The 71,387-nt window shown below is 37.2% G+C and overlaps 2 protein-coding genes across 2 annotated transcripts; one reads left to right on the plus strand and one right to left on the minus strand.

Moving 5' to 3' along the window:
• Positions 1-7,946: 7,946 nt before the first annotated feature.
• On the plus strand, positions 7,947-46,746 carry LOC145780185 (protocadherin Fat 4-like). Its single transcript, XM_082591892.1, has 59 exons — positions 7,947-8,004; positions 8,523-8,643; positions 9,238-9,484; positions 9,673-9,843; positions 10,250-10,447; positions 10,530-10,768; positions 11,910-12,108; positions 12,354-12,610; positions 12,928-16,412; positions 17,760-17,920; positions 18,294-18,494; positions 22,168-22,435; positions 22,867-23,085; positions 23,529-23,660; positions 23,778-23,930; positions 25,285-25,534; positions 25,737-25,972; positions 26,185-26,427; positions 26,769-26,980; positions 27,317-27,536; positions 27,913-28,093; positions 28,418-28,548; positions 28,686-28,796; positions 29,032-29,195; positions 29,386-29,596; positions 29,852-30,012; positions 30,256-30,373; positions 30,721-30,847; positions 30,921-31,086; positions 31,243-31,388; positions 31,603-31,695; positions 31,809-31,914; positions 32,376-32,475; positions 32,736-32,929; positions 33,123-33,373; positions 33,613-33,727; positions 33,977-34,103; positions 34,220-34,367; positions 34,808-34,964; positions 35,257-35,395; positions 37,185-37,301; positions 37,418-37,633; positions 37,958-38,149; positions 38,349-38,498; positions 38,646-38,763; positions 39,191-39,440; positions 39,585-39,848; positions 39,968-40,112; positions 40,279-40,370; positions 41,538-41,762; positions 42,092-42,345; positions 42,769-42,941; positions 43,334-43,609; positions 43,716-43,927; positions 44,262-44,779; positions 44,937-45,081; positions 45,318-45,765; positions 46,072-46,207; positions 46,385-46,746. The coding sequence occupies exons 1-59, from the start codon at positions 7,947-7,949 to the stop codon at positions 46,596-46,598; spliced, it is 14,361 nt and encodes a 4,786-aa protein (XP_082448018.1). The 3' UTR covers positions 46,599-46,746.
• LOC145779643 (periodic tryptophan protein 2 homolog) lies at positions 46,218-57,488 on the minus strand. Its single transcript, XM_082591280.1, has 21 exons — positions 57,406-57,488; positions 56,732-56,844; positions 56,428-56,522; positions 56,094-56,175; positions 55,821-55,982; positions 55,523-55,629; positions 55,327-55,441; positions 54,830-54,958; positions 54,063-54,206; positions 53,498-53,705; positions 52,646-52,794; positions 52,079-52,236; positions 51,807-51,947; positions 51,244-51,358; positions 50,706-50,821; positions 49,831-49,928; positions 48,996-49,170; positions 48,537-48,661; positions 48,209-48,302; positions 47,616-47,841; positions 46,218-46,928 (listed from the first exon to the last, which is right to left on the minus strand). The coding sequence occupies exons 1-21, from the start codon at positions 57,421-57,423 to the stop codon at positions 46,790-46,792; spliced, it is 2,709 nt and encodes a 902-aa protein (XP_082447406.1). The 5' UTR covers positions 57,424-57,488; the 3' UTR covers positions 46,218-46,789.
• Positions 57,489-71,387: the final 13,899 nt, after the last annotated feature.

Below are 71,387 nucleotides of genomic sequence, written 5' to 3' on the forward strand. Positions count from 1 at the left end.
CACGTTTGAATGACATCCTTTGGTTTAGAAATTGTACGTGTTTAGACATCTGTTTTTTAGATGAAAGGTATTTGATAAAATATTTTTCTCGATATCGTTTTTTTATCTGACAATATTGTTTTATCATCAAATAGTTTTTTTTTTATCTCAATAAAACTGAATAACATTGTTTATCCCGAATTTTGTCTGAAAATCACATCGAACTGTTGATGCCTTGGTAAACTAATTGAGTAGGAGGCCGCTGTTGTCTTCAAGTTTCTCACAGAAGGCAATGACCGTAACTTTACAAATCGATAAATTGCATCATGAGAAACTCTTTTGTATTCTTCATGTGAACATAAAATGTTTTTGTGTTGTGGGATTACCTAAATTACAGTGGAGTGAAGCACAGCGTTTGTTTTTGTCGTGCTAGTTTTTTCATGAAAAGCAAAACTCTTGGCTAGACAGTTTCGTAATAAAACTGACAGAAAATAAAAAGTATAGACAGAAAATAAAAATACAGCCTTGTTCACGAAATTATTGAGTCAAAAGTTAGAAAGAAGACAGGTTGGGGAGCAGTTAATACATAGCTGCTACCAGGAAGAAAGAACAAGCCTATCAATATGTTTGTTTGGGTATTTTACAATATTATGATGAGCAAAAGAGTAAAGTTTTGACATTTTTGTTGTTTTCAATATGAATTCGATAATTTGTAGCAATTAATTTTGTAGAAAGAGAAATTTGAGCAAAACTTCTTGTAAATAGCAATAAAGCTAGTACAAATGTCTAAATACAAATGCACAGATCATTTGCTGATACATTTTTCTTAAACTCCGCTTCAAGCCTTCGCATAAGTTTGTACAACTTCGGTGTAATATTAGGTAAAACAACCGATCAGCTGGAAAAAAATATTCAGAAACTAAACTTATGGCGCAACGAGCATGTTCGTCAACCAATACATTTAGCTTCAATATTTCGAGTTTTGTTTTTTGTTTGATTTAGTTCTGTTATTCAATACAGAGGTCGGAAAACCACAGTATGTCACCCACATACAGTAGCGTCAAATTAAAAAGTATTTAGCGAACAGTCATAAGCTTTATATAAGTTTTACAATCAATTTATATCAGTTGTTTAAATTAATTTAATTTATTTATTTAAATTAATTTAATTATTTAACATAAGTTTCACTATAGCATAATTCATTTTAGTGGCTAAACCTGTTGAGACGCTGCATGTGTCTTTGTTCAATTTTGCATGACATTTACAATGCGACTGCAGTATCAGTGGTTGAATGTCTGCTTAATGATGACAATATCATAAAAATGGCATCGCATATTTGTCATCACTTGCGACTTTACTTTCAATTTATAACATATTTACGATGTAAACGTATTGTTGCTGGGCTTATTCTCAGTATCTTACAAAATAACACAATCGATATCATTTTTATTAAAGTCTGTGGTATGACCCAACCCGGAATCGACTCCTGAAAAAGCGATAACCACTCGCCCACTGAACTGGCCTTGAAGGTTCGTTATACATAAAGATTTATTTACAGCGTTTATTCTTGTCGCGCTATAGTTTCTTCATCATAACCAGAACTATAGACAGTTTTGTGATGAAACTGTTTTTTAGGCAGAAGGTAGAAACAGTCTATCAAAACGTTTTTAGAGGTGTTTTACTATAAAACGGTATGTAGAGTAAATAATATGACGTTTTTATCGCTTTCAGTGTGAATTCGACATCTTACAGCAATTAAATTTATAAAAAGAGAAAATTGAATGATTACAATAAAGCTAGTAGGCTGATGCAATGTATGAGTTGCCTACAAATGTCTGAATACAAATGTACAAATCATTAACGGATACATTTTTTCTAAAACTCCGTATCATGCCTTCCCATAAGTTTGCACAATTCTGGAATAATATTGGGTAAAACACCTGATCACGCTGATAAAAAAAAATTCAGAAACTAAACTTATGGCGCAGCAAACATGCTCGTCAACCAATACATTTAGCTTCTACATTTCTAGTTTTGTTTTTTGTCCAATTTAGTTGTATTATTTAATACAGCGGTCAGAAAACCACAGTATGTCACCCACATAGCGTCAAATTAAAAAGTATTTAGCAAACAGTCATAAGCTTTATTTAAGTTTTATAACTAATTCATATGAGTTGTTTGAAACAAATTTTCGAAAATGTTTTTGGTTGCAAAATTTGATTGACTTTATTTCGCTTTCAATATTTTTCCTGTGAAGATTTTTGTGTCATTTCAAGCCATTAGCCACAGTGTGTAGAGTGAAGTTAGAATTCGTTTCACTTCGCTAAAAAGTGTTTCAGACAACTTTACTGTTGTCAATTGAAATGGAGTCATACATTTTAAATTGGTTTCAAATATTTGCTTTTTCTTTACACATTCTTTTGCTATTTAAGTTTTCCGGTAAATGTAAACGAAGGTAGCAGGATTTATTTAGTTTATTTTTTTTTCACAAAATTGGTTACGGTACTGTGCGGGTTGTTAACGATATTTAGAAGTATCTTAGTCGCACACCTTCCCTGAGAGCAAAGACGTTAAATCAATGTAAAAGTGACGGCTTTTGCTACCAGGGTTGTCACTGCTGAGTCTAAAGAAAGCATACGAGGTGACGAAAACTTTTTCTGTAATTGTAAAAGTCTTTCTTCGGTAAAGTTCGATGTAAAGCTCGTTCACTGATTGGCATTAAACTTTCCCAAACAGAGCCAAAATATATTTTGAGCTTTGCCTGCTTCCATTAGACAGGATTAGGATTCAGCGAAATTACTTTCTTAACAAAAGGTGTTGTTTTAGACAAATCAATACAAGGGCACCGGACTTGTACAGTAGATAATGAAATGATAAGATTTCTCGACAGGCGAATAAAAAGGAACATATGTCTAGAGAATATTTGACATTTGGTTTGTTTAGTGTGATTCGAGTCGTAATTGACGTAAAATAGGTGCAAATTTTCAATTTTTCATTTACTCTGCTTAGATTGAAGAGTTTCGTCGCACGATCATGACAAACGGCTTTGATCACCGGACTTCAACAAAATTAAAGAACTCTTTTGTTGGCGTATGAAAACGCTATGTAGCCTATGAAACGCGTAACGCTAAACGCGAAACGCTAAACGCGTATGAAAACCCTCGACTTAAAATCCGAACTTTGGACAAGATTTTAAAAAGTGTGAATTCAACTCAAGCAGAATAATCGCTAAAAGGGTCTTCCATTTACTATCGATGATTTGTCGCTTTAAAGGAGCAAATCAATTAAAATGGTTGCTTATTTTTAATGTGATCTTTTTAAAAACCGAAATCCTGTTCTTGACAAACGCATTAAACGAAAAACATCAAAAAGACTAATTTCATTATACAATGAAGAAGCTTTTTTTTAATGATGTTGTCACATTGCACTTCAATGTAAGTCCACAAGCCCAGAAGCTTTGAATGTGCAATTGTGTACTGGAGTTACTTATGATGCAATCATCCAACAAAATACCCCGACAAACAAATTAAATAGGGTAGTTATCAGTGAATAACACACTCCTACGGTGTGCCCAAGCGCAATTTTGCGTGAAACTGTGGAAGGCTGTAACCTAGAAATGTTTTGGGCAAGTTAAAGTGTGAACGTCAGGAGCAGAAGACGTCTTAACAACATTTGGTTTCAGATGTTCAGATATCAAAACTGGTCTTTTGCATTCGCCCAACTTCAAATCAACTTGAAAAATACCAATTTTTGTTAGCTGGATTAACGTAATTAAAACTAAATCTCTTTGAATTGAACCATGATTACATTTGGGACAGAATGCAAGAAACAAAAAACATTATCTGTACGTTTGGTAACGTATGCCCATCTTTGATTTGTTATGCTTTGAAATTGTTCTAAATTAAATAAAAAGCTCTTTGAAATTAACTTTCCACCTTTTTAAAATCTGCACAAAAACTATTTTCTAAAATAACAAAAATATCTTATTTGTGATTGTTTCTATTGTTCTTTCAAAGAGCTTTTTCAAAGATTGTTCAAGACTTGGCCCCGTAGCTACACGGTAGCTTATGCTTGGGTCGTAAATGAAAGCCGTATTTGTGGGTAAGCCCAACAATTGTTTTAGTAGTTTCCGCCTTTGCTTTGTTCTAAAACTTGCTGCTTGTTTTGTTTGAGAGGCCATGTATTGTTGTCACAAATAACCAGCTAACAAACGTTGTGCTCTCAGTCTCAATACATTGCTTCAACATCGTCAGACGTTGAAGCAATGTATAAAGCAATCTTTTTGCTGCCTTGACGGATGTGCCACTTAAAACTATTTTGATGATACAATGCTGGTACAACGTTCTTAAACGTTTAGAAAACTTGACAATAAAAGGACTTTCTAGCACCACTACAATCACACAGACAAGGAATACACAACAACGCTAAAAATCGATAAATCTAGTGTGACCGTATGACGTATCACACTTGCATAGATCGATTGAAGATAATAATGAAAGCATTACGAAACTTCATCTCATCGCAAATGTCTTTCAAAAGCATTAACTCGATTTTTAAGGGACAAAAATAAACCTTAAATGTGTATAATGACGTTTAAACTTCACTGAAAATACTTTCTAATATCGGTGCGTCTACAAGTAATGGTGAGCAGAGGGATATAACCATTAACCTTTTTATCGATTTTTAAAGTTTAAAATTTTTCAGAATTGACCATTTCAAGTTTTACAAATTGTAGGGCAGCTTTTTTGGAAGATAAATCGTTGATTCATTGGTCAGGAATCTCGTGCTTTAACAGCTTTAGTGACACCAAACTTTTTCTTCGTCAAAAACTCTGTATTAAAACTGAAAAATGAGTGAATTATTTTTAAACGTTAAAATAAACTCATAACATGCCATGAAATCATGGGCACAGTTTTCGTTACAAATCAAATCGGGATGTTAAGTGTTCATTGCAATTTGATGATTTTTTTCGGAGGTCAATTTCGAAAGCGCGACTGATTGAACAATTGCCTAGTTAAGCCTGTATCGGTTGTCCAACTGTGTATAGCGAGGTTTTACAAACATTATTTTGTTTGAATGTTTGTACTGGAATCAAAACATTTATTTCCACACAGACAGCATTTGAAAGAAAAACCTTTTAATGGATGATCAAATCGGTTTACCTTTCGCGTTATAATGATCGATGCTGGAGCACACGTTTCTTTTGTTCATTGCGGTTAAGCGCCAAACAAGAATTTGTGATTAAATAAACAAGAGAAGTTACTTTAAATCTGTAGTTTTTACCTATTTCATTCTATTACAAAACTTCACTTTTAATAGTTTTACGTAAAGGTTTAAGTTATATGACAATGCAGGGCTGAGTAGTGTGAACGAAGAAAATTCTGGTTGAATTGAAATGGCTGCTAGATTTGAACCCAATAGAGAACCATCTGATTTTAACATGGGGCGTGAAAACATTCCATAACTTGTGAGTGTAATGCAGTATTTGAAAATCTAAGTTGAGTGTCGAACTATCTAACTGCAGCCTACGTTACGTATACTGGGGCGATTTATTCATTTCATGAGAATTGTTAGAATTCTATTTATGTTACGCACCGAACATTTTCGTCATGAGAAGTAGGCATATAGTTTTCTGAAGTTGCTTGAACCGTACTGTTAACGTTTTGAAATCTGGGATTTTAGTTCTCGAAATTTCGACAAACAAGCTTTGTTTTGAAGACATGTCATGTTATTTTAATGCTCAGCTGTCAGCAGATGCTTTGAATTTTTTTCTGTTGGTTACAATTCACCTTAAAAAAAACCTTTAACTTTTCCATAAAACTTTCACTTTTGCCATTGTCTGGAAGAGTACATCAAAGCAACGACAACTTGTAACCTAATAGAAAATCAGGAACTCTAGCAATTTCGTCAATAATTCAATACACTATAATTTTTTTATCATGTTTTTTAATTGAAATTTTAAGCTTGCCTGTACATTAGTGTACAATGTGTTGACTCTTTATAGGAATTTATATTACAATAACGTAAATAATAAAGATTTTTTACCTAGGTGACTTGCGATGAATCACTTCGAAAGCGCAAATCAATGCCTCTCAAACAAGTTTGTTGGGCTTGTAGCTGTGCTTTCACACCAAAACTGAATCTGTTTCACACTTAAGAATGAAACACAACACTTGATGTTTCAGTAATTTAGTTTGAATGGAATCACATTTTAAACGAGCGTCTTCTCATTGTTCGCTTCCATGTTTTGTTCTGATTTGTAAATACGTTGGTGGAAGACTACTAGGCCTACTGCTAACATTGTGGCAACTTCTTTATCTCGGCAAGTCAACGTTTGAGATAACGCAAATCACGATACAGTTTTACGCAAAAAAGACTTCAAAAGTAGACTTTCTATGATTTGAAAAGTTCAGATAAAATCTTCAAAGTGCATAGATTGGCAGTCATGATGCTTTGTTTGAAAACATCGTGATATTATTATTATTATGTTACGTTTATTTAACGTAGCCTACACTATATTCCAATGCTTACTGAATTATCAGACGCATGCATTTTCACTTGCTTTCATCAAGTTACGCTTGTAGTTTAACGTTGCTGTGTTATTGAGGATGATATAATAAGTACTAGAACTTTAAATTTATACAGAACGATCCTTTAATTCATGCAGTCGTTTGTCACACATTGGTTCACAAAATTAAATGATGAATCTCGCTTTTTATTAGTCTATGACAAAGTGCAACGTAACTGCGTTCGATACTTGTCAGGTGGAAATTAGTTTTGAATTTCGTCCACCTACGCAACAGAAATGCTTTTTGCACTGCAGCTAGTATCATTTTTGGCAAAAAAGGCTTCAAAACAGATTCAAATGGCAATTCTGGATGAAATGCAACGGTTCAATTGCTGGTTTGCGATTTGATTAACTGCGCCAACAGCACAGCAGGATTTGCTGTTTCCTCAGGGCGGGTAAAGGGTGTCATTGTTATTATAAACATAAAGATGGAATATGTAGTTATGTATAACAGCAAATATAGCTTTCGCTTCAAAGGAACTTTTTCTCATTGCAGAGAGATTTAGATTTTAGAAGACCTGCAGTACCACGGGTGGTAAGCTACTAAGAACAGACTTTGTATTTGCATAAAATCGTCTAAAATTGAGTAAGAGAGCAAAGATTTTCAACAAATTTTAAATGCATTTTAGTATCACCTGTAGCCTACAATCAGCTGTGCTTTTCAGAACAGGTTTAACTCTTATTGACAATATATGTAAAAAGGAATACGAAGCCGAGCAACGTGATCAAGTTTAACATATTCAAGTTTATTACATTTACAGAAACACAAAACTACGCAACAAATTAAATATCGAACGTTTTCGACATCACAAGATGTCCTCTTCAGGAATACTGCATAGTACTGTGCAGTTTTTGTTTTTTCCTGTTTATAGATTTAGTTAACCATTGTATTTTATTCAGATGTAATAAATTGTAAGGGGTTAAAAAATATTCATATATGGTTAGTCTACCTCATATGCAGTTAAAGGTCAAGCTCATGCAAAATATTATTTCCCTATTTCTTAGCAACAAAATTGAATTCAATGCTTTAAAAATAGATAATTTCCTCTTTTTCAATAGCAAAATATTTTCTTTAAATTAAACGCCTGCAGCTGCAGGTGCACACAATACAGGTTGTCTACGTCAATTTATCGTCGAAATATGTTTAAGAAATACACCTAATTAGCCCAAAGCCGTTAATGAATTATATGTGGATTTTCAAAAAACAAACCTAATTGTTTATTATATGATATGTACACTGAACCGAGCCTTTACTGATGCACGAAGTAAGCAAATTTCTGTCATCATCTCATGCTGCCAAGGCGGTGTAACTGAGTGTACAGTATCATTCCTCTATTCATTATCTCGGGTAGCGGCAGCATTTAATTAGTGTTTCGGCTAATCTGGTGTTCCTATAATTATGGCGTGGAGTTTAATTAAAGACACAGTGAAGGTCTCTAGCCAGCACAAAGTGCGCGGTAAGAAACTACACGACAATAGATTAGACACCGTGGTGTTGCACTTGTTTGACAGAATGTTAACTAGTTTTTGGTAAACAGTTTAGAAATGAAAAGAGTGTCAGTTGTAATTGGACTGCGGACCATTTTCTTGAAACTTTAAAGAGATTTTTTCAGCATGTCAGGATTTAGTCCACGCTAAGTGTATATCGATATTTAATTATTGCTTCTTTTGAATCAATATCAAAACAAAGTTTATTATGAAGTGGTACATACATGCAGAGGGAGGAATAATCTCATTTTATGCTTCAGATGATGGATTATAGTGCAAGTGCTATGCAGTGTTGTACTTATTTGCACAACTGGTTTTAGGCCACAATATAAATGTCTTTGAAACAGTCCTATCAGTCATGATCTTCTGCCTTTGGGCTTTAAAATTGTTTCTTCGAGTTGCATTTTCCCGTGTTGTCTGTAAAGTCAAGTGATGAAGTTTTGGCGAATTGCGACCATCGCAAACGATTTGGTTTTTACTATTGGAGTTTTGCTTGCTTTGATATGCTATGGCCAAGCGCAAGTACACTCCAAGCGCTTCACGATTGTTGAGGAATCAGATAGTCATGTTATAGGAACACTAAACATCTCTGATGGAAATATTTACAGGTAAATGTTTTTTTTTTTAGTATTGATCCAGTAACGCTTCTCGAAAAAAAAAATTATGGAGGTGCCAGAGTCATCCCATAATCATGCTCATATCAAATATGATCAAAATCTTGAGAAAACTTTCAGCAGTTTATCGAATAACATAGTTTTCAAGTTCAACCCTGTTGCAGTTGTTTGTTGTTGTTATTATCATTGCTTTGATCGTATTGCACATCTTATAGTATGCCACAGATCGTATTACATATGTATATCCAGAGATACAAAGACTGCGGCCTAATCCAGGCTAAGTGCTGAAGTATACACAATACAGTAGAGTACTTACAACTTGCCAATGCAGTTCAATCAACCCATAGGCTACATTGACATATGTTGACTATGAGCCTTCAGCGTGAGTTTAAAGTTTTATTTTAAGACTGAGTTTTTTGCTTTGGATCTGATCTATAATCTTGATCTTGATCTGATCTGGTATCACTCTACTTGCCCCCAGCTTACACGACATTGCAGCCTATCGTGTTCGATACCGTCTGTTCTGTTACTGCGTTTGTTAAACTTACTTGATTTTATTAGCAGTGCATTCTGCTTTTATAAATGCAGATTGTCTCCTCCGAACGAGATGTTTGAACTAAGTGGTTCAAATGGTGAACTACGCAATACTGTTCCCATTGACAGAGATGAGCTTGACAGTTCAACAATAAATCTTCTTGCTGTTGCAACCACTGGGCCTGTGGCTCCTGTGGAAATCTTAATTGACATTCTTGACATCAATGACAATGAACCAACTTTTTCTTCAACCGAGAGGCTTGACTTGACTATACCCGAAAATGCCAAAATTGGGTCACGGGTTTGTTTTGTTATTTTTGTATATTTCATCGTATGTCAGGGTAATCTAAGTTAAAAAACAAAAAAACTATCGCGATCTAAGATAAAAGTTAAACAGCTTAAAGTTCAATTAATTTTTATTCAATCTGATTCTATTGCAATAGCCGATTATCATAGAATAATTTTTAAATTTGTAACGAATGCTTGCAGTATCTTTTGCCCACCGCAACAGATCAAGATGAGGCAGCAAACGGAGTATCGAATAAATATAAAATCGAGGAAGGTGATTTGAACAAGTTCAGCTTGTATGTTGATTCTTCTCCGAATCAGCAAACCTTATTCTACCTCCAGACCGAAGAGCGATTTAATAGAGAAACAGTGGTAAGATACTGTGATGTAGGCTCTCGTAATTTTGTTCAATATGCATTAAAACGTCATGAAATTGCATTTGGACCAAAAAAATGGTACCTTTGCATCATCACATATGTATTATTTAGATAACATCTAATTGCATATTTCTGATAAGTAGCCGGTATGGATTTCTTAATATCGCGCAAGCAATGACCAAAATGACTCAGCTGATAGTGTCTTGGACTTTTTAACACATTTGGACTTACCAAAAGTTTTCCAAAATTAGCTAGAGGTTTAAAAAATTCACAGTATTTTCGAACATTTGTCCTCTTGCAGTTAACGTTTATTTCGCAGCAGTGGATGTTAGTGGCGGCAGTGATAATGGTAACAATAGTCCTACTATTTTCATTATATTGTTCACCATTTCTTTTTTCAGGCTTCATATAAACTTAATATTTCGGCGACTGATGACGGACTTCCTCCTCTGAAAGGATATTTGTCGGTGACTGTGGAAATTTTGGATAACAATGACAACGCTCCCTTGTTTGACTTTAGCGAATACAGTATCAATGTTAATGAGAGTACTGAAATCGGAACAGAAATTTTGACAGTTCAAGCAACCGATAAAGATGAAGTAAGAGCAAGAGTGTTTTATTATGTGTTTTTTTCTTTTTCTTTTTTTTATGATATGTAAATGCATTTTTGTGTTTATTTAGGGCGACAACGGTCTTGTGCACTATAGACTGGGAGCCCAATCAGAAGGAAAAGATTATTTTGCAATCGGAATTAGCAGTGGGATTTTAACTTTGAACCAAAGCTTAGATTACGAAACAAGTGTTTCTCATCGTCTAACCTTAGAAGCATATGACTCAGGCGACCCGGTATTATTTGGCCGAGCTTTTGTTACAGTGTCTGTCAGCAACGTTAACGACAATGATCCGGTCATTAACTTCAGGTGGGTTTTAAACGATTATTATCAATTCGTACTGACTAGTACAACTTAAAAAATAACAAGTTAAATTTATTTTTCTATGTGCTAATTTAATTTACTATTTGATGACAAATATACAGAATAAGGCGCTATCTAGGTCAGACAAAAGTTTTATTGTCTCTTGTGCAAAACAGTTGGCTATGCTATTTTCCCTGCGACCCGTTTTGACGAGCAGCTTGCAGTGTAGACTACTCACTGTAAGACTACTTTTAATTTGTTTTGAGACCTTGAAGCTACGATTTAAGACCCCGTTTGGGGTCGCGACGTAGTTTAAGAAGCCTTAACTTAGAAAATAACGTCTTGCAGCATGCTACTCCTTTATTTACTTGAACCTTAAATTACAACATTTTAATCTGGTAGGCTACCTATACTGTATAAATATATGTGTTCTTATGAGCTAAAGGCAATAATCATAATCAGATTTTTAACATAGTTTGGTGCTTAGGGTGTTAAATCTGACAAACTTAACTATGATAAACGCTGCATTTGCGCAGTTGTGTATCTCGATGAATAAAAGTGGCAGACGCTGGACATCTTCAGTAAAGGTTTTCGTTGAGTCATTGTCGAGTCTTACACACCGCATGTTACAAGCCAGAGGCGCTTGAAAAATATTTAAACTTAACTACTTTGTCTTTGTTCTTTTGTCAAGTGATTATAATTTGTAAGGACCCGTGAGGATATGTTAATGAATATTTTAAACATTCATTAACATATGCAAATTTTTAAATTGATAGTGTGTCATGTATCAATCACAGTAAGAACTGACAAGTGCCAGGGAACGTAAAAGATATACAAATGTTTCTTTTGTTTAAGGGAGACCCTGTACATTTTACCAAGCTTGGTCACTTGCGTAATGTAAACGTAATGGACGCAGTGCTTTTATCCATGTGCAGAAAGCACGTCGTATGCACTTTTTCAAAGTAGAATCATTACGTCCTTCTAACATTTTGAGCTACCCAATGACATAGCGTTGCTTTTCTCTCCAGACAGTGTAGGACTTTTATTTTTGCATATAAGCAATGATATTTACGGCATTTGTAATTGAAATGTTCTAATTGAATTAGTTTTTCTCGACGCAATAATGAAAAAACTACATCAAAAATAGGTTTGTACCGACCTCCGCCACAATTGCCTCTGTTGAAGATAATGCTCTTCAAGGAACTTTGGTTGCTTTGATCACAGCCAACGATGCAGATGCTGCTAGAGGAGTACGAGAAAGTCTTTCTCTCAGCTTAATCAGTGGAAACGAATTGGGACATTTTAAATTGATAGAAATTCCTAATTTGAACTTGTGGCGTTTGCAGGTGAGACCTACTCCATAATATGAAAGTAAATCATCCATAGGCTTGTGGTTTGCAATCCCACAAATTATGTTTTGCTTTGCTTTTCGAACATAAAGTAAATGGAATTGTTTTTTTCCTTTTAAAACAATACACAATAATGTATCGAGAACATTGAAGGCATGTTTGTTGTTTAGTTCTTGTAAGACAGGGAGCTGTTACAGCTTGTTGATTTGATAGCAAATTTGTAACTTTCCTGTTAAAACCAGGTACTTGGACCAATCGATCGATTAGTCATTTCAGACTACAACTTCACATTTCTCATTCAAGACGGCGCTACTGCCACGTCACGTTCCTCTTACAAAACCTTGATAGTTGTTGTAAACTCTCCAAATAAGCACGCTCCAGCATTTTCTCAGCCCACATATTCTTCTCTTTTGTCTGAAATCGTCCCCGTTGGTTCCTACGTTGCAAATGTTTTGGCAACTGATCGAGACGTTGGTATTACTGGCAGATTACGATACAAGTAAGTAAAGCTTCATATTCATTTTTTGTTGATCACAAGACTTTCTTTTGCATATTTTTCACATAGCATGAAGATGTTCAAAAGGTGATTGATGGTTTCACAAAAAGTTGTCGAAAATCAAAGTGACATGAGCTTCTATGCAATTGCGAAACTTTTTTTTAGTTTTCGCTTAGTTAAAAAAAAATGTGTCTATGCCTTTAATTTCAGAAATACCTAAAAGCATTTGCAAAGACAAATTTAGTTTTATTTTCACATCTCGTCACGAAGTAAGTTTATATCTGAAAATTATTCTGTCTTTGAAATACCGTATTTTGCAGAATTAAGCACGGAAACGATTTAGATTGGTTTTCTATAGAAGAAAGTACCGGATTAATCATCACGAATAGAAGACTTCGACATGAGCTCTTGAGTGGAGATACCATAACCTTGATTGTTGATGCACAAGATGAATCCGCTAATCCACGACACTCAAACACTTCGGTGCAAGTAACAATTATCGATGAGAACGATAACGCTCCCATGTTTGAGAACAATCTATATGAAGTCAGTGTTTCTAGTGGTGTTTTTCCACTGGATATAATCACCTTAACAGCTACAGACGCTGATGAAAATGAAAGAGGAAAAGTCGAATATTCCATAAGCGAAATTAAACCTTCAAAGATTCTACCCACGTCATCTACGTTACCGATTTTTAGTATTGGTCTACAGTCAGGTACACTACGTTTGGAATCTTCTTTCACAAGTGATGAAGTGCAATCGTATGATGTCATCATCACAGCAACAGACAACGGTATTCCTTCCTTAACATCAACCGCAAGGGTTCGTGTTGTTGTTTCATCTTTGGACATCACTCCTATATTTTATCCACAACGATACTATGCTTCCGTATCGCCGGGGGTTCACACCAACACCGTGATAACTCAAGTAAAGGCAACTGCACATAATGTGGATACTGAAGCGATAAGCTACAAAAAAGCATCTGGAGACAGCAGTTTTGAAGTAGATCCATCATCAGGAGTTTTGTCCTTCAACGGAAACTTTCAAATTTTAAATACATTTGTTATTCAAATCAATGCCGCTGTAAATAACACACTTGCGTCTCCAGCAGCTACTGTTTATGTGGTGGTGGAAGAGAACGTGCCAACCTCCTTCGCCTTTGTTGAACCGGTTTATAAATTTGCAATTTTGGAAAACAGCACACCGTGGCTTGAACTAGGCGAACTGAAGGCAAGATCAAAAGACTTTCCAGATGCAGAAATTGCATATGAAATTGTTGATGGAGACTTGAAGGGAGACTTCTTCATCAATCGCTCTTCTGGAGTTATCTCCACAAGTTCTGGTCCAGACATAGATTACGAAACACAGCGCTTGTACAACTTAAGTGTAGTTGCGACGTTGTTTAAAAAAGATGGATCATTTTCTTCATTCACAACTTGTACTTGCACAGTGCATGTGAAAGACGTAAATGACAACTTTCCGAGGTTCATAGGTGCACAAGCATCTTTGCATACGTCTCTTGTGACTACATACGAAGATACTGTGACATTGTCACCAAATGAAGATCAACTGCCATTTGGAAAGAAAGTATACAATGCTTCCGCTGGAGATGATGATTCTGGATTAAATGGAAATGTAATATTCAGTATCGAAGACGCTTTGGATATATTTGATATAAATGCAGAAGGCATCATCACTCTTAAAAAGCCATTTACTCCATTTAGCAACAAATATGTTAATGAAATTGTGTGCATTGCATGTGATCAGGGTTCCCCGCGTAAATGCTCCAGACTTCGTTTGGCTGTTATCATTTGCCGTTGGATTGGCAAAGAACTATCTATTGCACAATTAACAAACAACATACACATTCGCATTTCTGAAAAAATGCCACCCAACACAATAATGGCTCAATTGTCGAACTTCCTACCGTCTAAGTATTTCTTTCCCACCGTGGTTGATGCCGCAGGAAAAGTTGTAACTGTAGTTAAATATGAAATTATTGGTGGTGATCTTGAATCATTGTTTGGAATATTTCCTGATGGAAAATTATATTTAAAACATTCCAGGTTAGATCGTGAAACTACGGAGCAATACATTATTTCTGTTCAGATCAAAGTTTTTGATCAAGATCAGTTTTTCGTTGTGGACGTCTCTGTGGTTGTGCGCGTACTTGACGAAAATGACAACAAGCCAGTTTTTCAAGAAGCACAATTCAACTTTAGAGCTTCTACAAATGCACAAGTTGACAGCACAATAGGTTATATTACAGCAGAAGATAAAGACAATGGCATTCATGCTAGTTTAGTTTACACAGGAAGCACTGGATTCAACCCAACTGATGCAATCAAACCTTTGCCTTTTTCAATTGAGAGATATACAGGAGCAGTAGCAACAACCTGTGGTATAAATCGTCAAACGCTTAAACAGATTTGGAATGATTCCTTCACAAAAAAGAATACTTTTGTTTTTGACGTGAAAGTTAGCGACAACAGTGGAGCAAACTTAACTTCTTCATTCGCTTCTCAAGGGATTGCTAATGTAGAAATAGTCAACGCAAATAATTTTTCTCCACAATTTACAAACCAGTTGTACTTTACTTCTATTCGAGAAGACGCCAAATCAGGTGCTGAGGTGATTCAGCTGTATGCTTCAGACAACGATGGGGAATCTAATTTCACGTTTAGTGTAGGGTTGACTGAATCGGATTTTCCATTTTCTATCAATTCTGCAACAGGTCTAATAACCGTGTCACGTGACAACGCCCTTGACCGAGAACAGCAAGATCTTTATACAATTTCTGTAGTTGTCTCGAATGCTGGTATTACCCATTCATCTCCAGCCATTGTTCAAGTAAAAGTGCTCGATGACAATGACAATAAACCCGAGTTTAACGAATCCACTCTACACTGGGTGGTTAAAGAAGACTTTGATGTCTACAAGGAAATCGGACGCCTTGAAGCTACAGATCCTGATGAATATGGTCCCGGAAGCATTGTACAATATAGCTTGTCTCCAGAAAATACTGTTGCTGATCGCCAAACGTTTCATATTGACAAGTCATCTGGAAGTATCACCTTGATAGGCTCGCTGAACAGAGAGGCTTTGGATCATTTTGATTTGATTGTAACAGCCGTTGATTCCGGTATTCCTGCAAGTGGGGTAACAACTGCTATAGTAAAAGTCACTGTATTAGATGTCAATGACAATTTTCCACTGATGGAGAAACCTACAGGACTTCGAATAACTGAGGGAACATACAGACAAGCAATTAAGCTCGGTGTTATATCAGCCGATGATGCTGACAAAGACGAGAACGGGCAAATAACTTTTCAGGTTGTACGGAAAGAACCGTATTCATCTGATGTCAATGTAACCACAAATACAAACACTGGAGAAATATTTGTAGCCGGTGTTGTCGATCGCGAAAAGTATTCTCCAGACGGAATCATTCGCGTCACTGTCAAAGCATCAGACAATCCGATTAGAAGCGAAGATCGCAAATCGTCGTGGATGACCTTTGACATTGAGGTCGAAGACCTCAACGACAACATTCCAACGTTTGTAACACCGGATTCGATTTTTATTCCCGCGAGGTCGGCAGGTGTGATTGGATTCGAAATTGCAGCTGTGGAAGCGCTTGACCCTGATAACGGACTAAATGGAAGTGTCAGTTATTCACTGTATCCATTCGAAATGGAAACTCTGTTTTCAATTGCGCCTGACACCGGTAACGTACAACTGAGTGATGTCATTCCTGACGACGAGACAATTGTTTTTCCAATGACTGTCGTGGCCCGTGATGGAGGTACGTTCACACTGCGACACAAAAAAAGTTTAAAACTTTCAAACACTGAAGTAGTAATTTATTAAAATCGTGTAGTACTTCTTGTTTGATCACGATCTATTTGGCATTGAACGTTCGACAAGGGCAGAAAAAATGCTTTTTGTTTCCCACCCTCTCTATAGCTGGACCTCCACTTGTGCATTTGAAATCAATTTAGACTTACAACAAAAAATATCGATTTTTATGAATGCGTTGAAGCTGAATTGGTTTCCGCTTTTGCATGTGTGACCTTTTAGTAAAACCATTTATTAATCTCAAATTATTTCCCTGACCGAAGAACAAAATCAGTGAAGAAAAATCAAAGTCATAAAATTTTCCGTAGCGCTCATAAATTATTCACAGTCAATATTGAAACTTTACGTTATGGTGGAAAAATTTCCATTTGCAAAACTTGTTACAGAAACTTTTTGTAAGTAGCGTTAGAAGTTCATAACAAGCGGCTCTTACGATAAAAATACAGTTCACTTTGACAGTTGTGTCGAGTTGCAACTTTCAATTATTTCATAGAAGGTGGTGCCTTGATCAACCAGCATTTCGAACGCTTTTTGAATGACATTTAAAATCTGCTTTGTTCTCGTGTAAAACGTCGTGGTAACTTTCTAAGTGAATGGACCCGTCTGTGCGCATTTGGAAGAAGATCGAAAGTTTTTACTAATTCATTGACCATAAAAGCATCACGGGATTCTTTGCTTGGAATGGGAGAGATAAAAGTTGTCGTAATGCTGGGGAAAACCAATAATTAGATTCTATTGAGCTGTTGATACTTTTTTGACAAAGTATTTCGATCTTTTTCCTAGCATTAGTGTGACAAGTTTACACCCGGATAACCTGACATTTCTGCAGTTGAGGTAAAGAAAAAGGCCCAAGTGTTTATTTTATGTGCTAATTGACTGAGTTTTGAGTTGATTTAACTGAGATAAAATATTATTTAAATCTGAAGACACTTCAAATTTTGAAACTCATTTATTGTAATTAGAACTAAAAGCATTGTTGAATCTTTCACGTTTAATTTTGCAAATTTTATTGGTAAAATTAGAAGTTATGTTTTATTCACAAAGAAAGGGTGTTGACACACCGTTTCTCATCTGTCACTTCATTGTAACAACAAATGACTTTTTTCAATTTACCTAATTACAAAATAATTATATTAGGCGTCAACCTCGCGCGTGTATCAATTTCAATATTTAAAATAAGTAAACCTCTCTCATACCTCTATATCATCATCCAAAAAACTGCCGGATTTCATTAAACAAAACCCAGATTTTCCACGTGGAATAATAATTTAAGTTAAAACCTCTTTTCCTCAAGGAGTTCCAGAGCAATACTCGATGCTGGAGATGAACGTGATAGTCGGTGAGCCTTCATTGCAAAATGGCCCAGTCTTTGTCAGCTCTTCATACACCGGCAATATTATGGAAAACGAAGCACCTGGGACAAATGTTGTCACTATTATGGCAACGGGTAACAGAGTAAGCATCATTTGAAGCGTTACTTAGATTCATTAGACATTTAAATTAAGGGTAGGTGTCTGTGTTTAATATTTTACCGAAATCATTTAGATCATCTCTAGAGTTATTAACAAGTAATTATAGAAATAAATGTAAACATTTTTATACTGAAACGTTTTTAACTTACACTTTTTCTTCTGCTGGTAGATAGAAACTTGTCTGTAATGGTTTATCATGCTGTTTTTGTGCAGCGGTTTTTAAAGTACTGTTTAGACACCTTCGAGTTAACGTCTTCTGGCAGAGAAAATTATGTACGTTGCCTTTTTTAAAATACTGCGTTTGTTTATAAATGAAACAAAAAGTCCTTATTTATAGATATATTTGTTTTTTACAGGTGAATTATTTCATAAGCAGCGTTTCAAGAACAGACGCAAGCAATCCACTAAAAGCAAGATCCTTTGCTATAAGCTCTTCCACAGGCTTGATAACCAGTCTTCTACAAATGGACAGAGAAGATGTTTCTTCGTACACTCTTACTGTCGTTGCTGTGGATATGACGTCATCAAAAACCAACCCACGCATGACGTCGACTCAGGTTGGCTAAAGTTAAAAAGTTTTAAGTTTTTCATTAAAAAAAAGGGACCAATTTACTGCATTTAGCAACAATGTTGCAAAAGTGGTTGAATGTTAGCCATATAAAAATTAACTTTTCAAACAAGATAATTTAAGAGAAAGTTTTGCATCTAATGCTTTTTACACAGTGCGGCTTTGTTTGATGGGAACTCCATGTAATTGTGCATATGAGATCCTCGTTATTTAAGAATGTAACTTTCCGCCTTATCTGCGACATCACATTACCTTTAAATAGTCAATAGGGATGTTCAGCGGTTAGTTTGTATCAACAAGCTATTAGGTTGGTCTTTTTTCTGCCTGAGACTTAAGCTTCTTTGTGAAAAAGTCACCGCCTTTCTTTTGATGTAACAAAGCAATCACTCTCCAATTGTATGCTTAATTGGACAATCAAGGTATAAGCTCAGATTTACTAGTATTATTCTTTTACCTCTTGGCATATCTTTGGTTAAATGAACAAAACGACAAAATTAGTTTATTAAAATGTAAAATAGGTTCATCCAGTTTATAAAACTTGATCATTTAGTGATATTAGACGTTATCGATGTACTTTTTGCGTTTACAAATTTGATTGAGCTATAAACAAAACACTGATAAGTAAAAGTTGCCGCAACATAGATACATGTCACAAAAACACCTAGACTAACCTACTCTACCAACAAAAGTTAACAATTCGGTAAAGTGTAGTCCATGAATATTTGCGTATGATAGTTTTAAAATGGAATTTGTAAGCAATAACTTATTGCTAGTATGTAAAGATGCGTATGAGCCCTTGTCGTATAATGCAAAATCGCCTTAGATTGAATCCATGAACGCAAACAGCCAAGGACTCAATCTAAGAACAATCAAAATAATTTGATTCCAAGCAAAGCAGTATTTTTTTTTCATACCGTACTCGCAGTTTTTAAAAGCTTGAAAGTTTACATGCAATAAGTTACCAATCGTAACATTAGCTTTGCATGCAAATCTCTTCCTGGTGTAGCCTATGCTTATTGCGTCAATATTAGGAATCAATCGGTTTATATACAAGTAAAAAGAAATAAATCTGATAAATAGACTAGTCTAACATGTATGTGAATGGTCCAGGTAGGCGAATAATCTATAGGCAATTTAAACCAAAACATTCCATTTATTTGTGTCCAATGATGTGGCTATGTGTTTAGTTTTGGCAGCAAAATTTCAGGACGTTGTCGTTGTCTTGATGTCTGGTTTTGATGCCACGGCTTCTGAATTTAAACATTGCATGTATTTAACGATTAAAGTAGTTTTTTAGCTGATAGAAAACTAGATGATTGCGTGACTGTTGCAGGGTACAAAAAAACAAAACAAATAAACAGCAATAATTTGAAACGCTTAATGTGATTTGCATTTTGTTCAATTTTCTATTTTGATTATAATTCTCATTTTTAGTGTTTATCTTTTTAATTGGGTAAACAGGAAACTTTGCGAAAGCGTTCTAATTGAAAGCGTAAAAGTTCTTGTGAATGCAGAAATGTGGGAGATTCAAAGCGATTGTTTGAAAATATATGTATGCTAACCTAGAGAAGAGGCTATCAAAAGCCCGAGTCCAGGTTTTTGATTTGGAACCCAGGTCTGGGTTAGGCTCACCGCTTCGTTTGTAAAAGGATAGTCTATTGCAGATGTGTTTGAAAAAATAGGGGAAAGCCTATCGCTCGCCAAAAGTAAAAACGTCATAAATCATTCATTGTTCTGCATTGAAATTGAAGCATTTTAATCGAATTTGGGTTTTTACGGTTGCGGCACGTAAATTTTGTAAAATCTCATTTTGTGTCCTGTCGTCTTTCCGTGGTGATCGTGATTTAAATTAACTTTGACGTTTTTGGTTGTTTGTATTTTAAGAACTTATTTGATGTTTGGAAAAGCTGATACACTTTGCATTCAATTTCAGATGTTCATACGAAACTACACTTTTCATAGAATAGGCTGCAAAGTTATTATTTTGATAGCTAATTATGTTAAATTTTTTCAAGAGGGTGGTTGTTAAACAACAGACTAAAATACCTTTGATTTAAAAAAATCACAAAAAGTAAAAAACCTCTTTAGCCTGTAGTAGTTCAACGCCGTTGTGATCCATGATTTCGTAATCACTACTCTTTGAACGTAGATCTTATGTATAACTATAAAAGTATTCAGAATGAGCTGTTTCAACCGTATACAAAAGATGTGGTTTATTTTTGGCCGAAGTTTTCATATGTCGATTTACGTTGATGGTAATAATTGAAAACGAATGGACGGAAAACAAGACCGAGTGACTTGCAAATTTAAGTGCAGACTTCATTGTGGTAACACTGCTTCTCTCGGTACAGGCACAGTAGAAATGTTTTGTAAACTCTGCGTTAATGACTTGCGTTCTACTCGTTTTATCGCTAATATTAGGGTTAGTTTCTTTATGGATCAATTCGAAGTAACTACGATTACTTTCTCCTTTGCTCACCGAGGCAAAGCTGAGCTTACGTTGATAGCAAATCCTGTTGAGAAGTAATATAATTAGCTGAACCAAAGTCAATGAATCTCGTTTACTTTATGCAAATTGAATGGAATATTGGAGAAACAACTCCATCAGGTTATAGTCGATGTACAATTGTACATGTCAGTCATAACTGCTTTCAAAATTAGATAAATTTTACCGTTTTTAAAGCGTTTTTTTGTTTGTCGAATGAAATTGTATGGTAATAACCCAGACAGCAAAATCCGTCATTTTTGCATTGATTCAACATTGATTATAGTGTACTGATCTGAGTTTGTATAGTGTTGTATCTGAGTTTGCTGAATATGTGTATTTATGCTCGCGACAAAATAAATGTCAATCAATCAATCAATCAATATCTTTGCTGTACATCGGTCACTTAAATGGAGAAAAAACGAGTAAACAAAAATCATTTAGAAACAATGGCAGTAGAATTTTGTAAAAGTAATTTTTTTTACTTTTTTTCGGTTTTATTTAATGGATTAGATGAGCTTACTCTCCTATTCTTTTTTGATATAGGCTGGTTATACTTTTAAAAAGAAGACAACCGAAATTCAAAGTTTCAAAATTTTATTCGCTAACAAAATCATATATAATGGTATTATACAAGATAATCTGTTAGCTGTAGAGACTGTAACAAAAAGTTCAATAATTGCAAGGAGAAAGGAGCAATACTTGTTAGAGGTCCCAAAACATAACGTCTGACTTGTCGTTTGAGCTCGTTTTAAACCGCATACATGGTGTGGTGATATCGCTTCTTGGAGAAAAGATTACATAAGGAGTCTATGGCTTGCGTTTTCTTATAAATCATACGTCGTGCTTTGTGGCCCTTTGACGGTTTAATTTCCTCGTGACTTGTTTTCAAGGCCATGTGAAGTGACTGAAGTGTGCCTATCATTGTTACATTTCTTTGTTAGCGAATAGTTATAGAGACGTTGTGCCATGCTTGGTATGCTGGCCCCTACGTAAGAACTTTTCTTCATAGTAGGCTAATGCAAAAAGTGTGACACTGCAAGGCAAGCATTGTATACACTTCCTTAGATATTCGAGAAAATGATAATTTAGATTAAGACTACTGTACAGTAGTTTCTATTTGTTTTATTTGATAAAACCATCTTTCTGCACACCTTGACGATTCAATCTTTTTCAGGTTGTAGTTTCTGTTCTTGATGCAAACGACAACCCCCCGTTGTACCCTCAGCCTACGACTTCAGAGTTGTTTGTATCGGAATCGACACGTCCGGGATTCATAATCTCCTATCCTCGAGCAATTGATGCTGATTCTTCTTCCACAATTGAGTATTCCTTTCAATCCGGCACTGGATCTTCCGATTTCAACATCGATTCCGCAAATGGAAAATTGACTGTTGGAGCCGCTGGTCTTGATCACGAACGCATTCAACAATATAATTTAATTGGTAAATCAAACTTTAAAGTTTTCTGTCGACAAGTAGAGACGGGCAAGATCACCAGTTTTCATGATCTTGAAGATCAAGATCACTAAAAATACGTGGTCTTAAAGATTAAGATCAAGATCACGTCCATCTCCGTCGACAAGTAGGTCCTCAGACCTCGTATAAGTTGGAAAAATGTATGTACAATGCTCTTCAACTTTAACCCAAATAGCTTCCTTGCTTTTGCTTCAGCGATGATGTTATTTGATTCGGTGGCATGGGATTCAAATTGTGATTTAACAAAATTATGCCTTCAACAGAGTAACCTTACTGCTTTTTTGCATTCATTGTTTATTGAAAGGTAAAAGTATGCAGCATGTGATACATCTTGCGAGTTTAAGGGAAGTATAAAATAACAATCTTTCGTGATTTGACACACTTGGATTGGTTTTCAGTGGTTGCCAGCGATGGTCTTCATCAAACCAGCACAGAAATTCGTATTCGAGTTATAGACGCGAATGACCATGCGCCTTCCTTCCCAAGCCCTTACTTTGTGTTTTTCATCAAAGAAGGCTTCAGCACGCCACCTAGCAGTGGAAGATATGTTGGTTCCGTTCGAGCAAGTGACGAAGACTCGGGCTTAAATTCGATGATAACTTATTCCTTTGTAAACGGTCAGAATCAATTTTCTTGAGCTTTAAATTTCTTTAGAGTTAAATTCAATCGATCAATTTTAATATGGCTTTATGGTTTGTTTGCTGAGAATTGCTTTGATAATGTTTACATTTTAAACTTTTCTATTTTGTCTGATCCAGTGTATGCATTACTTTGGTTTATTCTTATTACTTTTTCTGAGTACTACAATATATAAACCAAACTATTAAAATATATCGGTGGCTGAAGAAATGGAATAATGATGAAAAATTTCAACTTGGTTTTTAACTTTGAAAAAGATTCCGAACATATCACACGCTATCAAAAGCCGAGTTCGATTTTTATCTAACTATCACTGCATGGTTTGTAGGGTTTGCTTACATGTTACAGGTTCAACAAAGCAAACTCTCTACCAAAGCTTTAGTTATAACTGCAGGCTACTAAGTTGATGCACTTTCTGCAGAAAGCAACCGTGGTCGATTTTTCCTCAAACCAAAAACCGGTTCTATCCATTTGAATGCCTCATATCCTCACGAATTCGATCGAGAGACTCAAGACTTGTACGTTTTCCGTGTGCGAGCCACTGATGGCGGAGGTGAGCTCCGAACCCAGATAGTGCGTCTTCATTTGAAATTGAATTTTGTAAAGTATAAAAATTGACTTGTATTTCAACAAATTCATTTTTAACGTATTCTCTTTATTTTTGCTGAAGGTCTTTACGTAGACACCGATGTGTATGTGAATGTTGATGACGCCAATGATAACTCTCCCATCTTCCATCAACACAACGGATATGCGGAGATACCAGAGGATGCAGATGTGAACTCCCACGTGGCAGAAGTAAAAGCAGAAGATGCAGATATAGGTAAATAAACTGGTGCGATAACTGGCTTCACACAAACAGAAATTGTTGTTGTAATACAAAAACTTTCTCAACCAGAAAGTATTAACTTGTTGTTCTGTATCTGTAAGTACGTCAATAAACTCTCATTTACAAATGTCTTTGCGCAAGTCCTTGTCAACATTGGGACCTTTATTTTTCTTGCAATGGCTGCAGCGTGCTTATGATAAAATATGTTGTAAAAGCAAAAACGAATGAAATGTCTTGAGGTTTCTCTGCTGTTTCGCTCACCTTTAAAATGAGCATCTCCAAAATTAATAACGTACATTTTAATATAGTATTACCTACAGTATTAGTGCAAATGATGGCAAAGGAAAGAGTGGTAAGATTTATATTATTTACTATTGCACTTGTTCAACGTACATTGAGAACTTTGATTGCGCAAGAGTTGAAAAAATTGGAATGACACAGCAAAACTGTTTCAATTATTACGCAATGCCGTTTGTGTCGGTCGACAGTTTTAACTGTACGTTGTCTCCATCACACGGGCTGCAAAGTATACTCGTCTTTTATGTAATTTTATTCGCTCTGAATATACGCATTGCCAAGGTGCAAAAAAGGTCTGTTAAGCATGAAGACGATTTATGCTTTTATTTTTTAATGTATTGAGCAATCACTCCAGCCACTGCTACAGCAGCAAATGAACGACCGTAAAAGTTCAAAGTCTTCATCGTTTGTCAACTAATCACTACGTACAAAACGTTTTTCATCATTGAAATAGCGTTAAACATTTGTTTTTAATACACTGCATAATGTGCGTTTACGTATACGTTTGCGTTTACGTACTGTACGTACTTACACATACTGCACAATATAAAATATTAACAGTTATTAATATTTTTTGAATTAACAGCTTTTGTATGGACGACAATTTGTCATTAGTTTAATCAGCGAGTTATTAAGAAAGGTTTCAAGTGAGAAAATCGATTTTAGATTTACGTTTTGAGCTTAAAATTTGACATAAAATCGACAGTCATGCAATACAGTATATTACTTCCGTCAATGTACTTTCTGGTGTGATTACATGGACTCGTCAGTACGTTATTTATAAATGAGTATAAAACAAAACAATGCATTCAATTGCTGAAGAAGGTTTCGTTTAAAGCCACAGTCTTGTTTTATGAACTGACTGCTGTATACCCCTAAGACAGTGCTCATCTTCATGGTGTTAAAAAGAGCAGTTATCTATCAACCACGAAGCCTAGATAAAATGCGATTAGCCTATGCCTTGAAGTCAAATGAGGCCAGCACGCCCAAGTGATAAAACTCTTTTGATCGACCCATGTACGATCTTTCAACCAAACTGTTTTTTTTTCAGGGTTAAATGGTGTTGTGGAATACAAGCTTATTGGTGGCAACGCTCAAAGTCATTTCAGGATTGATGCAACCACCGGTGTCATAACAACCCACAAGATGCTAGATCGTGAAACACAAGCCGTTTATCACCTGGTTGTTATGGCAATGGACTTGGCACCTCCTGCCACTCGACGGTTTACACTCACAAATGTAACCATCAACTTGCTGAACGTCAATGATAACGCGCCAGAGTTCATAATGCCGGGTGTTTGGTAAGTACTCTTCATGCATTACCATTTATGTTCGTTTTTGAGCGATATTTGTTTAATTCTAATGTTGGCACAGGAACAATATTCACCCAAACATGACCTTAATCAAATTATTTAGGACTTTTCTTTGATCTGTCATCATTTAATAGTAGCCTCTTGAGTTTATAAACATAAAACAAACATTATGAAAAACTTATGTTCGAAGGTATGTTCCTGAGGACGTGGAGCCTTTCACCGACGTAATGCGGATAGGAGCTTACGACATGGATGACGTCATTTCTAACGTCACTTCAAACTTCAGATTTACGTTGTCAGCACAAAATCCAAATGAAGGAGTGTTTGAAATAAATGCTCAAACCGCATTGCTTCGTACGAGTGGAAAACAATTAAATAGGGAAAGTATAGAAAAGTACACATTAACAATTTCCGTTGATGATCAAGGTAATTGATTGCTTGTTTACATTAAATTTTGACTTTTGGCTCCGAATATTGGCAAGTTACTGTAGGTTGATATGACGTATGCTTTTTTGTATTAGTTTTTTTTGGGAAAGGTAAAAAGTGTCAACTTGAGGCTATGTTTGAAACACGTTAAGAAGACCTCGTTTAAACTTTTTCTCACAAAATGGTTTAAAAGCAAATAATTACATTGTCAGGCACTCCACTTCTGGCCTCGTCTCGGGACATAACAATAACCGTAACTGACGTTAACGACAATTCTCCAATTTTTGACTTCAACTCCATTGATTTGAGTGTTCGAGTTTCTGAAGATTTAGCTGTGGGGAGTGAAATAGCTCAACTACGAGCTACGGATATCGACAAAGGCTTCAACGGCATGGTGCATTATCGCTTGAAGCATCAATCGAATTCTCAAAGCTTTGCGTTAGATGAAAAAACAGGTAGGCCTAGGTAGTTTTGTAAACTAAACTCTTCAAACGCATTACTGGACTTTGTAAAGTATTGCTGGAAAAATTTAAAATAAAGTTTCAACTTCTCCAGTTAACTTACAATCTCAGAAACTGAAAATTGATTGATTGGCTTGTATATATTGCATTTTTTTTAAACATATTTAAGCGTGTCAAGAATTTTTCATTTTACACTCCAAGCACTTTTAACATAAGGCAAACACTTCTTATTCCTAATCAGTCACCATCTAAAACGTACAAGTTTGAAACATATGTGATGCCATTGGAAGTGAGAGATGTAAATTTTGAGTTAAAGTATTTTTTCTGGAATCAAGGTTTGATCTATCTGTCGGGTTCACTCGATTATGAAATAGCAGCGAGCCACGTGTTGGTAGTTGAAGGTTTTGACTTGGGAGAACCAAGTTTATCAATCACGACCAATGTGACAGTCGAAGTGACAGACGTGAACGATTGCTCACCGGTTGTGTCACCGGCATCTGGCGTTGTAAATGTTGACGAAAATGTAAATGCTATGGAAGTTATGCAGGTATGACAAAGTTGTAGTATAAACCAAGTACTTCAAAAATAACGTCGTTTAAGGAACAGTTGGATCTTTATAGCATACCAAAGATGTTATTTGAGATGAGCTTTCACAGATATGCCTGAACTGAACTGACTTAACACGAGTCTATATCAATTAATTCTCAAAGATAACTTCATTATTGTTGTTTATTACTTGATGCCAATATTTTATAATGTGTAATTCTTAGAAACAAAAAGAACATCCAGTTATATACATGAAGATATAACGTGAAATAAAGTTATAGAGATTGTTTTTGTTCTTTGCTCGTCATATTTTTCAATTCTATGCATCACCCTTCAGTTTCATTTGTCGGATTGTGACACTGGAAATGGGGGTAGAGCGGACTTTCGGGGTGCCATGGTAACAAAAGCAACAAAAGATGGCGTCGATGTTTCTGGAGACCTCGACAATCTTGGGACTCTCTTCACATTATCAGGAAGTGGGCAACTGATGCTCGCGGGATCTGTAGATAAAGAGAGTGTCGATAGTTATGCAGTACTTGTGACAGCTGTCGACAGAGGTGTGATATGATGTTTCAGTTGTATATCATACATATTTTGTAGCTAATCATGGATTTGTAATAGTTTTGAAGTTAATGAACCTGGTGATGAATATTATTTAAAACTGGTACCGAAATGTTCATAACGAAAAAATAACATAAATTTTCATAACGAAATTTTCATAGAACAAAATGGAAGAAATTCATAAGTGAGGTCACAGCTGATCAAACATGATCAATCTGTTATAGAAGAAAATAGCATTTGAAGATTGTAAAATGGTCCTGTAGCCCAGTCGTAAAGTAGATCTAGTCCTTTCAGAATGACGCAAACAGATATAGCATAAGTTTGTTATAAAGTTTTGATTTAATGTTTGGTGCTTACACATTACTATTTCAGGTTTTCCTTATTTGACTGGCACAGCATCTGTTCTTGTCGTGGTGAATGACGTCAATGAATTTGATCCAGTGTTTCAACCCGATAAATTTGAAACCTCCGTCACTGAAAATTCTAGCATTGGAACGAAAGTGTTGACGGTTGAAGCGCTAGACCGTGATGCTGGTCACTTTGGGGTGGTCAGGTACAGTTTGCCTCGACGCTAGGTCATTGAGTTAACTCTTTAAAGAAATGTAAAAATTTAGTTTCAAGATTTTGACTAAACAAAATACTTGCATAGGTTATATTTAGCTCCGTTATCTTATTTGAATATAAAAAAAATCGCCATGGTCAATGTCGAAATGCGTCTTAAGTTCTTATCGATAGAATCTGTAGTTGCAAAATCCTGTGTTCAACACTTCAACCAATAGTGAATAAAATGATAAATCTGCTCAAGAAAAGCTGGAGTAACGTCGATTCGGCGTACTGTACAGTGTGATTAAAATTGACAAAATTGCATCCAATTCAGGTACAGGCTTCTGACTGCTGATGTTCCGTTTATTGTGGATCCCACCACCGGAGATCTCATTATATCAGCCGCACTAGATCGAGAAATTGAGGATACATATGAACTCACCGTTTCTGCTTCCGATGATGAAGGTTGGTTTTATATATTTTTAGTGTTTTGCTCAAATTCATAAAATTTATAATACATTGAAAAAGTTTTTTTTATAATTTTTGTGCAGGCAGTTTGTGTCCCTACATGTTACCGTAATTAAATTGCTTGGATCTTGCAGGATCTTCTACGAGGTCTTCCTCAGCATCAATCACTATCAAATTACAAGATGAAAACGACAATGAACCTAAGTTCAGCCTTTCATCCTACAATATTCATGTGGCGCCGGAAAGTGAGTATCAAAGCATTGTGAGTTGAAAAAGGGATCATTAAGTCTATGTGCACAAGCATTTGAATGAACTGAATTATTATCTCCAGTCAATACTTTAAGTTTTTCGAGCTTGCGAGAATTTTCTATCTTACAGTGCAATATATGTAGTGATATTTAAAACATAAAATTAAAGGCGTCAAGACTTCATATCTTCTGTGTTTTATCCTAGCTTATTAACTGCTGGTTACTGTTGCAGAAAATAAAGTATGCGGAGTTGTTTCCGCCAACGACGCTGATCAAGACGAAAACGGAGAAGTTGAATATTCACTAACTTCTGGACTTCTGCCTTTTCAAATCGATTTAAATTTAGGTCTTATTTCGACCACATCGTCTCTAACAGACTTATCATACGCATTCCAGGTATTTATACAATGTACAATAATTAAAAGAAAATTCTCTTTACTTGTCAAGTTATCTCCACAAAAGTTGGTTTAAAGCACTCTTCCGCAAAAGATTAAACGATAGATAAGTCTGCTGGGGCAAACAAACAATTACTGGTAAATACGTAGGTTTGTTGTTTGTTTACATAATATGATATTGCTCATTGCAGGTCAGAGCAAGTGACAAGGGCAGTCCATCGAACAGTGCACTTGCCAACGTCACAGTGACCGTTCATTTCGGACCATATCCAACTTTCTCATCGAAACCAAGCTCATCAGTTGAGATCCTTGAAAATACGCCACCGACTAATGAAGTTGTGCATCATTTTCAAGCAACTTCTGAAAGGGAGAATTCTTCACCAATTCGATTTTACCTTGCTGGTATCGCCTATATTATACTACAACATATATATACCATTACGGTTTTACGATTACACACATATTTTGATTACAATTGATTTAAAGGCTCATTGATATTTTCATAACATTAGTAGGCTTTCCTATAATTCGTAATTTATCATGCAGTTCTTAAGACTACAGTAGTTAGTCTACATTGACCCATGATTGTGTAATAGCAGGGCTGTTTTTTTTTTTATCATGGAACATAATTTAAAACAATGGATATAAAATTTTCAGGTGGAAATAAAAAGAACAGTTTCGTTATCGATCATGAAAGTGGAGACGTGGAACGATTGAAGAGCCTTGACCGGGAGTCGACACCGACATTTCACTTACTGGTGGAAGCAAGAGACTCAGGATCTCCTAGTTTGTCGATCTTTTCCTCATTAACGATTAACGTGAGTGAAATCTTGTATTAAAGAAGTGATTGTGAATGTTGTGGACAAATTTAAAATTGCTAGAAACACTTTCTTTAGATTTCAAGCTGTTAATGTAGCCTACTCAAAATTAGACATGGTTTTGTGAACAGATTAAATTTATTTTCACAATGCAATTTTATTCAGTCATTTTATTTAGCTGCAAATAAATCACATGTCTTTTATGTGATCTTTGCAAAAATATTAAATAAAATAATCTTTAAGGTCCTTGATTCGAATGATAATCCACCAATGTTCACAAAGAGCTTGTATTTTGGGACCGTGAAAGAAGATGAAATCAAGAGCAATATAGCAACTGTGCTTGCTCAAGACCCTGATGAAGGTGATATTCAAAACCAATAACTTCATTGTTTTCTTTATGCAATATTTGAATATTTTTTCACAGGTTTGTGGGATTAGTGTGCATAAATGTTACTCTATATTAAACGTTTTTAAGCCAAAAGAAGCAATTACATAAGTGACAGAAAGAATCGTTGTTGACATAAAGTAGAACTAATAAGTAAGTTCTTTAAATTACAATTTGTATTGCAAATACGTTTCCATTTAAAGATTACTTATTGAGCCTTTCAAACTGCATTGGCCTCTTTGAAAATACGTCCCAATTACGATGACATAACTTTCATAAATATGTAAGAACTTGCTGCGATAATTATGTTCGGTTATTTACAGCTGCTGGTGGAATGTTTGAATACGTCTTGGATTTGACTCAAAGTGAAAGCCCGGAAAAGTTCGATTTAGATTCCCGTACAGGAGAACTCAAAAATCGAGTTTCATTGGACAGAGAAGAGAAAGAATCGTAAGTTGTTTTTCTCATAACCTTCAATCAACACATAGTAACTCTAAATGACCCCTTTTCATATTTTCAACAGATACTTTCTCATAGTCCTAGCAAAAGACAAAGGTACCCCGTCACTGACAAGTGAAACGACCATCAAAGTTTTTGTAGAGGACATAAACGACAATCCACCTTCATTCACGAGACTGTATAGCGTAAGTGTCAAGGAAGATGCTTCGATTGGTGATTACGTCACATTGGTAAGTGGTTTTGAGTAAACGTTATAAAGTAGGCTTTAAAATATATAAGCCTGTAGCCTACATCTCTAGAACACTCAAGACAAGAGTTGTGGCGCTATGTCTTGTTGTTCATTAGCTCAATATCGAATTTCTGTTAACGAGGAATGTTTAAACTAGGTGACCAGTACCGACCTGGATTCAAAGAAAAATGCTCAAAATCGCTATTCGTTGAGCAAGACCTTGGATTCTGAGATGTTTTCTATTGACCCAGTCAGCGGCGTTCTGACGATTCACAAAACGTTGGACCGAGAAAGTCAGTCAAGGTAATCGTTTGCACAAGTCCCGAAGTGTCTTTACTTGTGTCGTTTTTAGCGGTAAACTTATTAAAAACTATATTTTTACACATATTTTGTCGATTGTGATCGAGTTGAGCATAAGCTACTGTATTTGTGTAGCCTAATGTATATTTATTTGCGCATTGATACCACAATATAGTACATTTAAATAACACAAAAATTTTCCTTCTAATATGTTTAGTTACAATCTTCAAGTAAACGCTGGCGACAGCTTCTGGACAGCTCACACATCGGTAAAAGTAACAGTGACCGACACTAACGACAACCTCCCAAAGTAAGTGTTGCGTAATCAAGAAGTTGCATTAATTAAAGTTGTATTAGTATGCTGAACTGCATTTATGTATGTTTTCGAAAAACTATACCTTTTTTCATCTTGCTTTTATTCAGGTTTGATAAAGAGAGATTTGACATGGATGTTAGCAGTGGTCTTTCAGCTGGCTCGTTTCTACTGGCTGTTGCAGCTTCAGACAAAGACGAAGGAATAAACTCAAGGGTAGGGTTAATAATGCTTATCAAAAAATAAAGAGCCCAAAATGTAAATACTAAACTCATGTTCATGTTAATAAGTATCTGCATTTAGGGCTCTTTATATTTTGATTAGGCATTCCAACCATTTTGCTCTTGGATTAATACTTAAATATTTTTTGATGTAATTTGCTTCACATCGCATGTAAAGTACAATAGGCTATGTCTTGTGATGGACCGTTCATTCATATTCATGTAATTTATGCCTCTGCAGTGAACTATAAAGCGCAGAATCATTTTCAATTTCTTTTTATTTTTAAATCACAAATAAAAAGGCATAGGCTGCTACATGCATTATTTTCTGTTCAGCAGGAGCTTACACATAGTAACTATGCATGTAAAATTTATTATTGCCAATATTTTGAAGTTGGTTTCTTTATCTCTAAAACTAATGATTTAGTTTGAAGCAACTTTTTTTTTGCTTTGCAGGTATGGTATTCCATACAAAAATTTTCTGATTTCTTCACTATCAGCCATACAAGTGGGGAAATATTTGCAGCCACACAACTAACCTGCTCGTCAGCTCCAGGTAAATACATCCTGCACTGGTTTTTATTACATGTCTTATAATAAACAGTAGGCTACCGTAAAAAGGAAAGAAGAACTTGTGTTTCAAATTCAAATTGTCCATTGTCCTTCATGTCCAGATAGTCGGCACAATATTAATTTGTGCAACTCCTTGTTATATCTTGATTCCAAGAGTTTATTTTGACCAAATTGTATATTGCATTCATTTGTCAAAAAGTTCTGTTACTTACATTTTTAATCTTTACACGTGTGATTTTTCAGGTTCTTTTACCCAGTGTCCCAGAACGTACAAATTACAAATTTCAGCGATGGATTCTGGCAAGCCCTTTCCGCTGTCGTCATCAACTGTAGTGACCATTAATGTTCACGCAGAAAACTTGCTCAGCCCTATTTTTGATTTCCAACCGATGCTTCTTCCTATTGCTGTTTTGAAATCGACACCTGCTGACACCGCCGTGAGTGAAAAATGGCAATGTACAAGTCAAGTTGTCACCTATAGCGTTTTTGACGTTTTTTGGGTGACAGCTTGTTATTGTTCTGAGCATAGTTTGGTCATTATTTATTACGTAGTATAGTTGATAACACATTCTTCATCTCACCGCAGTGTACACTCGTATGTGTGTTCTCATATTTCTTGTCTTCCAATAGATCGTGAATGTATTAGCATCTGACCAGGACACAATAGCCACCTCCTTAAAATACACCAATGTCGGAGGCACTCATAGCGGATACTTTTCTGTCAACGCAACATCTGGTGAGGTCACAACGACCAAATCCCTGTCGGGATTTTCTCTTTCATCCAGACTGACAATAGTCATCAGAGCAACGGACGATGGATTTCCCCAAAAGTTTTCTGATTTTACTCTTTCTGTGGAAATATCTGGAGAAAACAGTAGAAGGTACAATGTACATACATTTCTGTATTGTATAGTACGAGTTTTTTTTATTGTTGCAATGCAAAACAGCTCCGAAAAATTGGTAAAGCATTAAACAATCTGACGAAAAATAGATGCTTTATATTGAGCTTGTATTACTTATACTAACCAACAAAAGAATAACTTAGACTTATTTTTGTGATTAATTTTCTTGCAAGAAGTTTGATTCTTTTTGATAAAGCGTGGTGTATGTTGCATTATAGGCCTTCGTTTGCTCGTCGATCTTATATTTCGCCAGCGATCCGCGAAGACACCTCCATTGGGAGCTTTGTTACCTCGGTGTCAGCGACCGACACTGATGACGGAATAAACGGAGAAGTAGATATTTTTTTTTGTTTGAAAGCATTGCAATTTACAGTTATTTATATGCCAAAACTATAAATTTAATTTTCCATCGTAACGCTTTATTTTCACAATAAATTACCAGAACCACGTTTTTAAGTTTGCTAAATCACTTGAGCTATTGCTTTTTAACTTACAAAGCATATGCTGCTTTATAAAGTGGACCAATAAGTTTAAGTGGGTATAAAGTTTGTAAACAAAACTAAAAAAATAAATGTGTTGTAGGTGTGGTATTCCCTTGTAGAGGAAGATTCCAATAAACCTTTCCGTGTCAACATCACAACTGGATCCATCTATGTAAAGTCAGCACTTGATTATGAAATAACCCCTTCTTACACATTGACGGTTGTGGGTAAGTGGTTAGTCACCTCTCGTTAGAAACATAATTGTCGATTGTGTAAAAACTTTTAGCAGTCAAATGATTTCTTAAAATTTAATTTGAACTTACTGTAAGTTGGAAATTTTCAGCTTACGATCGTGCTGTCAATCCGAAAAGCGCTGAAGTTGCAGTGACAATTCCAATTCTTGATGTTAACGACAACCCACCACTTTTCAATGCTACAAGCTTTGTTGTCTATGTGTCTGAAAATATACAACCCGGGCAACATATTACAAGGTAAAGGTTATTCATGTTGTGTGCAGCGTTGCACGTGCGTACTTACGCAAACTTCTATTCATATAACTGACAATAGTACTTAGACCTACTAGGCTACGTGACATGACTAAAATTTATTTGATTATCTAAAGTATGCATTGAAAAAAGTTAAAAAAGTTGAGATACCCCTTGCAAGTCCAATTAAAAGCGAGACGTAATGACAATGGTCATAAAGTGCAAAAACTGCGAATAATCGTCATTTTACAGAACATCGATTGTTAATGACAAGAAAAGATTGCTTCTTGCAAGATTCCCTCTATTGTATGCAAAATAAGAACAGGACAGAGCTTCCTGTTGAAAATTTGAAACTATCAATCACCGATACTACTTTGAACATGAAATTGAACTTTAAATGAATGGAGAGTTAGTGTTTTTATAATGTGCTTGTTTGTTTCTTGCAGAGTGACAGCAACAGATGCTGATTTAAATGAAAATGCTGTCGTCCATTATGGCATTTTTCCTCAAGATCACATGGTAGCTCGTCGCCTAACTGGCGATATTTTTGCAGCTCAGAATACATATTTAGATTACGAACAAAGAAATATCTACAAGGTGTCGGTAAGTTTTCACAAAAAAAAGTAGTTATAGTAAATAAAAAAATGGTGCCAATGAGATCCTCGGGGCCCAAATCAAGACACTTCTATAAAGAAGCGTATTGTATCCAAAGAATACGCGTTGGTTTCTCAAGCTTTCGGGCCCCAAAACATCCCGGGCCCGGGTCCATTAAGTGCCCCCTGCACCCCTGTCAATGCTACTATTTATGGTAACAAAAATGAGATGATAGATTCTCCAAATAGAAAAATATTTTATTTTGCCTAGTAGATTACTTCACTAATTGGTTATATTACAGATAGTAGCAACAAATGAGGAAGGAAACAGTATCAACGACACGACTCAACTGACGATAAAAGTGACTGATGAAAACGAGTTTAAACCGCAAATTGTAAACTTTCCTTCTACAGTGGTATCATCTGTAAACAGCATTCCAGGTAAGTAATTTGTTTAGTTGATGGAAAAAGTCTTATCCTCGGACTAAAGAATCTTCTATTAAAATCTATGCTAAATATTCTACACTCTTTCAATGCCTTTGATTCAGCGACATGGATTTAGTCGAAGTTGAAGCTGAAGCATTCTTGTTTGTAGGCCTACAGTAAATTTTTCTACCCTTTAAGTAGGCTACAACTTAGTGCAAAATTCAATTGAAGTGCGCTGCTCAACTGCACGCACGGAAAGATGAACCACTGCAGTTTTGATCGTGCCATTTTTTTATGTAGATTGTTTAATTCTGTAGAATTTTGACGCGAATTCTACGTAAAGAATATCTTTCTCACTGGCGCCAAACAGTGGATTGGATTATTATATGCGTCGCTCAGTTAATACGGTTATGCGCCTACAACAGACAGAAAAACAAGCCAAGTAGATTGAATCTGAACGCGGTCTTGAGTTCTGTTAGTTTATTGTGGCAGATAGGTTGCAAGATTACAAGTCAGAAGATCACAAGGTCACAAGATCACAAGTTGCAAGTCGAAGGTTCAGTCACATAGGTTGCAGGTCGCAAGGTCGGCCACAAGGTTGCAGGTCGCAAGGTCGTTTAACAAACTTAGTGGGCAGATATAGGCTACTTCAATTCTAGATAGAGCTGGTGATTATAGTTCAGACTCACCGAGACAGCAATCAGGGCTTGAAGTGATAATCCGTACAAACAATAATCCAATAATAATAGTCGTAACAGTCATACAGCAATTGATTCTACTAGTGCATCTTATTCAAATAGAATACAAAATTTACAGTTAGTAAATGGTCAAGAAATATTTAACATAAAGTTTCTCAATTTATGCTTTAAGAGTTAAGATTTAAACATCTCGTTTTACCAAATGCAGCTAATACAAAACTCAAAGAGAATTTCTGGTCTACGCTCTCAAACGTTCGCTTTGCTAAGCCTTTTATGCTGAATTGCTGATATTGCAAAACACAAAGAAGATGCGCTATATAAAGACAACGATAAGAAAAAATAGCTTCAGTAATATGCCTTGGTTGAAGAAAGCAAGCGGATAACAATCGTTCGCTGACGTTCATACAACATCTTTCAAGATGCGGCGAAAGCTTCGAAGAAATGTTGTGCTACACCAAGTATTTACAATTCACATACAGACAACGACATTTAGACGTTGAATTACCGTTGGCCGTGCTATGCCAACGTTTAAATGGATGATGAAAAACAACGATTAATTTTCAGCCCACAAGATGACATAAATTGTTTTTTAGAGCAATAGAAGTTAAAAATAGCATTTTAAAACAACACACTACAGATATTCTGGTGCCGTTTTATGAGTCACAATCCCTGCAAGCCCAGTCTCTTGTCTAGAAACTGACAGCAATTATTTAACTTGTTTTTCGGGAAGAATAAGGAATTGCTAAAAATGTAAATTGTTTTTGTACAATTCGATAGACAACTAACTCCGTGGAGAGAGATATATGGATTTAAGTAAACACAAGCTTTATGTCTGTAAAAGTAACGTAATAATTCTATCAACACGAAAACACGATTGACGTTTCAGAGGTTTTCTTAAAACAACAAAGAATAGAGTGGCTGCTACTTGACATGTTATTCAAATCGATTATAAAATTAACAAATTCCTTCCTTCCTGTAGATCCTTCGATTTCGCTATTAGAATTACAATGAGGCAGTCCTTTGTATTGATTGTTAGTGGCTGTTTTTTAACAGTCTTTTTTCTATTATGTAACCGTGTTGCTATCATCAATAGATATATTTTTAAGGAAAACTTCTTGCTCGACTCAACGCAACTGATCTAGACGGTGGCGAAAGTGGCCAAGTGTATTTTGTATTAGCCGGATGGAGTGAAGGCAAAGGCTTCTATGTGAATTATAAAACAGGTTCGTAGCCTCTTTTAAAAGTATTTTTAAGTGTAGGCTACTGCCAAAGTAATTTTCACTTGTTGTCTTGCTCAGGTGGCCATTACCCATTTTGATCAATCTAACGCACTTTTTAGGTGAAATCTTCGTGTCCAAAAATGCAAATCTCGTCCTAGGAGATGTCGTAGAACTAAGTGTATTTGTTAAAAATCCTGGTGCATCCGATCCGACAAACGTGTCGCCGGTTGTCTTGTCAGTTAGAATTATTACCGACGAATGCCTTCAAAACCCTTGTCGAAATGGTGGGAGCTGTCGAGATCAAGTGGATGGATTCAAATGCGAGTGTCTTCCAGGTGCATATTAACGTATTTTATTCACTACTTGACAGAACTACCAGCTTGTTTCCCAAGAAAGCAAAATATACTTTTCAAGCATAAAATGTTACTCAACAATGCTCAAAACGCCATAAATAGCCAACAATAGTAAAACGCCAAAACGATTTGTTTGCTTTTGCTTCAATTACCATTTTGTGCTTTCCTTTCTGCTCATTTTAGTGACTTCTGTTGTCATTGGGCTCTGATCTACAGTATTTTAAAGCATTAGTCTATCACTGTTTGATTGTTCAGTAGAGTGCAAAATAATTTTATAGACTAGGTTTAACAAAAACTGCATTTCAGGATATACAGGAAGTCTATGCGATACAGAGATAAATGAATGTGATTCCAGCCCATGTAAAAACAACGCTCGTTGCGTTGACCTTGTAGGTGATTTCAAATGCGAATGTCGCGTTGGTTATTCTGGGAAAGTTTGTGATGTCGACATTGACTTTTGTGCCCAGAATCCATGTCTCAATGGAGGAACTTGCATAGGTAGGTTATGCTCCCAACTGAGTATAATTTAAATTGCTAGAAGATGTGTTCAGTGTTGTTACAATCTGAATTTAAAATGAGAATAAGGATTTATCTGGTTTATGATTTTTGTATAACAATATAGGCTACTGCAGTCAAACTTCATGGAAAAGTGATGTTATGTTGTAGAACCATAAAAACGTTTGATTTTGTTGTGCAGATGGCATTTCGTCTCATTCTTGCCAATGTTCATTCGGCACTACTGGATTAAACTGTCAGCAGAACAGCCTCGGTTTTGAGCCTCTTTCGTACCTTGTCCTTTCCTCACTTCATGAATCGTCAAACCAGATTGAATTTGAGTTTGCAACAGGTAATAATTCGTACAGCTAAAAGTTTAATACATTTTTGCAGACTTAAATTTCAGTTTACAAATCGATTGCCAAAAAAGAATGCAAGACTATAGCAACATTCTTCTAAAAAAAATAGTTGAAGAAATTAACAAAAAGTTGTATTGCAGTGTCTTCATCTGCTCTACTTTTATACAATCATGCTGGAACGAGTCAATCTACATTTGTAGCTCTTGAACTTTTAGAAGGAAACGTCCGTCTGTCCTACAACATTCCTTCCGCTAGCAGGTGAAGCTTTAAAATTATGATTGATAAGCATCAGCGATAAAATCAAACATGAATACCAACAACACTGAGCGTGGGCTACATAGTAGAAACTGATTTAATTGAGTGGAGCGAGGAAAGTTATTTGAAAGCTTAATCCTGGCAGTTTTGCATACGGTACCTGTAGAGGTTTTGTACCACTGACGCAGGCCAAAGCAAGCCGGAGCTCAACCCGGAAGTTTCGCTTAGGATCTGGCAGTTATGTATTGTGTTATGTGTAATTTGTGTATCATGGAAACAATTTGCAGTTTTGAGTTAAAGTAATTGCAAATCTAGCAGATGAAACTCAGCCAAAATACCTACGCGCGAAGAAACTACATTTTCTGAAGTTATGCACATTTAGAAACTAAGCATTAGAACATGTCTTTTAATGATTTTATCTTTCTTTCAGCACTGTTCGTATGAGTATCGGTGAAAATTTATCGGACGGCTTGTGGCATCACGTTGGTGTGTCTCTGGATGAATCAAGAGCTAGCATTGTTGTGGACAACTGTAACGTTGCTACAGACACCAGCAACAGTTGTTCTATTACACAAAATATTCCTGCAATTACAAGCAGCCCCTTCAAGGAGTTAACGGGTCAATATATTTTCGTCGGTGGAAATAGAAACACTTCTGACATTATCAGTCATCCTAACCAAGTAAGGCATATTGTAGTCAGAAGTAAAGTTAACCATACTTACTCATATGTAGGCCTAGATGCGTCAAATTTCTATGTACAGTAAATCTAGGCTTCTGCAAAGACTACTAATTACAATGGAGAACAAGTGTTACTTCTGTTTTAGGTTTCTTCCTATGACTTCGTTGGATGTCTCAGAAATCTCAAGATAAATTCGGTGGAAATTGAATCATATCTTTCTCCTGTGATAATTGAGAGTTTTAGAGTGACTATCGGCTGTTCTCGGAGCTCTGATGATGGTGACGCATGTGCCACTCAACAAACTGCTCTCTCGGTTTGTGGAGAAGATGCAACTTGCACCGACATATGGGCAACGGTGCTGTGCGAATGCCCAAGTGATCGATCTGGAAAAACTTGTCAAAACAGCAGAGTAAGGCAATATCTTCTGTAGGTTACAAGTTACAAAACTGCAAATTAATATTGTTTTGTGTACTGTAGTTTAAAAGTATACTGCAGTTTTATCAAGAAAAGTGCATTTTTGTGACAAAGGTGGGATCGACGTTCAACGGAATAACATACCTCGCGTATTCATATTCACCGGAGTTTATACAGGAACAGCTTTTGACTTTTAGTGGTGCGCTATCTTCGTCAGCTCTGACAACGCGTGAAAAACGTTCGATATCTAACAGCAATGGTAAGTGAACTAAAAGTATCTTATCGTAATTACAATGTTTAATCATTAAAAATCTCTGAAAGCTTAGGCTATTTAAAAGAAATTTTCTGTAGGCGTACTGAACAGACTTTGTGAAGGGAAGAATAAGCTACTGCAGACTATGCAATAATTTCTGTACCATTCTCAGCTTCTTCTGTTGCTATACGATTTCGAACCAGGGAAAGCAATGGATTGATATTGATGGCAAAAGGTGCTGATCAGGCAATGGCGTCACTCGTGGTAAGTTGACGTTTCTTCTTGATGACGAGGATTAGGGGAGAGTGGGGCTAGTCGGAAAGATTTTTTTTAAATTGAAATTTAAAACAATTGGTGCATAACCTGACAACGTGAAGTGGCTTAAATTATCATCTATGGTGTCCTCTATCATACAACCAAAAATAAGTATTGAGTCAATTCAGCTTTTAATGAAAATTTAAAATAAACAAACATACAACTGATTTTTCAACTAACCCCATGCCTGGGGTTAGTTGAAAAACGTCAGTTTAATGCCCACTAATAAACTGGATACTCTTTTTTCACCAACAAACATTTACATGGGGTTGTAAGCAAATATGTTTACCTGTTTTAAAACCAAAATGCAATGAATTCTACACCTAATCATGGTAAAACCATTTTTTAATAAACGCATTGCTAAAACTTGTGATGCCGTATATATAACACTTTCCAAGTTATTCAAATTAAAATTTTACAATGTATGTCTGCTTAAAACAAATACATTGGAGCTTATACTACGTATTATCATACCACGACGATATACTCGTATCGTACTACATAGTCATACCGTTATCAAACCACTTTCCAACTAACCCCACCCACTATTTTCCAACTAGCCCCATTAGCATATGACAAACTATTTTCCTAAAATATTCAAGCATGGTGCATTGGACTAAAATTTGTTTATGTCTTAGTGTTGCTGAACACCTACAGATGACACACACCAAAAAACTTCTGCCTATCTTTAACGATATCGACGCATAAGATGTTTTTTAATACGCCAAAAATTTCACTTCGAAAGAAAAAAATAGAAAATTGTCAGCCAAACAGGTATACCTTGACTCAACAAATCGAAAGTAACATGGATTGTGTGTTTTTATAAACTACTTCACATGTTGGCTGTAAATATTTAAAAAAGTTATCGAGAGTTAAAAAAATGATCATTTTTTAACTAACTCTGCCTTCCAACTAACCCCACTCTCCCCTACGTAGTGATAAAGTTGTCAACTACGAGTTTCAAGACAGTCAGTTAGTCCTGGTAGGCTACTCATGTTTTAGATATTTGAACGATTTTGCTGCACAGAAATAATTTTGGTTTAAGAAATGCAGCCTAACATTGGCTGTGTGTTTTTATCTCTTTGAAACAGGTTTATTTAATTATATTTCCAATAGGTCGAAGATGGCGTTCTTCTTTATATCTACACAACGGATTCTGATTTCAAGAAACAACAGACACTTTCTGGAAGAATTGAAGACGGAGAATGGCATACCGTCACCATTCAGCTTACTACAGGGCAACCAGATACTACAGTCACTGCGGAGTTGGATGGTGTCCAAAAATTGAACACTGCTTTCTCTGGCGGAATAAAAAACTTTGCAGACACAATGAATGTTGAAGTAAGGAGACAAATTTTATTCCATAGTTGTGGGTACTAATATAGCCGTCATCAAACAACTTTAAGATTCATTTGTTCAGGTAGATCTATCTGAACTTGCACCAGCTTAATCATGATTATATTTCATGTCTTATTTTATTTATCTTAGGCTACTATTGGTAGGGATTTCTAGAGTCTACTTTTTTAAAGTCTAAAAGTAGCGTACATGATAGGGATTTGCGATGGTTACTTTTGAAAGTTTGGCAACATGGTGGGCTACGTTTTACCTACAGTAAGAAAATAAATCGTCAATTGATAATTTTTTAATTCAACTGATTGGTGTGTTTTTAGACCATCTACCTTGGCGGAGCTCCGATTGATTCACTCAACACATTTCCAGCTTTTCAAGGCTGTGTGTTCAGTTTCTACCTAAACGATCGACCACAGCCTCTTGCTGACGACGGTCTGAGCTCAAATCTCATTGTATCACAAGCTACAAATGCAGAAGGCTCAGAAGCCGAGCAAGTTGCAATGGGATGTTCCGGAAGAAGCGTGTGCGCATCAAATCCATGCTTTGCAGATGGATTATACTGCAACGACATATGGTGGGTTTTTGATGAACGCAAGACTGTCAATGTACGTACCGGTAATCTGAGATTTTAAACGTGTCTGCAAACCAAACCTATAATCAAGTCAAGTTATTTCGTTTTCATAGAGACATAGAGTGAACAAAGCAATAGGCAATAAATAGGTCACAATCCGAACGGCAGCAAAATACCATGTTATAGTCTACTACGGCTATATGAGCTGTTGAAAGCTTAGACTATAAACTGCTGAAAAAGACCACAGGCTATTCATGAAACGATATCTAGAAATTTAAATTGAAGACTTGATTTGTGGTAACTTACAGAAATTTTCCTCACCATATTCAAGTTTAAATTGTAGGCTACTTACAAAACAGTTGCGTGGCACTTTTAGTAAAGTAGGCTATAATCCAACGCTAATTCTTCAAGCATGTTTTTGCGCAGGGAGGCATACGAGTGTATTTCGTTTGGAGGATGCATTTCTTTACCATGCATGAATAGCGCTTCCTGTCGGCCTCTTGTAAATGGAGTCTATGAGTGTCTCTGTGCTGCAAATTTTAGTGGGAACTTATGCGAGGTCTTTATTCCTTGTCTAAACCATGACTGCCGCACTGAAGGTATGTAGGCCTAAAGGACAAAATTTGTAGACCTACATTATGACGACAACACTATTTAATTTCAAAGTAATCCTGATATAGGCTACAGTAGACTTGGTCTACCTGTAGCCTACTACGGCAGCGTATTAAAACGACAACAGTTTGTCAAACAAAAATTAATCGAATTATTGCAAGTTAAATTAACTGCAATTCCCCAAAGAAAAGAATAAAAAATCGATGGGATTTTTACCTAAGACAATTTTACAGGGGATAGGCCTATTACGATTTTAGTGGAAAAATTCGGTGAACTATTGTTCAATAAACTACCGTAAGAAGAAATATTTTTCGACCAACTGTCAGGTCACGAAGCCTCCTTTACACACGGCATGACATTTTATTCACATATTTTTCAGAATCCAACCGACAGTGTGGGCCTGTCAATGGGTCAGCTGCCTGTCTTTGCAAGGATGGTTTTGCTGAGACTGGCGGAGTTTGTGTCGCTTTAAGTGACTCGGCTGGTGTGCCATTTTGGGTTTTCGTTATTTGTGGCCTTGTGGCAGTCATTGCTGTGGCAGTTTTTGTAATTTGTTTTATTCGTCGGTACTCCATCACAAAAAAGACTAAAAGAAACACTTCTACTTCAAATGGTACCCACGCCCAACAAAAAACACCAACTAAAGTTCAAAAAGGTACGAAACTTATTTATCGTGCAATAAGGCTTAGGCTACAGCATAGTTATCCTACCGTTAGAATCCGTCAATTTTTCATAAAACTTAAGCAGTGTATCTTTTATAGCTTATCGCCATATTCCAGGTCAAACAAATCTTGGTCGCAGCAACCAAAGCTTTGAATTTGATAAAATAAATGGAAACGGTTCTCCTCCACCTCTCTCTCATCCTAATCTTTTCGAAGATGTGAGAACATTAGACCAAGAAGCTGCAAATTTTGACGAGCTAACAAGCTCCGGAATAGGATCCACAAGATCAACTACTTCCTCACCAATAAAAGTAAAATGCATGTTGATGTTTTTGAATGTAATTGATAAGCGGTATGTAACGCCAGTTGGACCTTTCAGACAAAGTCTTTATCATAAAGTAAATTGCAGATTTAATTCCTGATGAGGACACACGTGAGTGTCGAAAACGTTTGAGTCATTATGTTATATATTGTTTTGTATGTAATACATTATGTTAAGCCCGCTAAGGTTGCTTTGTTTTGCTTGTTTATGGTTTAAAAATGCAAACTATCTACCAAAGCTTTATCATAAAGTATAGTAAATGTGCTTATATACACGACCTTAAAATTTCATGGATGTGTGACATAGTTTTTTAATTTTACTAGGACCTGGTCCGTGAAAATAGGCAGACATCTCCAGTAGAAAATAACGGAAAAGAATTTATTCACAACAACGCAACTGGATCGTTGAAGCCAATGGCCCTCCTGCCATCCTATCAATACATTATGCAAGAACGAAAAGAATCTATTGGTCACAGTGAAGTGGATCCAGGCGTGATGATTTTGTCTTCAATGCAGGACAGCGAAAACTTATCTAGAGGCACTCGTAGCACTCCCATCATACCAAGCAACTTTTTTGACTATTCCAGCGATATGACATCCTCTCTCAGCGTTCATCCAGCGTCAACCGAAAGTAGCCCATCACAAAAAAGCCGGCCTGTTTCTAAAAGTCCCTTTTTCTCATCAAAGTTGTACGAAGGCAACAAATACGAAAAAGCATCCAGTTCATCACAATTTAATCCTTCAAAGCTATCCTATACATCTATTGGAAGAATTTCGCCTACCAAAAACCCGTCCATGTTGTACAGCAGTGATCAAGGAAGCTCACTACAAAAATACATAAGGTAACTTGAATATCAATAGATAAAAATTGAATGGTTTTGACTAAATGTATTTCACCAATTTGTTGATCGGTATCACGTCGATGTGATAGGTTGTTTCCTGTTTGTAGGCTACCGATGAGTTGTTGTTAATTTAGTTTTGGCTTATCTTTGTTTGCAGTGGACGTAAGGGTGGTTACCGTACGTCAAGCAGCACATACTCCCGTCGCGTGTCAGGATCAGTCGCATCAACGTCAACTGGGTCTTCTTCCTCTCATGTCAGTTCAAGCTCACCGGAAAACCCTTCAATTGGCGACATGGTACAGGTACGAAGCATATTTCGATTTTCAATAAAGCGTAGAGGATATTTTCGAACTTTAATATTGTCTTTACTTGAATTTATGTTGCATGTTGATCAGTTAGGCTACTGTCAGACTTCGCTTTGTACGACGCTGTGCACATTTTTATTTTCTATTTGTAAACTTATGATTGGTGGTCTCATAGCAGTTTAAAGTGTTAAAATTTTCCAATAAAAACAATTAGGCTACGTTTTAATTTTCAGCATCTCAATGGGTTGGTTGGATTGACAAACGAAGAAATTGAATTGTTACACGTGAACCCTAATCAGCCAAAAGATTATATGAGCTCTGCTAGTGAAAGCATGAGCAGCGTTCCTTCAACTGCAAACAACCATAAACATTTTTCTAATGTGCCAACTTATACGACCAGTCGCCCGTCCTCGCTCCCAGGACAAAAAATCCAAAGAATATCAGTGGAAACAAGAAGTAGAACTCCGATGCTTCTCCCTCCCACGTCTCCTTATAAACCTCTTAGTGGAATCAAGGGAAGGTATCCGGATATTCCCAAAGATCTCCAACCTTCCGAGTTTCTTCAACCGCCTCCGGACACCAGTTCGGAAGAGGAAGATTATGTTTTTGAAAATCCAGTCGGTCGACCTTTAAGTCGAATGAACGAGTGTCCAAACGAAAGCAGTGATACACCTTTTGAAGGTAAGTTTGCGAATATCACAGTCTCGATTTTATAGTGAGCCTAGCTCAAAATGGCAGGCCGACAAAGGCTGTAAGTTTTTTTTTTCGCTGGCAGCATGCTAACGCTGTTGTAACGCGTTGTTAATATGGCCGTCGAGTAAGATACAGTATAAAATATAATTCTTCATTGTTTGATTGGTCATATTGTTTCATAACCAACACTACGCTAATACTGTTAATTTATTCATTTAATCAAACGCTGTAGTTGTGCCGAATTACGAACTCAGCTCGAACGGTGAACTAACTTTTTTTCGAAACTTGCTTCAGAACCACCGAATTACTTGAAAAACAGTTTACACAAGCCAGATTTGGACTTTTTGATGTCCTTTGGAACGCATCACGAGAAACTGGCTGGAGTGTTCGAGGATCTTGCAGCCTTGCCTGCCATTAAAGACGATACAGAGTAAGTGGGATTTTTATATTTGTGAAAGTACTACCTATTTTATTATAAGCAGAGCCTGCACTACGCTGAGAAAGAACTGTAACACTTGGTTGAACTGAAGCATCAAAGTCAAAAAAACTCTTTAGCTAAACGTTTTTTTTTGTAATAATAAGCCAATGAATTTTCAAAACGTTTCAGAAATTCCTCCAATTTTTCTTCAACCAGTTTTATAACGAAGAACCGTGCGAGGTCTGTTTCATCAGATCACCCGAAGGACCTGCGCCCACTATCCCGTAACCAACAACAAGTGTCTTCCGTGTCCGGATCTTCCTTTTCCCCAGCATCTGTGCATTCTTCAACTTCTTCCAGGTCGCAATCGATGAACCGACAGCGACAAGAGCATTACGTGTGACTTCTAACAATCAATGTGCAATTTAGTCCGCTGACTCGGAAGCGTAGTGCTGCAGAATTGACAAAGATATTTGATCTTGCCCAAACGTTATTTCCCTTCTGTTTTTATTGTTGCGCTTCAATATTGTAATTAAAGTTTTTACGTTTCACCCTTTGCGCTGGTGAGAAGGACAGCACAACGTGTAGCGTTTATCACGTTTCGTCCATAGAGATATTATCATCACTGAGCGCAATTTCATCGTCGTTAGCTTCTTGAGCCGTTGCCATCTTCAAGCGATGCTGCTTGGAGAGCGCGAGAATGTATCCGATCTGGTAGTGATTGTTATCGGAACTGGAGAAAGAAACAAACGATTTATTATGGGAGGTTCGATTGCTGAAAGGAATTCTCAAGGTGCGAAAAAATGGAAAGCTCAGAGGATGCGCAACATCACATTAAAGCAGGTTTCGGAAAACAAGCTCTTGAGAGGACGATAAACTGTTTCTCACAGGACGAAAACAAACGCGACTACTCAAGAAATATACTGTGGAGGTCCCTCCGCAACAGTTCATGGTCTACGAAGGGTTGGTTTTCCAAATCATGCAGTGATGTGGGACATTCTCTATGGTACCGTATTCCTAAATTTTAGTACTAGGCCACCGAATTGATTTAGTTAGGCGGTACGCTCTTTATTCTAGCATCCATGCAACGGACTGTGTTTTGGAGCTTTTCTTGGAAAATAATGCTTAGAAGTAATTCATCTCAGTAGACCTTGCATTATATCATCATCATCATAATCCATCGTCGGTTTGTTCCCCACTAGTGGGGGTGGCCGATTGTTTCCGCGCAGCAATTGTCTATAGTAAATCCAAATCCACCATTTCAAAAAGATTAATCACTACAGGTCTACAATATTAGCATAAACCAGCACACAAAGCACAGATCAAGATGACAATCTTGGGGGAGTAGAAAAAATCAACTCCACTGAAAAGATTAGACACGTCTAAAATGAGTAGAATCAAGAATTAAGCGATCACTCACAGTTTTGCGACATCTTCCGTCTTTCTTGCCAAAGACTTTTGCAAATGAGTCATGAGCGACATCAAGCGGGAGGAACGAAGTTTAAGCGACGGTCCATGCGCCATGAGCAAGGAACGACACCAAAGTAAGTAGAAGTGCAGATGTGATGACGACTCAAGCTTTCCTGCTATGAAGCTGAGCAACTTCTCAACATACACAACAGGCAGATTTCTGCTTATGGTCTCGACTGAAAAAGAAACTTTCTTAGTAATCCAACCACGCTTTTATTTTTAGTTCAGGCAGTATTCCTCGGCACGGATAGAAAGCAACAGCTTCCAGCAAGACAATTCAGATAACTAATAATCACACAGATCAGAGTAACGCAAAGAAAACGTTGGTATCAGGTGCTCGAATCAACGTATTTCGTAATGAAATCTTGACGACATTCACTGAGATACAAAATAAAGTAAATGAGCCAACGCCCGGTTACTACGTTTTGTTTCAAAAACACTATGGAAGCAAAAAATAAGTAAAATCCTCACTTAATAGTTACAGCATTGGTCTGGTATCGTCCTCCAGAGCTTTTAAATATCAAAGGAAAACAAAAAACTTACTGCTTTGCGTTGGAACTTCTTCAACCGCTTTCCCAATCAAACTTTTTTCGTTTAATCGAATGCTCATCATAATCGCTTTGCTGTGTTCTTTTTTCTAAAATTATCAAGGAATCGCATGAGCTTGAGTATTTTCAGAATTACATTTAATCAATCATCATATCAGTCTGTGGCGAATGTCTATGATCGTTTCCTTTCGGCAAGAATACAACTAACCTTGTTAAAAAACTACTTGCAAAGTTATTTGAGTGCTGTATCGCCAGCTGTCGCAGGATAAGTATTGTCGGTAATTGAAGTAGGCTAAAAAAGACAGTGAAAGTAAGTGCGTTACCTTAATTTCTTTCTTTATATTTGCTGGAGTGATGTCAATATCCAGTTCGAAGGGGTCAAAGGTCAAGTTACCATCGAGAGAATAAATCAACAACCCTTCTGAGCTAACTGCAGCCCACTCTCGTCCTAAAAATTAAAGGCATATGTAATTTTGGACAACTTGTTAAAACAGGAATGAGCAAATCGACTTGGCTGCGGGCGACAAGGTTTTTGCAAATCGTCAAAAGTGGTGAGGTTTCTCAAGCGTGGGTTGGTTGGTTGCTAAAAGTATTAAATTGTTCGGCGGGTTAGATTATAAATTGAAACTGCCCAGCTAGCAGGTCACTTCTGGGCTACAAGTACACAAAGTCATTGTACGAGAAGTGGGGTCAACATTTCCACAACATGCCGTGCATACATAATCATGATCAAGGCTTCCAACACAGGTGAAGACGCCAATCGACAAAGATGTTTAGCATACCTGTAGGAGAGAAGCGTACGCACGACACGCAAACTTCTGGTTTGTAGAATCGCGAGGACAAATCTCCGCTTCTCACGCCAGGGAGCTTGATGGCAGCTCCCTGTCCTTCCCCATCCCCAGTCTCTATCATCGATGATGGCCCGAACTCGGTCATTTTTCTTTTGTCCAGAAATTCCTTTGAAAATTAAAAAAAACTTACGATGATGACTATTTTTTGCGATTAAAGCTGTGAACTGCCTAACCACATAACGTCAAGTGTTGTTCGGATAAAAGCAAAGCCACTGTCCAGACCGCAAAATCCGTTATTTTTACATTGATTCAACGCGTGCAGATGTGGAATCAATGTAAAAATGACGGATTTTGCTGGCTGGGTGGCTATCCGTAACCTCATACCGTGACGAAGCGTAAGTGGTTGCTACGAGCTGGAAAATATTAAGGGGGGACACTCCTGATGGAAATAATTTTTTTATCAAAAATACTAATTCTCTTTTGAGACTTAATAAATTTTTTCCGGTGGTAAAAATTAGAAATAAAAACATAGAAAAAAGCTTTGCATTTCTATGACATTTTTTTTCTCAGAAACGTTTTTTATCTAGATAAGTGTCATATTTTGAGCTGTTGAGCTGATTGGAACTTGTGTTGAACTGATTAGAATGTTCATACACTCTTTGTAAAGATAATTATAGGTACGGTTTTCTACAAGTTAAGCACAATTTTCGACCAATTTATTAAGGTCGGTGCTGAATTTGATATTTCATCAGGAGTGTCCTTTTAAACTAGAACAAAAACACAAAGCTAATTTATTGAAGATTCCGTTCAAACGTGTATTTGTTACCTCGACACCGTCGAACGACAAGTTTCTCGTAACTTCGAACTTTTTCATCAACATTGCTTCTCTGACGTGATACACGCAAACGTTCTTCGTTTGACCACCTGATTAACAGGCGATGTTAGAGCTTTGATAAAGAGTTCACCTTGTTGTGCCACAAACATAGGAGACCATGTTAATATTACCGGGTTCAACAGATTTGTTTTGAACACACACAAAAATCTAGCAAAAATTTACATCCAATACATCATAATGTCGTCATCAGGAAGAACAATAATGACATTTACTCATGTCTAAAAAGTCAAATACAGCAGTTAGAAGTTGAACTCATCTGAATTCTGAACCAGCAAACTAACCGACATTTCTGTTCAACGCAACCTCCACATTAAATGCTTAAAACGGCTCAGAACAGATCACACGAGGAGGTACAGAAGTGAAATACGAGGAATAGTTAAAACACCTACAGATCAGAAAAGACGCAAACATACAATTGCCTGTTTAACGATAAATTAAGTTTTATATGCAGAGTTCCAAGACTTTTGTTTAATACTCAGATCTTAATAGGATTTCAATTGATTTATTGAAACGTTTGTGACACGCTGCACGAGACGAAATGTGATGTTTAATCGCACTTTTATACATACAATTCACGTTAAGGCATTTCCATGCCCAAGTCGATATATGTCTGCGTCTGGTTGATATACCGATGTATGTATGCCAGTATGGTACTAGATTGCTAGTTGATATAATTAAATCTCTATCTGATGTATTTTTGTTCTTAGGAGCTGAATCAGATAATTGTTAATCCAGATGAAGACACCGTCATGTGTCGAAAACGTTGGATGTGAATACTTGTTGATGTATTTTATGAGTGGCGTTACCTGCTATTATCGCTTCACCATCAGCGGTGTAACAGAGTGTATCAAAAGCCTTTCCGTAGGAACTTGTCTTGGCTGAAACTCGATCGGTTTCGCCACGGCCGCCACCAATGTCGTGCCTGCAAAGCATGGTGGTTCAAGACGGGCCTAAACCAGGTTGTCTGCGACTGAAAACCAACTCAACATGATTTAACAAAAGCACGAAACTCACAATTTCATTTCTATGATCACTTTTGATACATTTGTCTTTTTATTTAAATTAATTTACGTTTTAAAGGAATGAACGAAATTTTGTTAACATTGTGAATGTGTTACCAGTAGCGGAAGTTGGTGAAACAAAACTATTTTTTATTATGAGCTTAAAACAGAGAAAAACGAGTGTACTGTGACTGAAGAAGGATTCTTGTCCAGTTTCCATTAAATTATAAAATACAAACCAAAAACATGATCAAGCTCAAAAGTACTTGTTTGATGCTTTATCAAATAATGGCATTGACGGTTGCATTGCAAAAAACTGCAAGATTTAACTACGGAAACTTACCTGCAATCTATTGATCCTGTTTGTCTAGCTGTCTGAACATCCCAAAACGTGATTTCAGCATTCAAGGTTGAAACAGCTAATTCTTTCCCATCTGGTTTGAATGCGACGGCGATCACTGAAACCCATGTTTGTGATTCAAATTATTATAATATGACGTAAAGCGTCTAATGGACTGGTACCACATGTAGTTACTGGTAACTCGTTTAAAGTAGTTTTGAAAGTACTGAAAAGAAGTTTGCATGGGCATTTCAAAACGTGTTTACTGCTTATGCAGAAATGGTACTGGCTGACGATAAGAGTTGCTGTATGCCTTGAACCTGATTGTGCAAAAAAAAAGTTTGTCGGATGGTCTGATCCAGAAGGCAATAACTTCCATGCAAGGAGCCGTGACGATTTTCGAATAAAAAAGGTAGTGATGATGACTGACGACAAAGTCACATGACTTCGGTATGAAACTGCAGTACTAGACTATACTTTAGTAGCCCACAACAATAAAATAACACAAATTCAACGGGCCTCAGCAGAACCTTACAAACAGAAGTCATATTTCGCCAGCAACATACCGTCATGACCGACGTCAAACGACTCCCGGGCTCCTTTCTCCTCGCCGACTTTCCACAATGTAACTGTGTGATCCCAGGATCCACTGGCAAGCAAAGAAGAGATCGGAGAAAAAGAAAGAGACACAACGGGTGCCTCGTGACCTGTGCAGAGACCGAAAAGATTAATAATAATAATAATGGTGAAGATATTCGCATTTCAACTCGGAAACTTGGTAAGTTGGTCATAGCTTTACTTGATAAACAATAAGGACGAAAAATGATCGTCGGTGCACCTGCTAGTATCTCCAACAATCGGCCGGTCCGTAGCGACCAAATAAACACCTCAAACGTGTCCTGCGATCCTGCACTGATCAGCTCCCCACTGGCGTCCACGGAGAGACATGCAAACTGAGTGGGACGAGGCGAAGTGAATGTCCGGAAGTTGCGGTACCTAATGAAATTTTAAAAAACTTGTCAACTTTAACGAACAGTAATATTCAAAAACAATAACGTTTTGTAATCATACTGTACAATGTACATCGAATTATAAAGCAAGAGAAAAATATCAAACATTGAGTGATTGAAACTTAATACAATTGCATGGGACATTCCATTGACATTCCATTAATATTTAAACGTTTAGAGTTAGACCAAAATTGCATGGACATTGACAAGCATACTTTTCAAAACTGATACCGATATATTACCAAAGCTTTGCAGCCAAGACACTTAAATTACATAACAAGGAGTTGCAATAGACGGCAGAATGGATTTTGAATGTTTAAAACTGTTACAACAAGCTAGATAAGAGGCTTAAATACGTGAAGACATATTTAATGTATGTGACTTTCACAACTGACCTGTGTAAATCGAACGCTCTGACAGTTCCGTCCAAGGAAGCGGTGATAACAACATGGCCGTTGGAGGTAAACTGCACCCCAGATATTCCCCCAGAATGCTCAGAAAACGTCACAAAACAGAATCCGTTGCTTGTGTCCCAAATTTTAACCTGAACAATGTTTTCGGTGTGTAAATTTTGACACCTTTTTTCGAATGAGCAATCACTACATCACCAAAGTAGCAAAAAAATGTACTGCATTTGTTTTTATAAACATTAGTACATGCTGTGATAGTATTCTAACGGACATATACGACGGAATACTGAAGGAAGTTTTCAAAAAAAGAGTAATGCCATACCGCTTTGAATTGTCAAAGCGGTTGTTAATTATTTTTTAGTGTTTTGAAAAAATCAAGCTTTCAATGCGATTCAATGCCATGATGTGTTTATATTTTTGATATTTTTACAAAAAAATGCAGAGTAACTATCAAGATCAAGGAAATAGACACCAAGTCGGCGGCTGCCTAGCCGAGTGCCAAGAGCCCTGGCACGGTGCTCAAAAGAGCGACGGTTCGACACCGCTCAAGAGCATGCGGATTGCGGCTGTATCTTCGGCAGGTCACTCAAAGGCATGAATGAATGTGGACACGAAGATTGGCTTCTTTGCATTTTGTCAACATAATCTAAATCTTCAACTACCAGGCCTAAGCCTAGATACGATAAAAAACAGATCCTAGACATAATTCAGAATGACAGTGAAAATAAAACACAGGGGAGCAGTTGCACGTTTCATATCATAACAAAGATAAATTTTAATTATATATTCGAAGATACTTGTAACTTATCAATTGATCGCAAATGCCAATTTTCCCACCTTGCCATCCTGTCCACCGGTGACAATATGGCGACCATCTGGAGAGTAGTCCAAGCAAGTCATTCCACTGAAGTGACCCTGCTGCTTCATGACGTAGGATTCACTCTGCCAATCCCACACCAATAACTGTCCTAAACCGGTTGAAGCCAGTGCCAACCAGTCTCCAGTCGAATTAATAGCAGCTGAAGTAATAGGATATTCTGATATGCTGCAAAAAATCAAACGGTCAGTGAATAACCCAACAAACCTTTCTTGGTACTAAAAGCCTAATACAAGAGATTTTTTTGCCGATGCTGTTACGTGATTCATTTTCAGCAAGTAAATTAGCTTGCCAGCTTCACTTACCCAGGCTTCAATCAAGTGTTCAGATACATACTAACAATGCTCCAAAGATTTAAAACGAAATGAATTCTTTATTACATTTGTACTTTAATGAATGAAGTTGATTTCAATTGCTTACGAATATTACTCTGCTTGATACTGTAAGTCTTCATCATTATTCATTAAAGCCATAAACAAAATACTATATGACACTAGCGCAGCGGTGCTCAGCAGGATAACAAACCTTAAGGAATGAATTAAATTGAAATCTGGCAACTCGTGGATGTGGAAAGATCCCGATGCGAGCCCGGTCACTAAAATATGACTTTTCTTGTGGAATGCGGTACTTGTGACGTTGTTGAAGTCGCCTTCTTTGTTGAAGAAATACCTAGAATAGAAAGAAATGGCTCAACCATGAAGTTTAAACCATATAACAGGGCTACTCAACTGGCGGACCGTGGTCCGAATCCGGACCTTCTGGGTGTTGATGGTGGACCTTGAGCTTTTGGAAGAAAAACCTCATTGCCACGTTTCAGGGCTTCTTTAAACAGATTTCTACTGGGAGGAAGCAATTTTTAGTGTGATTATCCTAGTTGCTGGGGGGCTTCGACTTCCAGACTCCCCAAAACACTTTCTCAGAAATCCAATTCGAGTTACATTTTACCTAAAAAAGTGGTTTGGTACAGATAGTTTAACTTCAGTGGTTAGGTGCGAAGTAACTTATTCACCGAACTGCTAAAAATATTCAACTTGTCAAACTGGACCTTTGTTAAGATTAGTTGAGTAACCCTGCCATTTAGCAAGGATAAATTAGCTAAATTCACTAGATGATAACAGGTGATAATTCTAGGTGATAATTCGATAATATAGGTGATAATTCACCATCACTAGGTGATAACAATGACTAAGTGTTGATAAAAACAACACATTGAAACTTAGAGGTGGAATTTGCAAAAAAAGATTATTTTATAAGCAAAGTGAGCTATAAAAATGGATGAAACGATGTTGTACTTTGCTACTCTGTGATAAACTATTGTTTTATTGGAAGTTGTTTCCATAGCTGTGACTTCCGAGGTAGAATCTTTTGTATTGCCATTTGTTTCCTCAGGATCCTGGTCGGATTGATTGTACGGTACCACCCTGTCATTAGATGAAATTTAAATTTATTGAGAGTCAAAAATCATACCACATAAACGCTATAATATAGCGAACTAATCTAAAAAAAACCGTTGTGCGTTGCATTAAAGCTGTACTATTAGATTTTTTTTATTCAGAGTTGCTATAGAAACTCTTTAAGATATAGTTAATTAAAGATAATATGATCTGTATATGTATTTCTATGATCAGGCAAAGAAGCATAACCTTGATAGCATCATGTACTGTGTTGCTGCATTTTACTACTGTAGTTGCACAATATAACTACACTATACTGTATATCACGTACTGTGTTGCTGCATTTTACTACTGTAGTTGCACAATATAACTACACTATACTGTATATCACGTACTCAGACTTTTCGGCTGGTTGAAGATTTTCCAAGTCAGTGTCGCATTCCCAAACATTTAAAGCACCGTTTCTACTTATGGTATAAATGTCCAATGAATCTTTTTCAAAGAAGGAACCTGTGTAGTTTGTAATAAATTTAATACCACAAACAGTTGGCAATGTTATTTATCTGTAAGAAAAAATACTTTCAAACATACCAACAATTTCATCTTTGTGGCCACCAAGGGAATACACAACAAGATTGTCACATTTGACAGCAGCATAAACTCTTGTGTTCATATCTTGGCCACCCACAGCAAATGCTCTGCAGAAGCAAATTTTTTATTACTAACGAAGGTCATTGGTTGATAGATGTTTCATAACGTTCACATCTAAAAAGACATTTCTCATTTCCAAAAGCAGAATAACTGCATCAACTGCCATTACTAAAAGCTGGATAGAATTTTTTTTAAAACGTTAAATACTGAAAGTGTATATTTGATGTTATAACATTACCGACTATCACTTGTCCAATCTATACATGTAGTTTTTCCATAAGCGCCATAAAATGATTTATAAAGAGTGAAAGGATTAATTTCTCTCATCTTTCCTGGTGCATGATACACCATCACCATTTCATCTTTGGTAATAGCAAACTTCTTTCCATCAGGACTGAACCTAAACAGCAAAATAAATTGTTTTCGCCATCTTTGACACGTCATTACATCACAGAAAGACTTTAGAAGCATGACTGAAAAATATAAATAAAAGTGCAGAGATTAGAAATACCTCACTGAATGAATTGGTTTTCGAAAATGGTGTCTTTGAATGACTGTCTTGCTTATGAGGCTAACAAGGGATGCTTCACCCTCTGAAAACGTTAAATCACCAGTTAATGATACCAAAAATAAGCCATACGTGCAATTGTGCATGTACTACGCTTCGGTGATGAAATAACACTAAAAAATGATGTTTGCTTTACAATTCAGTGATGACACTTCAAAATAAAAACACAACAAAACTTAATAAAAATCACTATGACAAACAGACTAAATCTTGTATAATCTTATTAGTGCCGATGACACAACCTTTGCCTTACAATAATAATACAATAACAACGTACCATCGTCAATAAGAATTGCTGTATAGCCATCTGGAGCAATAGCTAAACATGCAATGTTGTACTGCGTCGTGAGTGAAAGCGTTTCAGATTTATTGCTAAAGTAAAATAAGATTTGATGATGTCAGTAACTTGTTAATGTTAAGGTACAAACATAAAATATATTCTATCTTTCAATTGTCTACAGATAAGCTATTTAAAGAATAATATTGTAATTGGTATGTACATTTAAAATGTATGCAACAAGAGTAATTCGAATTTATATATGTATATAAATATTGTAAATTATCAGTAAACAAACGCTTACTTTTTCAAATCAAATAATGAAAGACGATTTCCAACAGGGCTAACTATAATGTTTCCATCTTTCATGAACTCAACGTTTCCTTTTCGATAAACAGTTCCCAGAAGATTAGAAAACTAAATGAAATACCAAACATTTATTAAACTTAAGAGTATTTTTCCATTTACCATTCCTTTCTGCATTTAAGTCTTAAATTCTAGTCATGGACACATATGTACTTAAGTAGTGTTCAGATAATTTAAAATTGATGCAAGAAAAAAGAGTCTTTATTGGAAAAACGCTCGAGAAGTTTCGAAATGATGTCCTTTAAGAATGGTGGGGCTCTTTTATAACTCAAATAGACAAAAAAGTTGTAAGACCAAATGCAACACTTTTAGGAATTGTGTTCAGTAGAACAGACAAGGAGCAGAGCCAAGAAAAATCAAAATTTGTTGAAAAGTGAAGAAAGCTTAATATAAGCAGAAAGTAGAAGTGAGTTTGTTGTTCATTTAAACTTAAATAAAGTGTTATCAGTTTTGATAGTCAACTCTACACTCCAGGTATTGTCTGGTGCAGCAATGAGTCTGATAACTGGTAACAGATTTTTCAATCCAATACAGTTGGTATCCTTTTTCAGTGTACAGCACCGACATAAAAATACAACATACATAATAATGCATGTCGTATTGGCTACTCACCTTGTATGCAAACTTCATATTATCAGACTTTTTAACAGTTATGGTACCAGCACTTAGTGAACAAACATTGCATTATATATTCTGAAAAAAACAATACATATAATACTAAGGATGCATCATATTATAAATCAAAATATTAAACGTTTTTTTAATTATTGAAAATAGGTGCCTCTAAATACCTATTGTCAGTGTAGCAAGATGTTTTTTATCATATTTTATTGAAGTTGATTCGAAATAATACAAAATTAAAGAAATCAACACTATCAAAACCTGCAAATGCCAAAGATTTCCTGCAACTGGGAAGCCAAACTAGCCCAGTTAGTGAGGAAAACTTGTGAATTTGGCAACCCTTGAAAATTACCAGGCATTGTCGTCTGTCGAGCATTGCCAGGCATTGTTGGCTTTTTTAGAAATTGGCAGATAGGTCAAATGGTTTTCGGACCATAATCTTAATGCTCACTTCAATCGTAACTCAAACTACAATTTGCAAATCTGGTCCAGTTTGAGCTGGCAACTCTAACAATGCCAGAAAATGCCCGAAAGAAGGTGATAATGCCTGACAACAGGTATTTAGAGGTAGGCTATATACCGATTGAAAATAAACTACATAAAAAAAGCGCGCTTTTTAATCTACACCATTGCTTCTACACCTGTTTAGCGGGTGCAACCTAGTTCGTATCATGAACAGTTTGTACCCTGAAAAGATCGAGAGAAAAAATTAAAGCTGAAGTTGCTGATCGCAGTTTTCGCAAACATTTTAAAACTTTCCCCCTGAAAAAATCAAGAGAAAAAAATAGAACAAAGCCGAAGTCGTTGATCAGAGTCTCCGTTTTTCCGCAAACATTTTAAAATTTCCAGTGTTTGCCAAATTCGCTGATTGCAGTTTCAGCAAACATTATAAAAGGTTTAGGGTTTAGGAAAAGATCGAGAAGAAACAATTAAAAATAGCCGAAGTCGCTGATCGAAATTTCCGCAAACAAACAAACTGAAAAGATCGAGAGAAAAAAATAGAACAGTTTTCGCAAACATTTTAAAAGGGGTTAGGGTTAGGAAACAATCGAGAAAACAAAATTAAAAAAAGCCGAAGTCGCTGATCGGAGTTTCTGCAAGCTAACAAACTGAAAAGAATGAGAGAAAAATATAGAACCGTTTTTCCGCAGTTTCCGCAAACATTTCAAAATTTCCAGTAATGATCCTAAGAGTTTGCCGAAGTCGATGATCGCAGTTTCCGCAAACATTTTAAAAGAGTTAGGGTTGATCGAAGTTTTCGCAAACATTTTAAAATTTCCGATAATGATCCTAAGAATTTTTGTTTGTTTGCGGAAACTCCGATCAGCAACTTCGGCTTTTTTTAATTTTTTCTTTCGATGTTTTCAGGGTACGAACTAGGTTGCATCCTGCTTAGCGAGCTAGCTAAACACTTGTTATTTAACAATAAAGAGACATAAGACGGATACCATTTAGGCTAAAGAGATATTATACCGCTGTGGTGAGAAACCACATTCAGAAGTTATGATGCCCTATGGTGACATACCGTAGCTTACAGAACGCATCATTTGAGATGGATGCACCTATTTCGTTCCCTGAACAATTCGTACCCCGATTTTGTCCCTTCAAATCGGGGTATGAAGTGTTCTGGGGATGAAATAGGTTGAATCCTTGGCTTAAACATTTCTAACCCTGACGTCATTGCATAGCATGAACAAGTGTTGCGAGAATATAACTTCCAGCGCATTCTAGCGCACATCTAGAAAATGTTAATACTGTATCCCTTAGCTTCCATTTAAGAAGAGCTTTGGATTTTTATGTTGCTTCCACAATTGATGACATTGAATCAGCATAACAAAGGTGAATTCTTTGCTAAGAACGGATGGGAGTACCGGTACCTGCTTCTACACGAATCCGGCCAATTTAGTTCAAGTCTTACATCACAATGTCTGACTTTGATCTCCAAGTAACATTGATAAGACAAGGTTGGTTACAAATTAAATGCGTAGGCTAAGTTTTGGTATTACAGTAAGAAAGAGAAGGCCCAGGGAAAATTCTATAAGTGAGAATGAATACGATGAACCTACTTGCTCTTCATCACTTTCGCTCACATGACATGCAAAAACAAACCTAACGAAAAAAGCCTAGTGAAACGTTTGACTCTTCAAGCAGAGGTCATTGGTCTGATGTAAGCCTTTCAGAGTGATTTCGCTGAAATTTTAAAGTCTTCTAAACCATAGATATAGTTAAGATAAAGTAATTAAGCTTGACGATCAACGTTAAAAGTGGTGTGTCCACCGTGAGACTTAATTTGTCCGCCAAGGTACCGTAGCTGTTCAGACCGGACACGTTTAGTCATTTATCCGCAGTCAACAAAATTGATTTTGGAGGCTTGTAACCTATTTCGTCTCCTGAAAAAATCGAGAGAAATTTTGAAATGTTTGCGGCAACTCCGACTCTGTTGTATTTTTTTCTCGATCTTTTTAAGGTACAAAATAGGGGTACAAAGTGTTCAGGGGACGAAATAGGTTGCACCCATTTGAGATATATACTGTAGGCTACGTCATTTGAACTGCATCATAAAGTCATGGACCACAATGATGACCCTCACATGATCTTCAAAAAGATTACTTACATTAATTCTCTAAGCCAAACAATCAATCACTGGTTTATTTTTTTCTCAAAGTATCACGACAAATACACTGGTACATTACATAGAAGTGAGAGAGAAATGAAGCGAAAGACCTTATGAGGTCACCAAGTCAGCACCCCAGAACAACAACTTTTTTATACATTTCTGGTTGCATTACTTAATCTTGGCATGACATAATCTTTAGGCAGTGGCTATTTAACCGGCGCCGGTCTTTGAATCTGAAACACTATTTGACCGGTCATGACGTCACTATAATTGGAAAATTTATTCAACTCTATCCGTGGCGCGTGCGATATTTCGCCGTCATCTATTTTAGAGGGTATGAGTTCGATACTACGCGGAAACGTTTTTTTTTTTAACTAAATTTTGACCCGAAGTGCATTTTTGTAGTCAATTTTTAATTTGAGTTGCATTACATTTACATACCATTACTATTTTTTTAAAAGAAGCATTGTATTTAACTAACTTGTTGAGAGCAAAAATGTAATGCTTCGTTCGGCAATCACGGTCACATCAATCATTTTATTTTTCGTCATTAACGCGTCCGGGAAGAAAAAGATACTAACTACAAAAATCGATATAGACCTACCAGCACGTTAATGAGCGGGAAAAGGTGGCAAAACCTTGAAAGGTTTAAAACGTGCCTGAATGAAAAATTACGGTATGTAGTAGGCTATATATTAGTACGGTAGTTAGCACGACCACAAACGGAAAATTACCCAGAGAAATTCTCAAATTCCAGCAAATTAAAAAAACTCTAACTTTATTACTCACATTTGAAAAAACATAAAAAATTGGGCTGTAGGCAACTCAAATTAAAAATTGGCTACAAAAATGCACTTCAGGTCAAAATTTAGTTAAAAAAAAAAGAAAAAAAGAACGCTTCCAGGTAGTATCGAACTTATTCCCTCTAGAATAGAAGCCAGCAAAGTATTGCACGCGCCACGAATACTGTAGGGTGTACCTTAGCTATAGGGGTAAAAAAAAAATTTGGAAAGTTTAAGCTCTCACCCCCTACATTTGTGCCATTTTACCTAAAAACAAATCCTATAAAGTTTTAGACCAATCAGAAAAGGTTTAGAGGTCAACCTCTGAGTTTAAAGTTTCACCAATATTAGCATTGAGTAAATATTCGCCATTAACACAATGCAGTAGGTTTACACATATCTTGGATTGTACCTATATTCAAGGTAGATCTTTCTGGACAATATTTATCATTTTTAGATGACACCAGGGCCCCTGGCCCCCCTACAGGAATGGGTATTATCTGCTCATGGGCAGGGGTCACATAAATGCCAGTCTACTCTTTGTTGCCTGGTTTGGTTGCCACCATCAAAGTTTCCTGCCTGCTTTCGGGAAATTTCTTTCGATGTTCAGAAATGACTTGAAGAAGGAATTGGAGTTGTTCTTCCCCCTTTGTAAAATTCCCATTGAATTCCTGAATGAGGGCAACCCCACGTTCTACATGGTCATTCACCACTGCAAGGTCTTTCAACTTGGCCTGTGCTGACTTGAAACTGAGGCAGACATCCCAACTTTCTGGATCCAGATCTTTTATGAAATCAGTCTCAATCTTTAATTTCATAAAAAGGCCTCTGGTGTTGAAAGTCACAAAGGATTCCAAACCACCCAAAGATGTAACATCCACCTTTGGCCACTTTAAAATATAATCAGTTAATCACTACCTTCCTCCTCAAGATGCGAACCATCTCTCTCTTAGTTGAGTATGGGACAGAGGGGTCAAAGAATGCCAGACCCACCAACTCTTCCGACAGGTACCAGGTATGGTTTGCCATCTTCTTGCTTGTAGCCGTGGCAATTTCCTTGTGGTGAGGGTAATTAAAAAGTTTACTCAAAATTAGAGATCATTCCATGGAGCAGCCACAGCTACCTGGGCAGTGTTGCAAATTTTGAGACAAACCAGGACAGCAAAAAGAGCTAAGTCATGAGCGTCTTGAAGCTCCTTGCTGGCCAACTGGAATTGAGCACGAAATAACCAGAGTTTTATCACACAGATGACCTTTGCCATCCACCTGGCATGGTGCATTGCCCCTGGGGTCATGAACTGAACCCCTCGGTCAGAAGATTCTCCACGAAAAATGATGGCAAGGTTAAGGCATTCACGGTGGGTTATCATCTCGAAGCTGCACTGACATGAGATGAGATTTTGCAAAGGTAAAAAGCTGTGCTTTCTTTGAGGATACTGCATTAGCCACAAATTCATCTGTATCGGCTGCTTGAAAATTTTTCTTATCAATATACTCCTACTGCTTTTGAAACCTTTGGAAAAGTAAAACTGACCGACCATAAGAAGCCCCAAATGTCTTCTCAAAGGTGCTACCAATGACCAATTCAAAAACATGGTGTCGACAAGCAAGAAATAGCAGACCCCTATCGAACTTCTGTTCCAGGAGAACACATGCACCAGCACGATTCCCAGTGGTGGATGCAGTGGTATCAAAGCATAGACCCTGGACACGGTCACAAATACCCCAGTCATTAAGACAAGACAATAGAGCTGAAGCTTGTGCTCCTATTCCTGACCCATCTTTGAGACACCAAGGAGCTGAATTTCTCCTCCATCAGAAACAAGAACTGGGAGGCAGTCAACAAACTCGTTTGTTGTTAGATCTTTCATTAACTTTCCATCCCAGTGGACAATAAGTGCCTCATCTCCCTTGAACTCTTTCTGTAAATGATGTACCACCTGTGCACGATGTTCGATGATTTGACGTGTGGTTGATATTAAACTCTGCAACATTATTCATTATTAGGGGTACATTCGTGTTATCGCCCCACCACCCATTACTCCTCTACCTCAATAAATCTTCTTTGATTGCTCTAACGTTTTTTTTACATATCTGCCCCTTAACCCTATGCAGGTAGGGAGTTCGAGCCAGAGGCTCCGAGCCTGAGTAGTCACACAGCAAATGTGGTGGGGCGATAACAGGAAAGTACCTAAATAAATTTATAATTTTAAAAATCCTTCTTTACAAAGAATTTTGTGCATATTAATTGTATTGTCAATATGCATACTAATTGTATTGTCACAATTTACTTTGTATGGTATATATACATGTCCATCCATGACATTATAGTATAAAAATTCAAAGTTCCAGGTTGACCTCTAAATATCAATGGATCTGTTTCAAATTTAACAGACATTGTTTTTAGGTCAAATGGCACAAACGTAGGGGGTGAGAGCATAAATTAACCAACTTTTTTTTTTAAGGTACACCCTAACGAATAGAGTTGAAAAAAATTGTCCAATTTAGAACTTATATAATATACGCGCTTCTCGCCTTTTGCTTTGAAAGAGAAAAAGGTGCCTGTATAGTGACGTCATTAACGGTCAAATAGTGTTTCAGATTCAAAGACCGGCGCCGGTCAAATAGCCACTGCCTAATCTTTATGTACCTAAGCTAATTACAAATACGCAATAGAAAAGTAGGCCCAAAAATTCTCAATAAAACAAGTTAGGCCACGGTACTGTATTTACTTGTTGAGTGCCACCAATCGTATCACACTTGGTTTGAATCTTTATCCTCGGACTGACAAAGCATTGATAGGTTTTTCCTAGTAGTTTCGCATACTTGTAGAGGCTCTTGAAGCAGGGTCTGTTACCGAGATTGGCAGAGTGAAGTTTTCCGATTATTGAAGTGTTGTTGCCGGGGAATTATTCCATTAACTAGGTGCCGCTGAATGGAGAGCAGTTCTGAAATGCGTTACCCAAGCACACACCCCGAGAGTCGAACCAGCACCGCGTGATCTTGAGCCAGGCGCGTAACCACTGAGCTAACTGGGCACACACTGTTGCTGACAAGCTGTAACTGATTAAGCAAGGGTGCCCGTTGTTCTTTCACAAAAAATGCTGAGCAGGACTTCCCTACCAAACTTACCATCCACTACTGCAGGCCAAAACGTTCACTTGGTACTGTACTCTACTCATGACTAATTCAATTCTACAGTAGCGATTGGCTGTAGCAGTTACAGTGTGGTGAGACAGAAGGTTTTGCCAAAGACTTTTTGCTGAAAGTAAGATGTTTTGGGAAATCGCCAAACGCAATTAATCAAGCGAAATCGGTTGCCAAAAATAGCCAAACCACAAATATGCAGCCAAAAGTCTTTCAAAATCGCAAATATTATGGTACCGTGATTGCACTAGCACAACAAACACACATGTCTAGTCAGAGTTGCCAGATAAAAAATAAATTTCCGGTTAAACAGTGTCTAAAATTGTGAAGTAAGCTACCCATGATTTTCACACCCATCTGGTCAAACTTCATCTTCAAAATAGAATTTTATAAGCATTGTTTTTGTAATAAATTTTTGTGCAGCAAGTAAAAGTTTGAGAATCACTACCGGTATGCTCGAAAACCGACCACACCAACCAACTTTTTTCGAATTCAATCTAATAAAACTTTTGTGCATCCGAGTTTTTATTGCGGATTTTTTAAGTGTAAGTAGCCTAACTCAAGGTGGTCACAGCGGTAAACCATAATCTCTTCGTGGGAAAATTTTAACATAAAGTTCCCGAATCCGTTCGTCTGTATATAATGACCGAAGAAACACACACTTGAACTTCTTTTCAAACAGTGTATTTCTGTAAAATTAGCCCGCGGCTATCGAAATGGGGATGCAATGCCTACACCTCTAAAACTGTCACTACGATACAGATTACTTGGATAAGAGACGGAGAATTTGTCCAGCTAGCAAGCACCAAATAAACCAGTTAAATGTGCGACCGACTTCCAACAAACAACTTCGAGAATGAATCAGAAAAATTTGTGATAACTCAAAGGCGACGCAACATTTCATGTTTAAACCGGTTTCAACAGGATTGACACGAGTCTTACGGACGATGGTGCAATTTTGGCTCATGTTTTAGGAATTTCCATGACGTAATATTCAGTAGACCCGAACGGTTTCTACATGACGTTTGACCAGGCGAACAACCGTCTGGAACATAGCGGCCCCTAGTTATGACAGTCTGACATGGCATAACTAAAAAAGAATTGACGACAATTGTGAGCCAATGAATAAAAACACATGATACACAAATTGTTTGAATCACTCACGTTTAAGTTAATACGCAAATACAAAGGGCATGCAAAGAATGAACAGCAATAAGAATAAACACGACGATACATGAAATTGGTACCATAGGTATTAGGTACACGCAAAAAATGATGCTATATACAATGATTGCGATAATAACCGACTGTTCTGGGCTCATACAAGTGTCGGCCACCGCAGACAAAACCAGGCTCAAACCCTAACACTTAGGTGTTCTTTACGGGGGCGAGGCACGAAATATCCCTCAACACATAGTCTACTTTCACTTTCCCCGTACTCTCATCATAGTTGCAGACGGCAACTTTAGCTCTACGAACCACCGGCTTCCCTTTCCTAATTTGTGGAACTACCTCATGCACCCTCCCAAGTTGATACTTCCCACGTTTACCAATGTCCTGGAGAGAACCTACCACTACAAGTTGACCAGGCTCCAAATTCTCGGCCATTTTTAGCCATTTTTTCCGGCCCTGAAGACCTGGCAAGTAAAAATCGATCCATTTACTCCAAAACTGATGAGAAAGTGACAAATTGAACCGATAATCCCTTCTTAGTTGGTCACGATCATGTGGTTGCCCAACAGCACAGTATGGGTCTAAGTATGGGGTCAAAAGTGAGGCAGGGGTGATGACAGTAAAATCCCTAGGGTCGTCACTCAAAGGTACCAAAGGGCGTTCGTTCACGATCCGAACGGCACTGCCTGTGTACGTAAGCAGTTCAATAAAATTGGGCTTACGAATTGAAGAGTCCAAAATGAGAAAAAATGCGATTTTAAATTGTTTAACCATTGCCTCCCAGGCGCCACCTTGCGCCGAAGCATCACTAAACCCATGCAATTGATATGAAACAATATCATCCGGACTGCACACACCAGAGTTTGCAAAATACCATCTCGGTAACGAAAAATCCTTAAGCAGGTCCAAAGAGCGAAGCCACGACTCCCACTCTTTAACAAAGCTATCAGGGACCTCGGTGTCCCAATCAAACTTGTCTATCGCCAATTGCTGAAGTATAAGGCGTGTTTTTAGAAAAAATGGCGCTCCAAAGCCTAGCGGATCAAATTTTTGTCCAAGCTGACTGAGCATACTTCGGCGCGTGTGTTTAGCTAAGGGCTTTAAGGAACATGCGATACGCATCTCGTCAGACTCGGTTTGCCACACACAACCCAATGTCTTCGCTGATGGCAAAGTCATATTTTCAGTCTGAAAGTCAATGTCACGAATCAAAGGTGAAAGCATCTCATTATCCAAATTTGACAAGGCAATCATAGCCTCCTTGTTAGCACTCCACTTACCAAGTTTAAACCCACGGCTATCAAACAAAGCAATTGATTCATGAGTGATTTGCTGAGCTTCCTCTAAGCTGTCAGCCGAAAATATAAAATCATCCATGTACATATTATTTGCAATATTGCAGAGAGTCAATTCACCAGCACTGCTGGGATTCTGCTCGATCATTTTCTTTATAGCCAAGCAAGCGATATACGGGCTACTCTTTATTCCCCAAGGGTGTACACAAAAACGAAATGGTACCATCCTACCATTTTCAAGGTCATCATCTTCAAACCACAATATACGAAACAAATCCCTTTGCGACTCAGGTAACTTTATTTGAAAGAAGCATTTAGTCACATCAGCCATGAGACCAAATCTACCAAGCCGAAATCTAGCCAAGACATCTACCAGAGGGTTTAACAAGTCAGGACCCGAAAACATTACATCATTAACACAAGTTCCTCGGAATTCAGACTTGCCATCGTAAACAATGCGCTTTTTTAATTGTGACGTAACAAAGTATGGTAAATACCATTCAAATCCCTTGACATTTCCTGCTTCACCAGTACGCTCAATATAGCCATTTGATTTAAGATCTTTCATGGTGTCAGTAAGGAAATCACGAAGTTCAGGTTGTTTTAAAGCTTTCTTTCTTAAAGCAGCAGCTCTATCTGACGCCAACACAAAATTGTTAGGTAGTTCAATATCTTCCTTCAACGGAACAGGTATCTCAAATCGACCATCTTTCAACTCAATATTCGGTTTAACAAGTTCTCTAGCCAACTTATCATTGCGAGACAATTCACAGGTTTCATTTTGCAACGTCAAATCCTGAATGACTTTATTCAGGTCTGCTATTTCCATATCACGAGACTCAATTTTACGCTGAAAGCCAGAGATTACATCCGACTCTGAAGACGTCTGCACTCTGCACACTTTAGCAACGCTTTCATCTAAGGGTGACTTACCACCACAAGCCAACCAACCGAGAGGAGTGAGCAAAGCATGTGGTTCACTACGATTTTCACCAACACGTTCTTTTTTTGCACACATCAAATAAGCGTTGTCGTTGCCAATCAGTACATCTACAGTAGGCTACTACAATCATTCAAATGAAACATATTCACGTCATGAAAATGACGGAAACCATTTAAATCTTGTTTATGCGGTAAAGTTTTAACATCATCAGCCCAAGCTGGGTTAACCACCGAAGTTATATCACAAAACAGTTCATCTGTCTCTAACGACTGGATGTTGAGTTTGACAAGGTCAGCACAAGTAGCTTTCTGACCAGCCAGGGTATCCATTTTAAACGACGCTTTATCGTACGGTTTAAGATCAAGTTCACACACCAAGTCACTCGAAACAAACGTCAACTGCGAACCAGGATCATGCTGACAATACACCAACTTCGATTTGCCAGTCATTGGATTCAAAACACGAGCAGCAGTAACGCGGTTAAAGGCTGCTTTAACATTTCCAATCTTAACATTACGCACAGGAACTCTGGCACGAGCATCATCTTTCCCAATCGAATCCAGAGAATCACGTGACGTCACATAAAAATCATGCAGAAGAAAATAGTGTTTCCTATCGTTGTTAGGCCCACACTTACGACAGTTATTTGCATGAACGCAATCCCTAACCATATGCTGGCGCAAACAATTCAAGCATTTGCCAGCGTTCACAATGACATCTCTCCGATCTTTAGGTGTCAAGCGCAAAAATTCTTTACAATTAGACAAAAAATGATATTCAACTTGACCACGTGACGAACAACAAATGCATGCCGGTAGGTTTTTACGTCTGGCTTCACCACCGCGCGGTGCGCCAACAACAGTCGAGTACTGCGAACTCCCTGACATCACATCATCGTGGGGTTTTACGGACGTCTGCCTAACCGGACATGAAGGCAATTTTCCTTTGCCAAACTTTTTAAATTGCTGCGACTCACCAGAATCGCCCATTAGCATAATGCTAAAATCAGTCGACTTACGCGTTTCCTCTCGTACAACAAAATCGAACAAACTCTGAAAAGTAGGCTCATTAGTGCCACCATACTGATCACCTAAAAAGTCAAGATAACGCTGCTTAGCGTCAAACGGGAGTCGCTTAGCCAAATCCAACACAAAACGTCCTTCCAATTTGTCACGCTGACCATAAGCTTGCGCGTAAAGCAAACACTGCGATAATTCATCTTTAAACTCTTTCAGATCACTGGAAGAGGTCGAAGTCAATTTGCTACCATAGCGATACTTTCTAATTTCCGGTTCTGCAAAAAGACCTCCACGAACCCCAAAACGCTGGGACAAGCGAGCTAACGACATTTCTATCCTGTTTTCCTCTGACAAGCCAGGGGTGTCAGAAACCAAATTAGCAATCGTTTGTGCAGCTGTTCTAACACAAGCTGCTTGTAACAAAGTCAAACAAGTCCCCTTAAAGGGCGAAGCTGCCATTAAGGCCGTAACACGATTTTTAAAGAAGATAAATGGCATATTATTACCATCGTAACCAATCAAGGCCGCCTTATCGAAAAACGTCCTACTATTTTGGTATTCAAAAAAGCAATCCTGCTGTTGAGAACTCGATTTAGCGGGAGAAGACAAGCTATATCCCTTAAGGGGCTGAGTGGGCTCAGTCACGTGCACAGCCCGATCACGATCCTCACACACGTTAAAATCAGGAGACGCGATACGCCTCTCACAACCACTCAAATTACGTGTAGCTGGGCGACCAAAACCTAGCGGCGCAGAAAACTGTGAAGGGGGCAAAGCATTACTACTAATGGCGGCCCCGTGACCTGTACGCTCTGGGGGAGGAGTTCGGTTGTAATTCGCAGACCTTGGCTCTACAGCATTCGGAAGACCCTTAGCCGCGGCCCCGAGACCTCCTGAAACAGCTGGAAAACGTGTGGATTGCCCTGGTCCACTCACAGGTTGAACGGGCGTTTGGAAAAGGTTATGTAAATTAAACTGCGATTGATGTTCATTTCTGGAATGCCTAGAAGAGCCCTTCTTAGAGCTACGCCGAGAGCCCACCTCTGATCGATATTCAGCTAAAACTACCTCTTTACGTTGTTCAGCCCTCAACTGAGCGTCTTTGAGTGCGAACTCAGCAGCTCTCGCGGCGGCCTCAGCTGATCTCGCTTCGGCCTCAGCTCTCGCGGCAGCCTCAGCTCGAATGGCCTCAGCTCGCGCGGCAGCCTCAGCAGCTCTCGCTTCGGCCTCAGCTCTCGCGGCAGCCTCAGCTCGAATGGCCTCAGCTCTCGCGGCAGCCTCAGCAGCTCTCGCTTCGGCCTCAGCTCTCGCGGCAGCCTCAGCTCGAATGGCCTCAGCTCTCGCGGCAGCCTCAGCAGCTCTCGCTTCGGCCTCAGCTTGTATCTGGAGCTCCTCTCGTCTTAGCTGCAGGTTAATTTGTGCCACTATCCGAGACGAAGTCCTAGACATCCTAGTGCTTACATTTGAGGCGCTATCCTCAGGATGTATGTCAGCATCCAACATATCTGAGAACTCACTTTCTTTTTGTTCAAAGTTATTTTTTAACGAGTTAAATTCGGGATTTACCCTATCACGAAGTTCTGCCAAGATTGCAGAGTTAAAGATTTTAGTCAAAAGAGCATGGAAATGCCGTAATTCCTCTTCTCAAGTAGATAACTTAGATCTAAAAATTAACAGTTCCTGCTTATCACTCAAAGAACCTAGGGCTACAGAAAGTTCCCCAATTTCAGTCAAAATATCCCGTCTAAGATGCCGGGCCTCTCGAACTGACTTAGCCTCATCGTTAATGGGTCCCTCCCCAGAATGGCCTGCCCGACCGCAAAGAACATCATCAGGCTTAAACTCAGTCGAGTCTACGGCGGTCGAGTCCTTGTCGCCACCGAGTGTAGACATATTAAATGTTGGGGCTAAATTAACAATTAAAAAAATTAAGTTACACAAACACACAAATTATTAGGCTACAGTAGTTATAAAAAACTTAACTGCAAAGACCGTAAAAATACAAAAAAGAATTTAAATGCACGATACCTTAGCTGTACGAGTATGAAGTCCTAAAGTCCACAAAACTGGCTTGGATTCTTCCACTTGAATCTACAAGCACAGATGGATTGTCTTTTAATCTTCTTTCTTGCCAATGATTGTCAAAGTTATTTTTCTTCTGTACCAAACTGAGAAGAAATGTCTTCACTTTTCTTTGCTTCTGTAAGAGTGTAGACTACCAACCAACAAATCTTCTTTTATTATTTCTTGTAGGAGTTCTTCTGCACTAGCTGACAACAAACACGTTAACACGTCGTTTAATTTTATGCCTTCAAGTGCTTCTTGGCCTACCAGCTAACAAATTCGTTTTTTATGTTTTAATTTCTTCTTGACCTACCAACTGACAAGAACTCGTCTTTTATTTTTTATGGTCACAGCGGTAAACCATAATCTCTTCGTGGGAAAATTTTAACATAAAGTTCCCGAATCCGTTCGTCTGTATATAATGACCGAAGAAACACACACTTGAACTTCTTTTCAAACAGTGTATTTCTGTAAAATTAGCCCGCGGCTATCGAAATGGGGATGCAATGCCTACACCTCTAAAACTGTCACTACGATACAGATTACTTGGATAAGAGACGGAGAATTTGTCCAGCTAGCAAGCACCAAATAAACCAGTTAAATGTGCGACCGACTTCCAACAAACAACTTCGAGAATGAATCAGAAAAATTTGTGATAACTCAAAGGCGACGCAACATTTCATGTTTAAACCGGTTTCAACAGGATTGACACGAGTCTTACGGACGATGGTGCAATTTTGGCTCATGTTTTAGGAATTTCCATGACGTAATATTCAGTAGACCCGAACGGTTTCTACATGACGTTTGACCAGGCGAACAACCGTCTGGAACACAAGGTAACCGTACTTTTAATGTTTTGCTTAGTGGAATTCAGTGACTGCTATTTTAAGCAAAGTGTAAAAACGACATAAACTTTGCCAATCACCTCCAGTG

The sequence above is a fragment of the Aplidium turbinatum genome, chromosome 11, assembly GCF_918807975.1.
Source record: "Aplidium turbinatum chromosome 11, kaAplTurb1.1, whole genome shotgun sequence".
In the NCBI taxonomy this organism is placed as follows: Eukaryota; Metazoa; Chordata; class Ascidiacea; order Aplousobranchia; family Polyclinidae; genus Aplidium; species Aplidium turbinatum.

Bases quoted from the DNA above. Each gene is read 5' to 3' on its own strand.
- LOC145780185 (XM_082591892.1), top strand. From the start codon at position 7,947: ATGGCGTGGAGTTTAATTAAAGACACAGTGAAGGTCTCTAGCCAGCAC. The intron at 17,921-18,293 runs GTAAGCATCATT...TGTTTTTTACAG, and splicing joins TTATGGCAACGGGTAACAGA to GTGAATTATTTCATAAGCAG. The intron at 46,208-46,384 runs GTAAGTGGGATT...AAAACGTTTCAG, and splicing joins GCCATTAAAGACGATACAGA to AAATTCCTCCAATTTTTCTT.
- LOC145779643 (XM_082591280.1), bottom strand. The intron at 48,662-48,995 runs GTATGCTAAACA...TTTAATTTTTAG, and splicing joins CGTACGCTTCTCTCCTACAG to GACGAGAGTGGGCTGCAGTT. The intron at 48,303-48,536 runs GTAACGCACTTA...TGATAATTTTAG, and splicing joins ATATAAAGAAAGAAATTAAG to AAAAAAGAACACAGCAAAGC.